This window comes from Myotis nattereri (assembly GCF_964212035.1).
Source record: "Myotis nattereri genome assembly, chromosome: 15".
Lineage (NCBI taxonomy): Eukaryota > Metazoa > Chordata > Mammalia > Chiroptera > Vespertilionidae > Myotis > Myotis nattereri.
Window position 1 is genome coordinate 36145017 of NC_138090.1, and position 72089 is coordinate 36217105.

The following is a 72089-nucleotide window of genomic DNA, read 5'->3' on the forward strand; positions in this document are numbered from 1 at the left end:
TTCAAGTGTTCCATTTACATCACAGAACAATTCCAGTGTTTATTATTGTGAATTCTTGGAACAGTAACCACATTTAGATAGTGTTCTGAGCTCTTTTAACTTATATACTTTAGTATTCAAAGGAGTTTCTTTTAAAACGCCATCAGAATGACGGGAATAGGAAATGTAAACAGTAAACTCGGCATTTGAGACCTGTTTCAACCTATGTTCACTGTATTTTTATTCCCCGGTTTGTAATAAGGTTCTTTTGACTTGTTATTCAAGTGTTACATTTACATCACAGAAACATTCCAATGTTTATGATTGTGAATTCTTAGAACAGTAACCACAGTTAGAGAGTGTTCTGTGCTCTTTTAACTTATATACTTTAGTATTCTAAGGAGTTTCTTTTAAAACGCCATCAGAATGACGGGAATAGGAAATGTAAACAGTAAACTCGGCATTTGAGACCTGTTTCAACCTATGTTCACTGTATTTTTATTCCCCGGTTTGTAATAAGGTTCTTTTGACTTGTTATTCAAGTGTTCCATTTACATCACAGAAACATTCCAATGTTTATGATTTTGAATTCTTAGAACAGTAACCACATTTAGAGAGTGTTCTGAGCTCTTTTAACTTATATACTTTAGTATTCTAAGGAGTTTCTTTTAAAACGCCATCAGAATGACGGGAATAGGAAATGGAAACAGTAAACTCGGCATTTGAGACCTGTTTCAACCTATGTTCACTGTATTTTTATTCCCCGGTTTGTAATAAGGTTCTTTTGACTTGTTATTCAAGTGTTCCATTTACATCACAGAAACATTCCAATGTTTATGATTGTGAATTCTTAGAACATTAACCACATTTAGAGAGTGTTCTGAGTTCTTTTAACTTATATACTTTAGTATTCTAAGGAGTTTCTTTTAAAACGCCATCAGAATGACGGGAATAGGAAATGTAAACAGTAAACTCGGCATTTGAGACCTGTTTCAACCTATGTTCACTGCATTTTTATTCCCCGGTTTGTAATAAGGTTCTTTTGACTTGTTATTCAAGTGTTCATTTTACATCACAGAAACTTTCCAATGTTTATGATTGTGAATTCTTAGAACAGTAACCACAGTTAGAGAGTGTTCTGAGCTCTTTTAACTTATATACTTTAGTATTCTAAGGAGTTTCTTTTAAAACGCCATCAGAATGACGGGAATTGGAAATGTAAACAGTAAACTCGGCATTTGAGACCTGTTTCAACCTATGTTCACTGTATTGTTATTCCCCGGTTTGTAATAAGGTTCTTTTGACTTGTTATTCAAGTGTTCCATTTACATCACAGAACAATTCCAGTGTGTATTATTGTGAATTCTTAGAACAGTAACCGCATTTACACAGTGTTCTGAGCTCTTTTAACTCATATTCTTTGGTATTCTAAGGAGTTTCTTTAAAAACACCATCAGAATGACGGGAATAGGAAATGTAAACAGTGAACTCGGCATTTCAGAGTAATCTGAACGTTTGTTCAGTGTATTTTTGTTCCCCGTTGTTCAATAAGGTTCTTTTGACTTGTTATTCAAGTGTTCCATTTACATCACAGAAACATTCCAATGTTTATGATTGTGAATTCTTAGAACAGTAACCACATTTAGAGAGTGTTCTGAGCACTTTTATCTTATATACTTTTGTATTCTAAGGAGTTTCTTTTGAAACGCCATCAGAATGACGGGAATAGGAAATATAAACAGTAAACTCGGCATTTGAGACCTGTTTCAACCTATGTTCACTGTATTTTTATTCCCCGGTTTGTAATAAGGTTCTTTTGACTTGTTATTCAAGTGTTCCATTTACATCACAGAAACATTCCAATGTTTATGATTGTGAATTCTTAGAACAGTAACCACAGTTAGAGAGTGTTCTGTGCTCTTTTAACTTATATACTTTAGTATTCTAAGGAGTTTCTTTTGAAACGCCATCAGAATGACGGGAATAGGAAATGTAAACAGTAAACTCAGCATTTGAGACCTGTTTCAACCTATATTCACTGTATATTTATTCCCCGGTTTGTAATAAGGTTCTTTTGACTTGTTATTCAAGTGTTCCATTTTCATCACAGAACAATTCCAGTGTGTATTATTGTGAATTCTTAGAACAGTAACCACATTGACAGAGTGTTCTGAGATCAAATTTCTTATATTCTGAAGGATTCTAAGTACTTTCTTTAAACACGCCATCAGCATTACGGGAATTGTAATTGTAAACAGTAAACTCGCCATTTCAGAGTTATCTGAATGTGTGTTCAGTGTATTTTTGTTCCCCGTTGTGTAATAAGGTTCTTTTGACTTGTTATTCAAGTGTTCCATTTACATCACAGAACAATTCCAGTGTTTATTATTGTGAATTCTTAGAACAATAACCACATTTAGAGAGTGTTCTGAGCTCTTTTAACTTATATACTTTAGTATTCTAAGGAGTTTCTTTTGAAACGCCATCAGAATGACGGGAATAGGAAATATAAACAGTAAACTCGGCATTTGAGACCTCTTTCAACCTATGTTCACTGTATTTTTATTCTCCGGTTTGTAATAAGGTTCTTTTGACTTGTTATTCAAGTGTTCCATTTACATCACAGAAACATTCCAATGTTTATGATTGTGAATTCTTAGAACAGTAACCACATTTAGAGAGTGTTCTGAGCTCTTTTAACTTATATACTTTAGTATTCTAAGGAGTTTCTTTTAAAACGCCATCAGAATGACGGGAATAGGAAATGTAAACAGTAAACTCGGCATTTGAGACCTGTTTCAACCTATGTTCACTGTATTTTTATTCCCCGGTTTGTAATAAGGTTCTTTTGACTTGTTATTCAAGTGTTCAATTTACATCACAGAAACATTCCAATGTTTATGATTGTGAATTCTTAGAACAGTAACCACAGTTAGAAAGTGTTCTGTGCTCTTTTAACTTATATACTTTAGTATTCTAAGAAGTTTCTTTAAAAACACCATCAGAGTGACGGGAATAGGAAATGTTAACAGTAAACTCAGCATTTGAGACTTGTTTCAACCTATGTTCACTGTATTTTTATTCCCCGGTTTGTAATAAGGTTCTTTTGACTTGTTATTCAAGTGTTCCATTTGCATCACAGAACAATTCCAGTGTTTATTATTGTGAATTCTTAGAACAGTAACCACATTTAGAGAGTGTTCTGAGCACTTTTATCTTATATACTATAGTATTCTAAGGAGTTTCTTTTGAAACGCCATCAGAATGACGGGAATAGGAAATATAAACAGTAAACTCGGCATTTGAGACCTGTTTCAACCTATGTTCACTGTATTTTTATTCCCCGGTTTGTAATAAGGTTCTTTTGACTTGTTATTCAAGTGTTCCATTTACATCACAGAAACATTCCAATGTTTATGATTGTGAATTCTTAGAACAGTAACCGCATTTACACAGTGTTCTGAGCTATTTTAACTCATATTCTTTGGTATTCTAAGGAGTTTCTTTAAAAACACCATCAGAATGACGGGAATCGGAAATGTAAACAGTGAACTCAGCATTTCAGAGTAATCTGAACGTTTGTTCAGTGTATTTTTGTTCCCCGTTGTTCAATAAGGTTCTTTTGACTTGTTATTCAAGTGTTCCATTTACATCACAGAAACATTCCAATGTTTATGATTGTGAATTCTTAGAACAGTAACCACATTGACAGAGTGTTCTGAGATCAAATTTCTTATATTCTGAAGGATTCTAAGTACTTTCTTTAACACGCCATCAGAATGACGGGGATTGTAATTTTAAATAGTAAACTCACCATTACAGAGTTATCTGAACGGGTGTTCAGTGTATTTTTGTTCCCCGTTTTGTAATAAGGTTCTTTTGACTTGTTATTCAAGTGTTCCATTTACATCACAGAACAATTCCAGTGTGTATTATTGTGAATTTTTAGAACAGTAACCGCATTTACACAGTGTTCTGAGCTCTTTTACCTCATATTCTTTGGTATTCTAAGGAGTTTCTTTAAAAACACCATCAGAATGACGGGAATCGGAAATGTAAACAGTGAACTCAGCATTTCAGAGTAATCTGAACGTTTGTTCAGTGTATTTTTGTTCCCCGTTGTTTAATAAGGTTCTTTTGACTTGTTATTCAAGTGTTCCATTTACATCACAGAACAATTCCAGTGTTTATTATTGTGAACTCTTAGAACGGTAACCACATTTACAGAGTGTTATGAGCTCTTTTAAGTTATATTCTTTAGTATTCTAAGGAGTTTCTTTAAAAACGGCATCAGAATGACGGGAATTGGAAATGTAAACAGTAAACTCGGCATTTTAGACCTGTTTGAACCTATTTTCACTGTATTTTTATTCCCCGGTTTGTAATAAGGTTCTTTTGACTTGTTATTCAAGTGTTCCATTTACATCACAGAAACATTCCAATGTTTATGATTGTGAATTCTTAGAACAGTAACCGCATTTACACAGTGTTCTGAGCTCTTTTAACTTATATACTTTAGTATTCTAAGGAGTTTCTTTTAAAACGCCATCAGAATGACGGGAATAGGAAATGTAAACAGTAAACTCGGCATTTGAGACCTGTTTCAACCTATGTTCACTGTATTTTTATTCCCCGGTTTGTAATAAGGTTCTTTTGACTTGTTATTCAAGTGTTCAATTTACATCACAGAAACATTCCAATGTTTATGATTGTGAATTCTTAGAACAGTAACCACAGTTAGAAAGTGTTCTGTGCTCTTTTAACTTATATACTTTAGTATTCTAAGAAGTTTCTTTAAAAACACCATCAGAGTGACGGGAATAGGAAATGTTAACAGTAAACTCAGCATTTGAGACTTGTTTCAACCTATGTTCACTGTATTTTTATTCCCCGGTTTGTAATAAGGTTCTTTTGACTTGTTATTCAAGTGTTCCATTTGCATCACAGAACAATTCCAGTGTTTATTATTGTGAATTCTTAGAACAGTAACCACATTTAGAGAGTGTTCTGAGCACTTTTATCTTATATACTATAGTATTCTAAGGAGTTTCTTTTGAAACGCCATCAGAATGACAGGAATAGGAAATATAAACAGTAAACTCGGCATTTGAGACCTGTTTCAACCTATGTTCACTGTATTTTTATTCCCCGGTTTGTAATAAGGTTCTTTTGACTTGTTATTCAAGTGTTCCATTTACATCACAGAAACATTCCAATGTTTATGATTGTGAATTCTTAGAACAGTAACCGCATTTACACAGTGTTCTGAGCTCTTTTAACTCATATTCTTTGGTATTCTAAGGAGTTTCTTTAAAAACACCATCAGAATGACGGGAATCGGAAATGTAAACAGTGAACTCAGCATTTCAGAGTAATCTGAACGTTTGTTCAGTGTATTTTTGTTCCCCGTTGTTCAATAAGGTTCTTTTGACTTGTTATTCAAGTGTTCCATTTACATCACAGAAACATTCCAATGTTTATGATTGTGAATTCTTAGAACAGTAACCACATTGACAGAGTGTTCTGAGATCAAATTTCTTATATTCTGAAGGATTCTAAGTACTTTCTTTAAACACGCCATCAGAATGACGGGGATTGTAATTTTAAATAGTAAACTCACCATTACAGAGTTATCTGAACGTGTGTTCAGTGTATTTTTGTTCCCCGTTTTGTAATAAGGTTCTTTTGACTTGTTATTCAAGTGTTCCATTTACATCACAGAACAATTTCAGTGTGTATTATTGTGAATTTTTAGAACAGTAACCGCATTTACACAGTGTTCTGAGCTCTTTTACCTCATATTCTTTGGTATTCTAAGGAGTTTCTTTAAAAACACCATCAGAATGACGGGAATCGGAAATGTAAACAGTGAACTCAGCATTTCAGAGTAATCTGAACGTTTGTTCAGTGTATTTTTGTTCCCCGTTGTTTAATAAGGTTCTTTTGACTTGTTATTCAAGTGTTCCATTTACATCACAGAACAATTCCAGTGTTTATTATTGTGAACTCTTAGAACGGTAACCACATTTACAGAGTGTTCTGAGCTCTTTTAAGTTATATTCTTTAGTATTCTAAGGAGTTTCTTTAAAAACGGCATCAGAATGACGGGAATTGGAAATGTAAACAGTAAACTCGGCATTTTAGACCTGTTTGAACCTATTTTCACTGTATTTTTATTCCCCGGTTTGTAATAAGGTTCTTTTGACTTGTTATTCAAGTGTTCCATTTAAATCACAGAACAATTCCAGTGTGTATTATTGTGAATTCTTAGAACAGTAACCGCATTTACACAGTGTTCTGAGCTCTTTTAACTTATATACTTTAGTATTCAAAGGAGTTTCTTTTAAAACGCCATCAGAATGACGGGAATAGGAAATGTAAACAGTAAACTCGGCATTTGAGACCTGTTTCAACCTATGTTCACTGTATTTTTATTCCCCGGTTTGTAATAAGGTTCTTTTGACTTGTTATTCAAGTGTTCCATTTACATCACAGAAACATTCCAATGTTTATGATTGTGAATTCTTAGAACAGTAACCGCATTTACACAGTGTTCTGAGCTCTTTTAACTTATATACTTTAGTATTCTAAGGAGTTTCTTTTAAAACGCCATCAGAATGACGGGAATAGGAAATGTAAACAGTAAACTCGGCATTTGAGACCTGTTTCAACCTATGTTCACTGTATTTTTATTCCCCGGTTTGTAATAAGGTTCTTTTGACTTGTTATTCAAGTGTTCAATTTACATCACAGAAACATTCCAATGTTTATGATTGTGAATTCTTAGAACAGTAACCACAGTTAGAAAGTGTTCTGTGCTCTTTTAACTTATATACTTTAGTATTCTAAGAAGTTTCTTTAAAAACACCATCAGAGTGACGGGAATAGGAAATGTTAACAGTAAACTCAGCATTTGAGACTTGTTTCAACCTATGTTCACTGTATCTTTATTCCCCGGTTTGTAATACGGTTCTTTTGACTTGTTATTCAAGTGTTCCATTTGCATCACAGAACAATTCCAGTGTTTATTATTGTGAATTCTTAGAACAGTAACCACATTTAGAGAGTGTTCTGAGCACTTTTATCTTATATACTATAGTATTCTAAGGAGTTTCTTTTGAAACGCCATCAGAATGACGGGAATAGGAAATATAAACAGTAAACTCGGCATTTGAGACCTATTTCAACCTATGTTCACTGTATTTTTATTCCCCGGTTTGTAATAAGGTTCTTTTGACTTGTTATTCAAGTGTTCCATTTACATAACAGAAACATTCCAATGTTTATGATTGTGAATTCTTAGAACAGTAACCGCATTTACACAGTGTTCTGAGCTCTTTTAACTCATATTCTTTGGTATTCTAAGGAGTTTCTTTAAAAACACCATCAGAATGACGGGAATCGGAAATGTAAACAGTGAACTCAGCATTTCAGAGTAATCTGAACGTTTGTTCAGTGTATTTTTGTTCCCCGTTGTTTAATAAGGTTCTTTTGACTTGTTATTCAAGTGTTCCATTTACATCACAGAACAATTCCAGTGTTTATTATTGTGAACTCTTAGAACGGTAACCACATTTACAGAGTTTTCGAGCTCTTTTAAGTTATATTCTTTAGTATTCTAAGGAGTTTCTTTAAAAACGCCATCAGAATGACGGGAATTGGAAATGTAAACAGTAAACTCGGCATTTTATACCTATTTGAACCTATGTTCACTGTATTTTTATTCCCCGGTTTGTAATAAGGTTCTTTTGACTTGTTATTCAATTGTTCCATTTACATCACAGCACAATTCCAGTTTGTATTATTGTGAATTCTTAGAACAGTAACCGCATTTACACAGTGTTCTGAGCTCTTTTAACTCATATTCTTTGGTATTCTAAGGAGGTTCTTTAAAAACACCATCAGAATGACGGGAATAGGAAATGTAAACAGTAAACTCGGCATTTGAGACCTGTTTCAACCTATGTTCACTGTATTTTTATTCCCCGGTTTGTAATAAGGTTCTTTTGACTTGTTATTCAAGTGTTCCATTTACATCACAGAAACATTCCAATGTTTATGATTGTGAATTCTTAGAACAGTAACCGCATTTACACAGTGTTCTGAGCTCTTTTAACTTATATACTTTAGTATTCTAAGGAGTTTCTTTTAAAACGCCATCAGAATGACGGGAATAGGAAATGTAAACAGTAAACTCGGCATTTGAGACCTGTTTCAACCTATGTTCACTGTATTTTTATTCCCCGGTTTGTAATAAGGTTCTTTTGACTTGTTATTCAAGTGTTCAATTTACATCACAGAAACATTCCAATGTTTATGATTGTGAATTCTTAGAACAGTAACCACAGTTAGAAAGTGTTCTGTGCTCTTTTAACTTATATACTTTAGTATTCTAAGAAGTTTCTTTAAAAACACCATCAGAGTGACGGGAATAGGAAATGTTAACAGTAAACTCAGCATTTGAGACTTGTTTCAACCTATGTTCACTGTATTTTTATTCCCCGGTTTGTAATAAGGTTCTTTTGACTTGTTATTCAAGTGTTCCATTTGCATCACAGAACAATTCCAGTGTTTATGATTGTGAATTCTTAGAACAGTAACCACATTTAGAGAGTGTTCTGAGCTCTTTTAACTTATATACTTTAGTATTCTAAGGAGTTTCTTTTAAAACGCCATCAGAATGACGTTAATAGGAAATGTAAACAGTAAACTCGGCATTTCAGACCTGTTTCAACCTATGTTCAGTGTATTTTTAATCCCCGGTTTGTAATAAGGTTCTTTTGACTTTTTATTCAAGTGTTCCATTTACATCACAGAAACATTCCAATGTTTATGATTGTGAATTCTTAGAACAGTAACCACATTTAGAGAGTGTTCTGAGCTCTTTTAACTTATATACTTTAGTATTCTAAGGAGTTTCTTTTAAAACGCCATCAGAATGACAGGAATAGGAAATGTAAACAGTAAACTCGGCATTTGAGACCTGTTTCAACCTATGTTCAAAGTATTTTTATTCCCCGATTTGTAATAAGGTTCTTTTGACTTGTTATTCAAGTGTTCCATTTACATCACAGAAACATTCCAATGTTTATGATTGTGAATGCTTAGAACAGTAACCACAGTTAGAGAGTGTTCTGTGCTTTTTTAACTTATATACTTTAGTATTCTAAGGAGTTTCTTTTAAAAGGCCATCAGAATGACGGGAATAGGAAATGTAAACAGTAAACTCGGCATTTGAGACCTGTTTCAACCTATGTTCACTGTATTTTTATTCCCCGGTTTGTAATAAGTTCTTTTGACTTGTTATTCAAGTGTTCCATTTACATAACAGAAACATTCCAATGTTTATGATTGTGAATTCTTAGAACAGTAACCGCATTTACACAGTGTTCTGAGCTCTTTTAACTCATATTCTTTGGTATTCTAAGGAGTTTCTTTAAAAACACCATCAGAATGACGGGAATCGGAAATGTAAACAGTGAACTCAGCATTTCAGAGTAATCTGAACGTTTGTTCAGTGTATTTTTGTTCCCCGTTGTTTAATAAGGTTCTTTTGACTTGTTATTCAAGTGTTCCATTTACATCACAGAACAATTCCAGTGTTTATTATTGTGAACTCTTAGAACGGTAACCACATTAACAGAGTGTTCTGAGCTCTTTTAACTTGTATTCTTTAGTATTCTAAGGAGTTTCTTTAAAAACGCCATCAGAATGACGGGAATTGGAAATGTAAACAGTAAACTCGGCATTTTAGACCTGTTTGAACCTATTTTCACTGTATTTTTATTCCCCGGTTTGTAATAAGGTTCTTTTGACTTGTTATTCAAGTGTTCCATTTACATCACAGAACAATTCCAGTGTGTATTATTGTGCATTCTTAGAACAGTAACCGCATTTACACAGTGTTCTGAGCTCTTTTAACTCATATTCTTTGGTATTCTAAGGAGTTTCTTTAAAAACAACATCAGAATGACGGGAATAGGAAATGTAAACAGTGAACTCGGCATTTCAGAGTAATCTGAACGTTTGTTCAGTGTATTTTTGTTCCCCGTTGTGTAATAAGGTTCTTTTGACTTGTTATTCAAGTGTTCCATTTACATCACAGAACAATTCCAGTGTTTATTATTGTGAATTCTTAGAACAGTAACCACATTTAGAGAGTGTTCTGAGCACTTTTATATTATATACTTTAGTATTCTAAGGAGTTTCTTTTGAAACGCCATCAGAATGACGGGAATAGGAAATATAAACAGTAAACTCGATATTTGAGACCTGTTTCAACCTGTGTTCACTGTATTTTTATTCCCCGGTTTGTAATAAGGTTCTTTTGACTTGTTATTCAAGTGTTCCATTTACATCACAGAACAATTCCAGTGTTTATTATTGTGAATTCTTAGAACAGTAACCACATTTAGAGAGTGTTCTGAGCACTTTTAACTTATATACTTTAGTATTATAAGGAGTTTCTTTTGAAACGCCATCAGAATGACGGGAATAGGAAATATAAACAGTAAACTCGGCATTTGAGACCTGTTTCAACCTATGTTCACTGTATTTTTATTCCCCGGTTTGTAATAAGGTTCTTTTGACTTGTTATTCAAGTGTTCCATTTACATCACAGAAACATTCCAATGTTTATGATTGTGAATTCTTAGAACAGTAACCACATTTAGAGAGTGTTCTGAGCTCTTTTAACTTATATACTTTAGTATTCTAAGGAGTTTCTTTTAAAACGCCATCAGAATGACGTTAATAGGAAATGTAAACAGTAAACTCGGCATTTCAGACCTGTTTCAACCTATGTTCAGTGTATTTTTAATCCCCGGTTTGTAATAAGGTTCTTTTGACTTTTTATTCAAGTGTTCCATTTACATCACAGAAACATTCCAATGTTTATGATTGTGAATTCTTAGAACAGTAACCACATTTAGAGAGTGTTCTGAGCTCTTTTAACTTATATACTTTAGTATTCTAAGGAGTTTCTTTTAAAACGCCATAAGAATGACAGGAATAGGAAATGTAAACAGTAAACTCGGCATTTGAGACCTGTTTCAACCTATGTTCAAAGTATTTTTATTCCCCGATTTGTAATAAGGTTCTTTTGACTTGTTATTCAAGTGTTCCATTTACATCACAGAAACATTCCAATGTTTATGATTGTGAATGCTTAGAACAGTAACCACAGTTAGAGAGTGTTCTGTGCTTTTTTAACTTATATACTTTAGTATTCTAAGGAGTTTCTTTTAAAAGGCCATCAGAATGACGGGAATAGGAAATGTAAACAGTAAACTCGGCATTTGAGACCTGTTTCAACCTATGTTCACTGTATTTTTATTCCCCGGTTTGTAATAAGTTCTTTTGACTTGTTATTCAAGTGTTCCATTTACATTACAGAAACATTCCAATGTTTATGATTGTGAATTCTTAGAACAGTAACCGCATTTACACAGTGTTCTGAGCTCTTTTAACTCATATTCTTTGGTATTCTAAGGAGTTTCTTTAAAAACACCATCAGAATGACGGGAATCGGAAATGTAAACAGTGAACTCAGCATTTCAGAGTAATCTGAACGTTTGTTCAGTGTATTTTTGTTCCCCGTTGTGTAATAAGGTTCTTTTGACTTGTTATTCAAGTGTTCCATTTACATCACAGAACAATTCCAGTGTGTATTATTGTGAACTCTTAGAAAGGTAACCACATTTACAGAGTGTTCTGAGCTCTTTTAACTTGTATTCTTTAGTATTCTAAGGAGTTTCTTTAAAAACGCCATCAGAATGACGGGAATTGGAAATGTAAACAGTAAACTCGGCATTTTAGACCTGTTTGAACCTATTTTCACTGTATTTTTATTCCCCGGTTTGTAATAAGGTTCTTTTGACTTGTTATTCAAGTGTTCCATTTACATCACAGAACAATTCCAGTGTGTATTATTGTGAATTCTTAGAACAGTAACCGCATTTACAAAGTGTTCTGAGCTCTTTTAACTCATATTCTTTGGTATTCTAAGGAGTTTCTTTAAAAACACCATCAGAATGACGGGAATTGGAAATGTAAACAGTGAACTCGGCATTTCAGAGTAATCTGAACGTTTGTTCAGTGTATTTTTGTTCCCTGTTGTGTAATACGGTTCTTTTGACTTGTTATTCAAGTGTTCCATTTACATCAAAGAACAATTCCAGTGTTTATTATTGTGAATTCTTAGAACAGTAACCACATTTAGAGAGTGTTCTGAGCACTTTTAACTTATATACTTTAGTATTCTAAGGAGTTTCTTTTGAAACGCCATCAGAATGACGGGAATAGGAAATATAAACAGTAAACTCGGCATTTGAGACCTGTTTCAACCTATGTTCACTGTATTTTTATTCCCTGGTTTGTAATAAGGTTCTTTTGACTTGTTATTCAAGTGTTCCATTTACATCACAGAAACATTCCAATGTTTATGATTGTGAATTCTTAGAACAGTAACCACTTTTAGAGAGTGTTCTGAGCACTTTTAACTTATATACTTTAGTATTCTAAGGAGTTTCTTTTGAAACGCCATCAGAATGACGGGAATAGGAAATGTAAACAGTAAACTCGGCATTTGAGACCTGTTTCAACCTATGTTCACTGTATTTTTATTCCCCGGTTTGTAATAAGGTTCTTTTGACTTGTTATTCAAGTGTTCCATTTACATCACAGAAACATTCCATTGTTTATGATTGTGAATTCTTAGAACAGTAACCACATTGACAGAGTGTTCTGAGATCAATTTTCTTATATTCTGAATGATTCTAAGTACTTTCTTTAAACACGCCATCAGAATGACGGGGATTTTAATTTTAAATAGTAAACTCACCATTACAGAGTTATCTGAACGTGTGTTCAGTGTATTTCTGTTCCCCGTTTTGTAATAAGGTTCTTTTGACTTGTTATTCAAGTGTTCCATTTACATCACAGAACAATTCCAGTGTGTATTATTGTGAATTCTTAGAACAGTAACTGCATTTACACAGTGTTCTGAGCTCTTTTAACTCATATTCTTTGGTATTCTAAGGAGTTTCTTTAAAAACACCATCAGAATGACGGAAATCAGAAATGTAAACAGTGAACTCAGCATTTCAGAGTAATCTGAACGTTTGTTCAGTGTATTTTTGTTCCCCGTTGTTTAATAAGCTTCTTTTGACTTGTTATTCAAGTGTTCCATTTACATCACAGAACAATTCCAGTGTTTATTATTGTGAACTCTTAGAACGGTAACCACATTTACAGAGTGTTCTGAGCTCTTTTAACTTATATTCTTTAGTATTCTAAGGAGTTTCTTAAAAAACGCCATCAGAATGACGGGAATTGGAAATGTAAACAGTAAACTCGGCATTTTAGACCTATTTGAACCTATGTTCACTGTATTTTTATTCCCCGGTTTGTAATAAGGTTCTTTTGACTTGTTATTCAAGTGTTCCATTTACATCACAGCACAATTCCAGTTTGTATTATTGTGAATTCTTAGAACAGTAACCGCATTTACACAGTGTTCTGAGCTCTTTTAACTCATATTCTTTGGTATTCTAAGGAGGTTCTTTAAAAACACCATCAGAATGACGGGAATAGGAAATGTAAACAGTGAACTCGGCATTTCAGAGTAATCTGAACGTTTGTTCAGTGTATTTTTGTTCCCTGTTGTGTAATAAGGTTCTTTTGACTTGTTATTCAAGTGTTCCATTTACATCACAGAAACATTCCAATGTTTATGATTGTGAATTCTTAGAACAGTAACCACATTTAGAGAGTGTTCTGAGCTCTTTTAACCTATATTCTTTAGTATTCTAAGGTGTTTCTTTAAAAACGCCATCAGAATGACGGGAATAAGAAATGTAAACAGTAAACTCGGCATTTGAGACCTGTTTCAACCTAAGTTCACTGTGTTTTTATTCCCCGGTTTGTAATCAGGTTCTTTTGACTTATTATTCAAGTGTTCCATTTACATCACAGAAACATTCCAGTGTTTATGATTGTGAATTCTTAGAACAGTAAGCACATTGACAGTGTTCTGAGATCTAATTTCTTATATTCTGAAGGATTCTGTTATGCCCAGAATTCAAGATCCCCAAGAAACCACGCCTGGGAGCCAGTCCGATGCAAAAGCAGAGGGTCTCTTATACAAGCTCGCTTGGTCCCCCCCTTGCCTCCATTACTGGATGCAAGAGAGAGCCCCGAATCCCAAGAGAACAAAGAATTTATAGGGCTTGGGGTTGGGGGTTCAGGCCGGGTGCCGCTAGGGTCTGGTTACACAAAGTCAGGGGGGGTGGCCAGCATACTTTTGGCTTTGGGCTAGTTTCCCCCGCTTTCCCATTGGCCGAGATAAGGGCAGGCTGAGTAACTGATACACCCTGCGGCTTTTTCTTGGAAAGAGGGGTTAAGGACACAGCCATCAGTCCTGCTCTGTCCTTTCATTCCCCCCTTGTCTTGGAACTTCCGGCTCAATCATGAGACGGACTGCATTTCTATTCCACCGTTGCTAACGAATGGTCCGGTGGAAGGGAAAGAAATCATTTTAGCTTTAACAACTTCTATTGAAATAGGAATTTTCTTCTTAAAATTCCTCCATGGCTATTAAAGAGCCAAATCAAGATTAATTTATTTACTGTCCTGATGTTTGCATAAACACAACAAGAATGGTAACCGACTACCTTTGCTGGAATTTCATGGTTGAACCTTAATGTGCCCCGTAGGGCCAGGAAGCCAAGCCATCCAGCTGCCATCAGGCCTGCCTGCAGTATCTGCTGAGTTAGGTGAATCCCTCACCTCTAGCAACTCCACCTGAGCCCACGCTCCAGGCTTTAAGGCCCATCTCAGTAGCCCTCCTACTCGTTGCGGCCCAGAGTGTGTGGGGGTTCTGCAGGGATGCAGAGGCATCTTTACTGCTCCCCTTCTACTCTGACCAACCGCCAGTGATGGTAGGGCATGGGCCTGACGCTCCAGCGCCAGCCATTTTCAGGGCTTCCAGGCAGGATACCAGGCTTTCTTCGTGGCATTCTTAGTGGCTTCAAGTCTTTAGAGCTCAGACAGGGCTCTTTAAAACATGATACTCCAGTCAAAGTTTTCCGTTAATAAAACCACTATTAGGAACCAGTCTTACTGAATCTATGCAAAGACACGTACTTACTTAGCATTGCCAGATTTCGGAGGAATTACATAAGGAGAAAAACATACTGATTTACTCTAAGATTTTCTGACTTTCCTTGCTAATTTCTTTTCATGGATTTAAAACAAAACAGTAATTGTTGGTCCATGCCTCAGACTTTCTAGTCTAAACAGGCTTTTTCCAGCTTTACTACCCCTGACATGGGCATGGTGACTCAGGCCTGCAAGACAGTATTACAGGCTGTCAACTGTTAGCTGTCTCTCAACAGAGACCAAAACCTGATGGGCACCCTTCCCTGCCCAGTTGGGCACTTGTCCTCTTGGCAGCTAGACACCCTTTACTTTTGGGGGTCACCCCACACAGCTCCCTTCCAGGACAGCCAACATACATTCAAACCTGCAAAAGAATCAAAGGTTAATATAACATATCAATAACTAAACATGTGATTCTATAAATGGTCCTTGTCTCTTTGGAGCCATGTCCATGAAGATGCAGGCATTATCTAAGTGTATTGGGGCTCCTGGTGACAGGAGCGATCGCGAGTCATGTTACCGGCATCAGGCAGGCCAAGCACTCCGCAGCTTGAGCTTGAGCGGGTTGCGTTGATCTCGATCAATCGATGCTCCATTTGGTGATGAAGTCTTTCTGGATGGACCCAGGTCGTGACGCCATCTACCTTGAGAGCGGTGGGGGTCTTCAGCACCACGGTGTAGGGACCCTTCTAACGTGGCTCTAGGGTCGCCCAGCAGTGCCTTCAGACGTAGACCCAATCCCCTGGTCTGTGCTGATGAGGAGTTGGGGTTGGGCTGGTCTCATAGATGGCGCGGAGGCGCGGCCAAATGTCCTCGTGCGCCCTCTGGAGCCCTCTCAAGGAAAGAGATAGTTAAAGCGCCAGTCTCTGAGTCAGATTAGAACTTCAAAGTCCTGATGGCTTCTAGGTAACCCTGTTTATCAGTTACAACACTCTGCTTTTTGTCTTTCTACCAGTTCCCTTTGTGGCAGAGCAGCAACCAGGCCTCTTTCAAGGGAGTGCACCAGAAGTGGGTACATTTGACCAGCTTCATTCCCGCCCACCTTTACAGATTCTAAGGTCCATTGTTTTATTATTTAATTCAGCACAGGCAGGGGGAAGGGCCCATGGAATCTCTGCCCTGAGGAACTGTGAGCCCCACCCTTAAATGTCCCAATCAGACTAGAAAAGTCACAAATATCTTTTAAATCTACCCCAGAATTCTAAAATCCCAACCTAGCACAGAATATATTTCCACACTTACATAAACAAATACAGTCTTGGGATCTTGAGCAGGTAACAGGAACACCGCCCAAGTCCCCTGATGGGGGCCTGACAGGAACAGATGTGGGGGCCTCCCTTTCCCACGTCCCAGGATGGGATTCTTGACCTATGTCTCATCCAGATAGAAACGGTACTCATATTGAACAAGGAAATCAAGACTAAATAGACTCGATAACTAGATACATTTCCCATTAAGAACTTCGAGGTGCATGCCACATTTATACCACAAAATACCAACAAATCAGTTTCAGTTGTGTCAAGATACAGAACAAGTCCCTGAACAGAGGCGGTAGAAAACTGCCTAGGAATGCTTCTTTTCCTATCTTTCTAAAAGATAGGCTAGATTCGAACCCTTACCTAGTCTGAGTTTCGACTTCCCTCCGGAAGTCCCAGAGATGGTGAATACCATCTAGAAGCCATTCCTCCAGGTACAGGACAAGTCCCTTAGAGATTCTTGATAATCTACATCAGTAATCCATTTATACAATCCCCTAAAAGTTAAAGAGGAAGGAAAGAACCATTCAATGTCCTTCAAGAGGATTAAACACATTGGATCCTCTGACGTTTCACTTAACATTTCTTTCTTTTTTTTTTTTCTATCACACCAAGGCCATGCTTTCCAGGTAGCTAGAACTCTTAGCCTTAATTCTTAAGTGATTAGCAATACATTTTAAGGGACACAGAAAAAAGAAAAATCTTTCTTGGGTAACCTAGGTAAAACTTAGGAAAACATTTTCAACACTTAAAAACAGTTCTCAACATAATAGGATCTAGTCTTGACCATGGAATCAATTACTATTAATGTGTGTATGATATATGTATACTGTGGTTCTACTGAGAATTTTAGATATCTTTTAAAAATGTATCTATCTACAAGCCTTTTAAGAAATATGAGCTCTATTGTCGGCCCTTATAAAGCCAACTGCTCAAAACATTGGTCTATCATACCACTGAAATTATATTAAGACCGTGATTGCTAATTTATTAAGTATTAAATAAATCCGCGAGGCTAGCACACTTTTTGCCCCATCCGCATTTCCGCGGTAAAACTCCGCCTTAAAACTCCACCCCTGAAATTCCATCCTGCCCCAGTGAGCAGACACCCCCCTTGTGATTGGCCAAGTCAGAGGGCGGGGCTGTTCCAAGATGGCGGCCCCCAGGGGCGCGGCAGGCCATGTGGCCAACATGGCGGCTGCCAAGTCAGGCAGCTCAAAGTGGCGGCTGTCTAAACTGTTCTCTAACAGAAAAGATGATTTCCTTATTCTCACAATAAACAAGGGAAGAGCAAACCAAAATTCCTAAAAGATAGATGGCCAACATTATATTGTAGACAAACAGAAATCTCATTAGCTGTTTATACCCTTTATAATTATCTTAAAGAATATTAAGTTTAAACTGGTTTTTGTATTAAAAATCTTCAGTTGAGGTCACAAAATCAATCCTCTCTTCTCAATCAGATTAATAAGCAAAGGCATTTTCAATTAACAGATTAACTTCTATCATTTAGACCTCATATTAGGCATATTTAGATCAACATTTCAGTATTATAAATTTCAATGCTTTTAGATGATTTGCACTTAAAAGTTTTAAGTTTCCAGCCAATAAGCCTGGCATAGCTGCTAAAATGGTCACAATTTTCCTGTTGGGGAAGTCAAGAAACAAAACCATATTCACATGCAAATTTGACCATCAACTTCCTGGTGGTACTTGCCTCAGGGCGGGAAATTTCAAAAGCTACTTTAAATGGCCTTGAGAAACCTGCCTGTATTTCTTTCTTAGGTTCAACTTCGCCATTTTTAAGACCAAAACATCCCCGGTTTTTATTCTGTATGCAGCAAAAAGTCAAGTCCAGCTCAAAACTATGCGCACTCGTTTTCAAACTGGCCTTTTCCCTTTACATGTGCACAGAAATCCCGGATGCATTTATAAATTTGTAAACGCTTTTCAATTACAAGAGGGATTTTAATTTTAGAATACTTGGGGAGGGGGTGACCTGTTTCCACAGACCCTCACTCAGGCAGCCGCCCGACCGCCACACAAAGGAGGGTTGAGAGCAGTCCCCCTCCCTCCACATTCATACACTTTCACCAGACATTCATTCAGAGTTTAAACAATTCATTCAATTCCTAACAACTTCCCCATTCCTGAGGGAGCTCTAAAGCCTTCCCCAATCTCCCCGAAATTATTAATCCAGCAAGTCCACAAAACAAAACGGAAATACAAACAACCAAAGGGCCCAAAAAAGTACAGCCTTCCAACTCCATGGAAGCAAAAAAAAACAAACAAACAAAACAAAACGAAATCCAGACGTTGGCTGTGCGCCAACCAGCAGGAGCGACCTGCCTTTTCTCAGATTGAGGGGTTCCTTACAGACCTTCCGACTCCGCGGAAGCAAAATTTCCCCTCTTCAGATGGAGGATTGGAGCGCCCGACTCCTCCTTGCCTGTCTCACATTAAGGGGGTTCGTACAGACCTTCCGACTCCGCGGAAGCAAAGCTATACCCCTTCAGATGGAGGAGCGAGGCGTCCCTCGGCTCCTCCCACCTGTTGATCCCGTGCATCCGCTCAGATCATTATTACAGGCATTTACAGGCATTTACAGATTTCAGAAGTGAGCTCACACCGGATAGATACACAAAACATACGACATAAACAAAACAAGAGACCTACCACGGTCAGTCAGGCCCTCCGGACTGGGAGTCCCATCGCTGGTGTTGGGAATCCCGGACGAGCCCCCAAAATGTTATGCCCAGAATTCAAGATCCCCAAGAAACAACGCCAGGGAGCCAGTCCGATGCAAAAAACAGCCATCAGTCCTGCTCTGTCCTTTCAGATTCTAAGTACTTTCTTTAAACACGCCATCAGAATGACGGGGATTTTAATTGTAAACAGTAAACTCACCATTACAGAGTTATCTGAACGTGTGTTCAGTGTATTTTTGTTCCCCGTTGTGTAATAAGGTTCTTTTGACTTGTTATTCAAGTGTTCCATTTACATCACAGAACAATTCCAGTGTGTATTATTGTGAATTCTTAGAACAGTAACCGCATTTACACAGTGTTCTGAGCTCTTTTAACTCATATTCTTAGGTATTCTAAAGAGTTTCTTTAAAAACGCCATCAGAATGACGGGAAAAGGAAATGTAATCCGTAAACTCGGCATTTAAGACCTGTTTGACCTATGTTCACTGTATTTTTATTCCCCGGTTTGTAATAAGGTTCTTTTGACTTGTTATTCAAGTGTTCCATTTACATCACAGAAACATTCCAATGTTTATGATTGTGAATTCTTAGAACAGTAACCACAGTTAGAGAGTGTTCTGTGCTCTTTTAACTTATATACTTTAGTATTCTAAGGAGTTTCTTTAAAAACACCATCAGAGTGACGGGAATAGGAAATGTTAACAGTAAACTCGGCATTTGAGACTTGTTTCAACCTATGTTCACTGTATTTTTATTCCCCGGTTTGTAATAAGGTTCTTTTGACTTGTTATTCAAGTGTCCCATTTACATCACAGAACAATTCCAGTGTGTATTATTGTGAATTCTTAGAACAGTAACCGCATTTACACAGTGTTCTGAGCTCTTTTAACTCATATTCATTGGTATTCTAAGGAGTTTCTTTAAAAACACCATCAGAATGACGGGAATAGGAAATGTAAACAGTGAACTCGGCATTTCAGAGTAATCTGAACGTTTGTTCAGTGTAATTTTGTTCCCCGTTGTGTAATAAGGTTCTTTTGACTTGTTATTCAAGTGTTCCATTTACATCACAGAACAATTCCAGTGTTTATTATTGTGAATTCTTAGAACAGTAACCACATTTAGAGAGTGTTCTGAGCTCTTTTAACTTATATACTTTAGTATTCTAAGAAGTTTCTTTTAAAACGCCATCAGAATGACGGGAATAGGAAATGTAAACAGTAAACTCGGCATTTGAGACCTGTTTCAACCTATGTTCACTGTATTTTTATTCCCCGGTTTGTAATAAGGTTCCTTTGACTTGTTATTCAAGTGTTCATTTTACATCACAGAAACATTCCAATGTTTATGATTGTGAATTCTTAGAACAGTAACCACATTGACAGAGTGTTCTGAGATCAAATTTCTTATATTCTGAAGGATTCTAAGTACTTTCTTTAAACACGCCATCAGAATGACGGGGATTGTAATTTTAAATAGTAAACTCACCATTACAGAGTTATCTGAACGTGTGTTCAGTGTATTTTTGTTCCCTGTTTTATAATAAGGTTCTTTTGACTTGTTATTCAAGTGTTCCATTTACATCACAGAACAATTCCAGTGTGTATTATTGTGAATTCTTAGAACAGTAACCACATTTACACAGTGTTCTGAGTTCTTTTAACTCATATTCTTTGGTATTCTAAGGAGTTTCTTTAAAAACACCATCAGAATGACGGGAATCGGAAATGTAAACAGTGAACTCAGCATTTCAGAGTAACCTGAACTTTTGTTCAGTGTATTTTTGTTCCCCGTTGTGTAATAAGGTTCTTTTGACTTGTTATTCAAGTGTTCCATTTACATCACAGAACAATTCCAGTGTTTATTATTGTGAATTCTTAGAACAGTAACCACATTTAGAGAGTGTTCTGAGCACTTTTATCTTATATACTTTAGTATTCTAAGGAGTTTCTTTTGAAACGCCATCAGAATGACGGGAATAGGAAATATAAACAGTAAACTCGACATTTGAGACCTGTTTCAACCTATGTTCACTGTATTTTTATTCCCCGGTTTGTAATAAGGTTCTTTTGACTTGTTATTCAAGTGTTCCATTTAATCACAGAACAATTCCAGTGTTTATTATTGTGAATTCTTAGAACAGTAACCACATTTAGAGAGTGTTCTGAGCACTTTTAACTTATATACTTTAGTATTATAAGGAGTTTCTTTTGAAACGCCATCAGAATGACGGGAATAGGAAATATAAACAGTAAACTCGGCATTTGAGACCTGTTTCAACCTATGTTCACTGTATTTTTATTCCCCGGTTTGTAATAAGGTTCTTTTGACTTGTTATTCAAGTGTTCCATTTACATCACAGAAACATTCCAATGTTTATGATTGTGAATTCTTAGAACAGTAACCACATTTAGAGAGTGTTCTGAGCTCTTGTAACTTATATACTTTAGTATTCTAAGGAGTTTCTTTTAAAACGCCATCAGAATGACGTTAATAGGAAATGTAAACAGTAAACTCGGCATTTCAGACCTGTTTCAACCTATGTTCACTGTATTTTTATTCCCCGGTTTGTAATAAGGTTCTTTTGACTTTTTATTCAAGTGTTCCATTTACATCACAGAAACATTCCAATGTTTATGATTGTGAATTCTTAGAACAGTAACCACATTTAGAGAGTGTTCTGAGCTCTTTTAACCTATATTCTTTAGTATTCTAAGGTGTTTCTTTAAAAACGCCATCAGAATGACGGGAATAGGAAATGTAAACAGTAAACTCGGCATTTGAGACCTGTTTCAACCTAAGTTCACTGTGTTTTTATTCCCCGGTTTGTAATAAGGTTCTTTTGACTTATTATTCAAGTGTTCCATTTACATCACAGAAACATTCCAGTGTTTATGATTGTGAATTCTTAGAACAGTAAGCACATTGACAGTGTTCTGAGATCTAATTTCTTATATTCTGAAGGATTCTAAGTACTTTCTTTAAACACGCCATCAGAATGACGGGGATTTTAATTGTAAACAGTAAACTCACCATTACAGAGTTATCTGAACGTGTGTTCAGTGTATTTTTGTTCCCCGTTGTGTAATAAGGTTCTTTTGACTTGTTATTCAAGTGTTCCATTTACATCACAGAACAATTCCAGTGTGTATTATTGTGAATTCTTAGAACAGTAACCGCATTTACACAGTGTTCTGAGCTCTTTTAACTCATATTCTTAGGTATTCTAATGAGTTTCTTTAAAAACGCCATCAGAATGACGGGAATAGGAAATGTAATCCGTAAACTCGGCATTTAAGACCTGTTTGACCTATGTTCACTGTATTTTTATTCCCCGGTTTGTAATAAGGTTCTTTTGACTTGTTATTCAAGTGTTCCATTTACATCACAGAAACATTCCAATGTTTATGATTGTGAATTCTTAGAACAGTAACCACAGTTAGAGAGTGTTCTGTGCTCTTTTAACTTATATACTTTAGTATTCTAAGGAGTTTCTTTAAAAACACCATCAGAGTGACGGGAATAGGAAATGTTAACAGTAAACTCGGCATTTGAGACTTGTTTCAACCTATGTTCACTGTATTTTTATTCCCCGGTTTGTAATAAGGTTCTTTTGACTTGTTATTCAAGTGTCCCATTTACATCACAGAACAATTCCAGTGTGTATTATTGTGAATTCTTAGAACAGTAACCGCATTTACACAGTGTTCTGAGCTCTTTTAACTCATATTCTTTGGTATTCTAAGGAGTTTCTTTAAAAACACCATCAGAATGACGGGAATAGGAAATGTAAACAGTGAACTCGGCATTTCAGAGTAATCTGAACGTTTGTTCAGTGTAATTTTGTTCCCCGTTGTGTAATAATGTTCTTTTGACTTGTTATTCAAGTGTTCCATTTACATCACAGAACAATTCCAGTGTTTATTATTGTGAATTCTTAGAACAGTAACCACATTTAGAGAGTGTTCTGAGCCCTTTTATTTAAATATACTTTAGTATTCTAAGGAGTTTCTTTTGAAACGCCATCAGAATGACGGGAATAGGAAATATAAACAGTAAACTCGACATTTGAGACCTGTTTCAACCTATGTTCACTGTATTTTTATTCCCCGGTTTGTAATAAGGTTCTTTTGACTTGTTATTCAAGTGTTCCATTTACATCACAGAAACATTCCAATGTTTATGATTGTGAATTCATTGAACATTAACCACATTTAGAGAGTGTTCTGAGCTCTTTTAACTTATATACTTTAGTATTCTAAGGAGTTTCTTTTAAAACGCCATCAGAATGACGGGAATAGGAAATGTAAACAGTAAACTCGGCATTTGAGACCTGTTTCAACCTATGTTCACTGTATTTTTATTCCCCGGTTTGTAATAAGGTTCCTTTGACTTGTTATTCAAGTGTTCATTTTACATCACAGAAACATTCCAATGTTTATGATTGTGAATTCTTAGAACAGTAACCACATTGACAGAGTGTTCTGAGATCAAATTTCTTATATTCTGAAGGATTCTAAGTACTTTCTTTAAACACGCCATCAGAATGACGGGGATTGTAATTTTAAATAGTAAACTCACCATTACAGAGTTATCTGAACGTGTGTTCAGTGTATTTTTGTTCCCTGTTTTATAATAAGGTTCTTTTGACTTGTTATTCAAGTGTTCCATTTACATCACAGAACAATTCCAGTGTGTATTATTGTGAATTCTTAGAACAGTAACCGCATTTACACAGTGTTCTGAGTTCTTTTAACTCATATTCTTTGGTATTCTAAGGAGTTTCTTTAAAAACACCATCAGAATGACGGGAATCGGAAATGTAAACAGTGAACTCAGCATTTCAGAGTAACCTGAACGTTTGTTCAGTGTATTTTTGTTCCCCGTTGTTTAATAAGGTTCTTTTGACTTGTTATTCAAGTGTTCCATTTACATCACAGAAACATTCCAATGTTTATGATTGTGAATTCTTAGAACATTAACCACATTTACAGAGTGTTCTGTGCTCTTTTAACTTATATACTTTAGTATTCTAAGGAGTTTCTTTAAAAACACCATCAGAGTGACGGGAATAGGAAATGTTAACAGTAAACTCGGCATTTGAGACTTGTTTCAACCTATGTTCACTGTATTTTTATTCCCCGGTTTGTAATAAGGTTCTTTTGACTTGTTATTCAAGTGTCCCATTTACATCACAGAACAATTCCAGTGTGTATTATTGTGAATTCTTAGAACAGTAACCGCATTTACACAGTGTTCTGAGCTCTTTTAACTCATATTCTTTGGTATTCTACGTAGTTTCTTTAAAAACACCATCAGAATGACGGGAATAGGAAATGTAAACGGTGAACTCGGCATTTCAGAGTAATCTGAACGTTTGTTCAGTGTATTTTTGTTCCCCGTTGTGTAATAAGGTTCTTTTGACTTGTTATTCAAGTGTTCCATTTACATCACAGAACAATTCCAGTGTTTATTATTGTGAATTCTTAGAACAGTAACCACATTTAGAGAGTGTTCTGAGCACTTTTATCTTATATACTTTAGTATTCTAAGGAGTTTCTTTTGAAACGCCATCAGAATGACGGGAATAGGAAATATAAACAGTAAACTCGACATTTGAGACCTGTTTCAACCTATGTTCACTGTATTTTTATTCCCCGGTTTGTAATAAGGTTCTTTTGACTTGTTATTCAAGTGTTCCATTTAATCACAGAACAATTCCAGTGTTTATTATTGTGAATTCTTAGAACAGTAACCACATTTAGAGAGTGTTCTGAGCACTTTTAACTTATATACTTTAGTATTATAAGGAGTTTCTTTTGAAACGCCATCAGAATGACGGGAATAGGAAATATAAACAGTAAACTCGGCATTTGAGACCTGTTTCAACCTATGTTCACTGTATTTTTATTCCCCGATTTGTAATAAGGTTCTTTTGACTTGTTATTCAAGTGTTCCATTTACATCACAGAAACATTCCAATGTTTATGATTGTGAATGCTTAGAACAGTAACCACAGTTAGAGAGTGTTCTGTGCTCTTTTAACTTATATACTTTAGTATTCTAAGGAGTTTCTTTTAAAAGGCCATCAGAATGACGGGAATAGGAAATGTAAACAGTAAACTCGGCATTTGAGACCTGTTTCAACCTATGTTCACTGTATTTTTATTCCCCGGTTTGTAATAAGTTCTTTTGACTTGTTATTCAAGTGTTCCATTTCCATAACAGAAACATTCCAATGTTTATGATTGTGAATTCTTAGAACAGTAACCGCATTTACACAGTGTTCTGAGCTCTTTTAACTCATATTCTTTGGTATTCTAAGGAGTTTCTTTAAAAACACCATCAGAATGACGGGAATCGGAAATGTAAACAGTGAACTCAGCATTTCAGAGTAATCTGAACGTTTGTTCAGTGTATTTTTGTTCCCCGTTGTGTAATAAGGTTCTTTTGACTTGTTATTCAAGTGTTCCATTTACATCACAGAACAATTCCAGTGTGTATTATTGTGAACTCTTAGAAAGGTAACCACATTTACAGAGTGTTCTGAGCTCTTTTAACTTGTATTCTTTAGTATTCTAAGGAGTTTCTTTAAAAACGCCATCAGAATGACGGGAATTGGAAATGTAAACAGTAAACTCGGCATTTTAGACCTGTTTGAACCTATTTTCACTGTATTTTTATTCCCCGGTTTGTAATAAGGTTCTTTTGACTTGTTATTCAAGTGTTCCATTTACATCACAGAACAATTCCAGTGTGTATTATTGTGAATTCTTAGAACAGTAACCGCATTTACACAGTGTTCTGAGCTCTTTTAACTCATATTCTTTGGTATTCTAAGGAGTTTCTTTAAAAACACCATCAGAATGACGGGAATTGGAAATGTAAACAGTGAACTCGGCATTTCAGAGTAATCTGAACGTTTGTTCAGTGTATTTTTGTTCCCCGTTGTGTAATAAGGTTCTTTTGACTTGTTATTCAAGTGTTCCATTTACATCACAGAACAATTCCAGTGTTTATTATTGTGAATTCTTAGAACAGTAACCACATTTAGAGAGTGTTCTGAGCACTTTTAACTTATATACTTTAGTATTCTAAGGAGTTTCTTTTGAAACGCCATCAGAATGACGGGAATAGGAAATATAAACAGTAAACTCGGCATTTGAGACCTGTTTCAACCTATGTTCACTGTATTTTTATTCCCCGGTTTGTAATAAGGTTCTTTTGACTTGTTATTCAAGTGTTCCATTTACATCACAGAAACATTCCAATGTTTATGATTGTGAATTCTTAGAACAGTAACCACATTGACAGAGTGTTCTGAGATCAAATTTCTTATATTCTGAAGGATTCTAAGTACTTTCTTTAAACACGCCATCAGAATGACGGGGATTGTAATTTTAAATAGTAAACTCACCATTACAGAGTTATCTGAACGTGTGTTCAGTGTATTTTTGTTCCCCGTTTTGTAATAAGGTTCTTTTGACTTGTTATTCAAGTGTTCCATTTACATCACAGAACAATTCCAGTGTGTATTATTGTGAATTCTTAGAACAGTAACTGCATTTACACAGTGTTCTGAGCTCTTTTAACTCATATTCTTTGGTATTCTAAGGAGTTTCTTTAAAAACACCATCAGAATGACGAGAATCAGAAATGTAAACAGTGAACTCAGCATTTCAGAGTAATCTGAACGTTTGTTCAGTGTATTTTTGTTCTCCGTTGTTTAATAAGGTTCTTTTGACTTGTTATTCAAGTGTTCCATTTACATCACAGAACAATTCCAGTGTGTATTATTGTGAATTCTTAGAAGAGTAACTGCATTTACACAGTGTTCTGAGCTCTTTTAACTCATATTCTTTGGTATTCTAAGGAGTTTCTTTAAAAACACCATTAGAATGACGGGAATAGGAAATGTAAACAGTGAACTCGGCATTTCAGAGTAATCTGAACGTTTGTTCACTGTATTTTTATTCCCCAGTTTGTAATAAGGTTCTTTTGAGTTGTTATTCAAGTGTTCCATTTACATCACAGAAACATTCCAATGTTTATGATTGTGAATTCTGAGAACAGTAACCACATTTAGAGAGTGTTCTGAGCTCTTTTAACCTATATTCTTTAGTATTCTAAGGTGTTTCTTTAAAAACGCCATCAGAATGACGGGAATAGGAAATGTAAACAGTAAACTCGGCATTTGAGACCTGTTTCAACCTAAGTTCACTGTGTTTTTATTCCCCGGTTTGTAATAAGGTTCTTTTGACTTATTATTCAAGTGTTCCATTTACATCACAGAAACATTCCAGTGTTTATGATTGTGAATTCTTAGAACAGTAAGCACATTGACAGTGTTCTGAGATCTAATTTCTTATATTCTGAAGGATTCTAAGTACTTTCTTTAAACACGCCATCAGAATGACGGGGATTTTAATTGTAAACAGTAAACTCACCATTACAGAGTTATCTGAACGTGTGTTCAGTGTATTTTTGTTCCCCGTTGTGTAATAAGGTTCTTTTGACTTGTTATTCAAGTGTTCCATTTACATCACAGAACAATTCCAGTGTGTATTATTGTGAATTCTTAGAACAGTAACCGCATTTACAGAGTGTTCTGAGCTCTTTTAACTCATATTCTTAGGTATTCTAATGAGTTTCTTTAAAAACGCCATCAGAATGACGGGAATAGGAAATGTAATCCGTAAACTCGGCATTTAAGACCTGTTTGACCTATGTTCACTGTATTTTTATTCCCCGGTTTGTAATAAGGTTCTTTTGACTTGTTATTCAAGTGTTCCATTTACATCACAGAAACATTCCAATGTTTATGATTGTGAATTCTTAGAACAGTAACCACAGTTAGAGAGTGTTCTGTGCTCTTTTAACTTATATACTTTAGTATTCTAAGGAGTTTCTTTAAAAACACCATCAGAGTGACGGGAATAGGAAATGTTAACAGTAAACTCGGCATTTGAGACTTGTTTCAACCTATGTTCACTGTATTTTTATTCCCCGGTTTGTAATAAGGTTCTTTTGAATTGTTATTCAAGTGTCCCATTTACATCACAGAACAATTCCAGTGTGTATTATTGTGAATTCTTAGAACAGTAACCGCATTTACACAGTGTTCTGAGCTCTTTTAACTCATATTCTTTGGTATTCTAAGGAGTTTCTTTAAAAACACCATCAGAATGACGGGAATAGGAAATGTAAACAGTGAACTCGGCATTTCAGAGTAATCTGAACGTTTGTTCAGTGTAATTTTGTTCCCCGTTGTGTAATAAGGTTCTTTTGACTTGTTATTCAAGTGTTCCATTTACATCACAGAACAATTCCAGTGTTTATTATTGTGAATTCTTAGAACAGTAACCACATTTAGAGAGTGTTCTGAGCACTTTTATTTAAATATACTTTAGTATTCTAAGGAGTTTCTTTTGAAACGCCATCAGAATGACGTGAATAGGAAATATAAACAGTAAACTCGACATTTGAGACCTGTTTCAACCTATGTTCACTGTATTTTTATTCCCCGGTTTGTAATAAGGTTCTTTTGACTTGTTATTCAAGTGTTCCATTTACATCACAGAAACATTCCAATGTTTATGATTGTGAATTCATTGAACATTAACCACATTTAGAGAGTGTTCTGAGCTCTTTTAACTTATATACTTTAGTATTCTAAGGAGTTTCTTTTAAAACGCCATCAGAATGACGGGAATAGGAAATGTAAACAGTAAACTCGGCATTTGAGACCTGTTTCAACCTATGTTCACTGTATTTTTATTCCCCGGTTTGTAATAAGGTTCCTTTGACTTGTTATTCAAGTGTTCATTTTACATCACAGAAACATTCCAATGTTTATGATTGTGAATTCTTAGAACAGTAACCACATTGACAGTGTGTTCTGAGATCAAATTTCTTATATTCTGAAGGATTCTAAGTACTTTCTTTAAACACGCCATCAGAATGACGGGGATTGTAATTTTAAATAGTAAACTCACCATTACAGAGTTATCTGAACGTGTGTTCAGTGTATTTTTGTTCCCTGTTTTATAATAAGGTTCTTTTGACTTGTTATTCAAGTGTTCCATTTACATCACAGAACAATTCCAGTGTGTATTATTGTGAATTCTTAGAACAGTAACCGCATTTACACAGTGTTCTGAGTTCTTTTAACTCATATTCTTTGGTATTCTAAGGAGTTTCTTTAAAAACACCATCAGAATGACGGGAATCGGAAATGTAAACAGTGAACTCAGCATTTCAGAGTAACCTGAACGTTTGTTCAGTGTATTTTTGTTCCCCGTTGTTTAATAAGGTTCTTTTGACTTGTTATTCAAGTGTTCCATTTACATCACAGAAACATTCCAATGTTTATGATTGTGAATTCTTAGAACATTAACCACATTTACAGAGTGTTCTGTGCTCTTTTAACTTATATACTTTAGTATTCTAAGGAGTTTCTTTAAAAACACCATCAGAGTGACGGGAATAGGAAATGTTAACAGTAAACTCAGCATTTGAGACTTGTTTCAACCTATGTTCACTGTATTTTTATTCCCCGGTTTGTAATAAGGTTCTTTTGACTTGTTATTCAAGTGTTCCATTTGCATCACAGAACAATTCCAGTGTTTATTATTGTGAATTCTTAGAACAGTAATCGCATTTACACAGTGTTCTGAGCTCTTTTAACTCATATTCTTTGGTATTCTAAGGAGTTTCTTTAAAAACACCATCAGAATGACGGGAATAGGAAATGTAAACGGTGAACTCGGCATTTCAGAGTAATCTGAACGTTTGTTCAGTGTATTTTTGTTCCCCGTTGTGTAATAAGGTTCTTTTGACTTGTTATTCAAGTGTTCCATTTACATCACAGAACAATTCCAGTGTTTATTATTGTGAATTCTTAGAACAGTAACCACATTTAGAGAGTGTTCTGAGCACTTTTATCTTATATACTTTAGTATTCTAAGGAGTTTCTTTTGAAACGCCATCAGAATGACGGGAATAGGAAATATAAACAGTAAACTCGACATTTGAGACCTGTTTCAACCTATGTTCACTGTATTTTTATTCCCCGGTTTGTAATAAGGTTCTTTTGACTTGTTATTCAAGTGTTCCATTTAATCACAGAACAATTCCAGTGTTTATAATTGTGAATTCTTAGAACAGTAACCACATTTAGAGAGTGTTCTGAGCACTTTTAACTTATATACTTTAGTATTATAAGGAGTTTCTTTTGAAACGCCATCAGAATGACGGGAATAGGAAATATAAACAGTAAACTCGGCATTTGAGACCTGTTTCAACCTATGTTCACTGTATTTTTATTCCCTGGTTTGTAATAAGGTTCTTTTGACTTGTTATTCAAGTGTTCCATTTACATCACAGAAACATTCCAATGTTTATGATTGTGAATTCTTAGAACAGTAACCACATTTAGAGAGTGTTCTGAGCTCTTGTAACTTATATACTTTAGTATTCTAAGGAGTTTCTTTTAAAACGCCATCAGAATGACGTTAATAGGAAATGTAAACAGTAAACTCGGCATTTCAGACCTGTTTCAACCTATGTTCACTGTATTTTTATTCCCCGGTTTGTAATAAGGTTCTTTTGACTTTTTATTCAAGTGTTCCATTTACATCACAGAAACATTCCAATGTTTATGATTGTGAATTCTTAGAACAGTAACCACATTTAGAGAGTGTTCTGAGCTCTTTTAACTTATATACTTTAGTATTCTAAGGAGTTTCTTTTAAAACGCCATCAGAATGACAGGAATAGGAAATGTAAACAGTAAACTCGGCATTTGAGACCTGTTTCAACCTATGTTCAAAGTATTTTTATTCCCCGATTTGTAATAAGGTTCTTTTGACTTGTTATTCAAGTGTTCCATTTACATCACAGAAACATTCCAATGTTTATGATTGTGAATGCTTAGAACAGTAACCACAGTTAGAGAGTGTTCTGTGCTCTTTTAACTTATATACTTTAGTATTCTAAGGAGTTTCTTTTAAAAGGCCATCAGAATGACGGGAATAGGAAATGTAAACAGTAAACTCGGCATTTGAGACCTGTTTCAACCTATGTTCACTGTATTTTTATTCCCCGGTTTGTAATAAGTTCTTTTGACTTGTTATTCAAGTGTTCCATTTCCATAACAGAAACATTCCAATGTTTATGATTGTGAATTCTTAGAACAGTAACCGCATTTACACAGTGTTCTGAGCTCTTTTAACTCATATTCTTTGGTATTCTAAGGAGTTTCTTTAAAAACACCATCAGAATGACGGGAATAGGAAATGTAAACAGTGAACTCAGCATTTCAGAGTAATCTGAACGTTTGTTCAGTGTATTTTTGTTCCCCGTTGTTTAATAAGGTTCTTTTGACTTGTTATTCAAGTGTTCCATTTACATCACAGAACAATTCCAGTGTGTATTATTGTGAACTCTTAGAAAGGTAACCACATTTACAGAGTGTTCTGAGCTCTTTTAACTTGTATTCTTTAGTATTCTAAGGAGTTTCTTTAAAAACGCCATCAGAATGACGGGAATTGGAAATGTAAACAGTAAACTCGGCATTTTAGACCTGTTTGAACCTATTTTCACTGTATTTTTATTCCCCGGTTTGTAATAAGGTTCTTTTGACTTGTTATTCAAGTGTGCCATTTACATCACAGAAACATTCCAATGTTTATGATTGTGAATTCTTAGAACAGTAACCACTTTTAGAGAGTGTTCTGAGCTCTTTTAACTTATATACTTTAGTATTCTAAGGAGTTTCTTTTAAAACGCCATCAGAATGACGGGAATAGGAAATGTAAACAGTAAACTCGGCATTTGAGACCTGTTTCAACCTATGTTCACTGTATTTTTATTCCCCGGTTTGTAATAAGGTTCTTTTGACTTGTTATTCAAGTGTTCCATTTACATCACAGAAACATTCCAATGTTTATGATTGTGAATTCTTAGAACAGTAACCACATTGACAGAGTGTTCTGAGATCAATTTTCTTATATTCTGAAGGATTCTAAGTACTTTCTTTAAACACGCCATCAGAATGACGGGGATTGTAATTTTAAATAGTAAACTCACCATTACAGAGTTATCTGAACGTGTGTTCAGTGTATTTTTGTTCCCCGTTTTGTAATAAGGTTCTTTTGACTTGTTATTCAAGTGTTCCATTTACATCACAGAACAATTCCAGTGTGTATTATTGTGAATTCTTAGAACAGTAACTGCATTTACACAGTGTTCTGAGCTCTTTTAACTCATATTCTTTGGTATTCTAAGGAGTTTCTTTAAAAACACCATCAGAATGACGGGAATCAGAAATGTAAACAGTGAACTCAGCATTTCAGAGTAATCTGAACGTTTGTTCAGTGTATTTTTGTTCCCCGTTGTTTAATAAGGTTCTTTTGACTTGTTATTCAAGTGTTCCATTTACATCACAGAACAATTCCAGTGTGTATTATTGTGAATTCTTAGAAGAGTAACTGCATTTACACAGTGTTCTGAGCTCTTTTAACTCATATTCTTTGGTATTCTAAGGAGTTTCTTTAAAAACACCATCAGAATGACGGGAATAGGAAATGTAAACAGTGAGCTCGGCATTTCAGAGTAATCTGAACGTTTGTTCACTGTATTTTTATTCCCCAGTTTGTAATAAGGTTCTTTTGACTTGTTATTCAAGTGTTCCATTTACATCACAGAAACATTCCAATGTTTATGATTGTGAATTCTTAGAACAGTAACCACATTTAGAGAGTGTTCTGAGCTCTTTTAACCTATATTCTTTAGTATTCTAAGGTGTTTCTTTAAAAACGCCATCAGAATGACGGGAATAGGAAATATAAACAGTAAACTCGACATTTGAGACCTGTTTCAACCTATGTTCACTGTATTTTTATTCCCCGGTTTGTAATAAGGTTCTTTTGACTTGTTATTCAAGTGTTCCATTTACATCACAGAAACATTCCAATGTTTATGATTGTGAATTCATTGAACATTAACCACATTTAGAGAGTGTTCTGAGCTCTTTTAACTTATATACTTTAGTATTCTAAGGAGTTTCTTTTAAAACGCCATCAGAATGACGGGAATAGGAAATGTAAACAGTAAACTCGGCATTTGAGACCTGTTTCAACCTATGTTCACTGTATTTTTATTCCCCGGTTTGTAATAAGGTTCCTTTGACTTGTTATTCAAGTGTTCATTTTACATCACAGAAACATTCCAATGTTTATGATTGTGAATTCTTAGAACAGTAACCACATTGACAGTGTGTTCTGAGATCAAATTTCTTATATTCTGAAGGATTCTAAGTACTTTCTTTAAACACGCCATCAGAATGACGGGGATTGTAATTTTAAATAGTAAACTCACCATTACAGAGTTATCTGAACGTGTGTTCAGTGTATTTTTGTTCCCTGTTTTATAATAAGGTTCTTTTGACTTGTTATTCAAGTGTTCCATTTACATCACAGAACAATTCCAGTGTGTATTATTGTGAATTCTTAGAACAGTAACCGCATTTACACAGTGTTCTGAGTTCTTTTAACTCATATTCTTTGGTATTCTAAGGAGTTTCTTTAAAAACACCATCAGAATGACGGGAATCGGAAATGTAAACAGTGAACTCAGCATTTCAGAGTAACCTGAACGTTTGTTCAGTGTATTTTTGTTCCCCGTTGTTTAATAAGGTTCTTTTGACTTGTTATTCAAGTGTTCCATTTACATCACAGAAACATTCCAATGTTTATGATTGTGAATTCTTAGAACATTAACCACATTTACAGAGTGTTCTGTGCTCTTTTAACTTATATACTTTAGTATTCTAAGGAGTTTCTTTAAAAACACCATCAGAGTGACGGGAATAGGAAATGTTAACAGTAAACTCAGCATTTGAGACTTGTTTCAACCTATGTTCACTGTATTTTTATTCCCCGGTTTGTAATAAGGTTCTTTTGACTTGTTATTCAAGTGTTCCATTTGCATCACAGAACAATTCCAGTGTTTATTATTGTGAATTCTTAGAACAGTAATCGCATTTACACAGTGTTCTGAGCTCTTTTAACTCATATTCTTTGGTATTCTAAGGAGTTTCTTTAAAAACACCATCAGAATGACGGGAATAGGAAATGTAAACGGTGAACTCGGCATTTCAGAGTAATCTGAACGTTTGTTCAGTGTATTTTTGTTCCCCGTTGTGTAATAAGGTTCTTTTGACTTGTTATTCAAGTGTTCCATTTACATCACAGAACAATTCCAGTGTTTATTATTGTGAATTCTTAGAACAGTAACCACATTTAGAGAGTGTTCTGAGCACTTTTATCTTATATACTTTAGTATTCTAAGGAGTTTCTTTTGAAACGCCATCAGAATGACGGGAATAGGAAATATAAACAGTAAACTCGACATTTGAGACCTGTTTCAACCTATGTTCACTGTATTTTTATTCCCCGGTTTGTAATAAGGTTCTTTTGACTTGTTATTCAAGTGTTCCATTTAATCACAGAACAATTCCAGTGTTTATAATTGTGAATTCTTAGAACAGTAACCACATTTAGAGAGTGTTCTGAGCACTTTTAACTTATATACTTTAGTATTATAAGGAGTTTCTTTTGAAACGCCATCAGAATGACGGGAATAGGAAATATAAACAGTAAACTCGGCATTTGAGACCTGTTTCAACCTATGTTCACTGTATTTTTATTCCCTGGTTTGTAATAAGGTTCTTTTGACTTGTTATTCAAGTGTTCCATTTACATCACAGAAACATTCCAATGTTTATGATTGTGAATTCTTAGAACAGTAACCACATTTAGAGAGTGTTCTGAGCTCTTGTAACTTATATACTTTAGTATTCTAAGGAGTTTCTTTTAAAACGCCATCAGAATGACGTTAATAGGAAATGTAAACAGTAAACTCGGCATTTCAGACCTGTTTCAACCTATGTTCACTGTATTTTTATTCCCCGGTTTGTAATAAGGTTCTTTTGACTTTTTATTCAAGTGTTCCATTTACATCACAGAAACATTCCAATGTTTATGATTGTGAATTCTTAGAACAGTAACCACATTTAGAGAGTGTTCTGAGCTCTTTTAACTTATATACTTTAGTATTCTAAGGAGTTTCTTTTAAAACGCCATCAGAATGACAGGAATAGGAAATGTAAACAGTAAACTCGGCATTTGAGACCTGTTTCAACCTATGTTCAAAGTATTTTTATTCCCCGATTTGTAATAAGGTTCTTTTGACTTGTTATTCAAGTGTTCCATTTACATCACAGAAACATTCCAATGTTTATGATTGTGAATGCTTAGAACAGTAACCACAGTTAGAGAGTGTTCTGTGCTCTTTTAACTTATATACTTTAGTATTCTAAGGAGTTTCTTTTAAAAGGCCATCAGAATGACGGGAATAGGAAATGTAAACAGTAAACTCGGCATTTGAGACCTGTTTCAACCTATGTTCACTGTATTTTTATTCCCCGGTTTGTAATAAGTTCTTTTGACTTGTTATTCAAGTGTTCCATTTCCATAACAGAAACATTCCAATGTTTATGATTGTGAATTCTTAGAACAGTAACCGCATTTACACAGTGTTCTGAGCTCTTTTAACTCATATTCTTTGGTATTCTAAGGAGTTTCTTTAAAAACACCATCAGAATGACGGGAATCGGAAATGTAAACAGTGAACTCAGCATTTCAGAGTAATCTGAACGTTTGTTCAGTGTATTTTTGTTCCCCGTTGTTTAATAAGGTTCTTTTGACTTGTTATTCAAGTGTTCCATTTACATCACAGAACAATTCCAGTGTGTATTATTGTGAACTCTTAGAAAGGTAACCACATTTACAGAGTGTTCTGAGCTCTTTTAACTTGTATTCTTTAGTATTCTAAGGAGTTTCTTTAAAAACGCCATCAGAATGACGGGAATTGGAAATGTAAACAGTAAACTCGGCATTTTAGACCTGTTTGAACCTATTTTCACTGTATTTTTATTCCCCGGTTTGTAATAAGGTTCTTTTGACTTGTTATTCAAGTGTGCCATTTACATCACAGAAACATTCCAATGTTTATGATTGTGAATTCTTAGAACAGTAACCACTTTTAGAGAGTGTTCTGAGCTCTTTTAACTTATATACTTTAGTATTCTAAGGAGTTTCTTTTAAAACGCCATCAGAATGACGGGAATAGGAAATGTAAACAGTAAACTCGGCATTTGAGACCTGTTTCAACCTATGTTCACTGTATTTTTATTCCCCGGTTTGTAATAAGGTTCTTTTGACTTGTTATTCAAGTGTTCCATTTACATCACAGAAACATTCCAATGTTTATGATTGTGAATTCTTAGAACAGTAACCACATTGACAGAGTGTTCTGAGATCAATTTTCTTATATTCTGAAGGATTCTAAGTACTTTCTTTAAACACGCCATCAGAATGACGGGGATTGTAATTTTAAATAGTAAACTCACCATTACAGAGTTATCTGAACGTGTGTTCAGTGTATTTTTGTTCCCCGTTTTGTAATAAGGTTCTTTTGACTTGTTATTCAAGTGTTCCATTTACATCACAGAACAATTCCAGTGTGTATTATTGTGAATTCTTAGAACAGTAACTGCATTTACACAGTGTTCTGAGCTCTTTTAACTCATATTCTTTGGTATTCTAAGGAGTTTCTTTAAAAACACCATCAGAATGACGGGAATCAGAAATGTAAACAGTGAACTCAGCATTTCAGAGTAATCTGAACGTTTGTTCAGTGTATTTTTGTTCCCCGTTGTTTAATAAGGTTCTTTTGACTTGTTATTCAAGTGTTCCATTTACATCACAGAACAATTCCAGTGTGTATTATTGTGAATTCTTAGAAGAGTAACTGCATTTACACAGTGTTCTGAGCTCTTTTAACTCATATTCTTTGGTATTCTAAGGAGTTTCTTTAAAAACACCATCAGAATGACGGGAATAGGAAATGTAAACAGTGAGCTCGGCATTTCAGAGTAATCTGAACGTTTGTTCACTGTATTTTTATTCCCCAGTTTGTAATAAGGTTCTTTTGACTTGTTATTCAAGTGTTCCATTTACATCACAGAAACATTCCAATGTTTATGATTGTGAATTCTTAGAACAGTAACCACATTTAGAGAGTGTTCTGAGCTCTTTTAACCTATATTCTTTAGTATTCTAAGGTGTTTCTTTAAAAACGCCATCAGAATGACGGGAATAGGAAATGTAAACAGTAAACTCGGCATTTGAGACCTGTTTCAACCTAAGTTCACTGTGTTTTTATTCCCCGGTTTGTAATAAGGTTCTTTTGACTTATTATTCAAGTGTTCCATTTACATCACAGAAACATTCCAGTGTTTATGATTGTGAATTCTTAGAACAGTAAGCACATTGACAGTGTTCTGAGATCTAATTTCTTATATTCTGAAGGATTCTAAGTACTTTCTTTAAACACGCCATCAGAATGACGGGGATTTTAATTGTAAACAGTAAACTCACCATTACAGAGTTATCTGAACGTGTGTTCAGTGTATTTTTGTTCCCCGTTGTGTAATAAGGTTCTTTTGACTTGTTATTAAAGTGTTCCATTTACATCACAGAACAATTCCAGTGTGTATTATTGTGAATTCTTAGAACAGTAACCGCATTTACACAGTGTTCTGAGCTCTTTTAACTCATATTCTTTGGTATTCTAATGAGTTTCTTTAAAAACGCCATCAGAATGACGGGAATAGGAAATGTAATCCGTAAACTCGGCATTTAAGACCTGTTTGACCTATGTTCACTGTATTTTTATTCCCCGGTTTGTAATAAGGTTCTTTTGACTTGTTATTCAAGTGTTCCATTTACATCACAGAAACATTCCAATGTTTATGATTGTGAATTCTTAGAACAGTAACCACAGTTAGAGAGTGTTCTGTGCTCTTTTAACTTATATACTTTAGTATTCTAAGGAGTTTCTTTAAAAACACCATCAGAGTGACGGGAATAGGAAATGGTAACAGTAAACTCGGCATTTGAGACTTGTTTCAACCTATGTTCACTGTATTTTTATTCCCCGGTTTGTAATAAGGTTCTTTTGACTTGTTATTCAAGTGTCCCATTTACATCACAGAACAATTCCAGTGTGTATTATTGTGAATTCTTAGAACAGTAACCGCATTTACACAGTGTTCTGAGCTCTTTTAACTCATATTCTTTGGTATTCTAAGGAGTTTCTTTAAAAACACCATCAGAATGACGGGAATAGGAAATGTAAACAGTGAACTCGGCATTTCAGTGTAATCTGAACGTTTGTTCAGTGTATTTTTGTTCCCCGTTGTGTAATAAGGTTCTTTTGACTTGTTATTCAAGTGTTCCATTTACATCACAGAACAATTCCAGTGTTGATTATTGTGAATTCTTAGAACAGTAACCACATTTAGAGAGTGTTCTGACCACTTTTATTTAAATATACTTTAGTATTCTAAGGAGTTTCTTTTGAAACGCCATCAGAATGACGGGAATAGGAAATATAAACAGTAAACTCGACATTTGAGATCTGTTTCAACCTATGTTCACTGTATTTTTATTCCCCGGTTTGTAATAAGGTTCTTTTGACTTGTTATTCAAGTGTTCATTTTACATCACAGAAACATTCCAATGTTTATGATTGTGAATTCTTAGAACAGTAACCACATTGACAGAGTGTTCTGAGATCAAATTTCTTATATTCTGAAGGATTCTAAGTACTTTCTTTAAACACGCCATCAGAATGACGGGGATTGTAATTTTAAATAGTAAACTCACCATTACAGAGTTATCTGAACGTGTGTTCAGTGTATTTTTGTTCCCTGTTTTATAATAAGGTTCTTTTGACTTGTTATTCAAGTGTTCCATTTACATCACAGAACAATTCCAGTGTGTATTATTGTGAATTCTTAGAACAGTAACCGCATTTACACAGTGTTCTGAGTTCTTTTAACTCATATTCTTTGGTATTCTAAGGAGTTTCTTTAAAAACACCATCAGAATGACGGGAATCGGAAATGTAAACAGTGAACTCAGCATTTCAGAGTAACCTGAACGTTTGTTCAGTGTATTTTTGTTCCCCGTTGTTTACTAAGGTTCTTTTGACTTGTTATTCAAGTGTTCCATTTACATCACAGAAACATTCCAATGTTTATGATTGTGAATTCTTAGAACATTAACCACATTTACAGAGTGTTCTGTGCTCTTTTAACTTATATACTTTAGTATTCTAAGGAGTTTCTTTAAAAATACCATCAGAGTGACGGGAATAGGAAATGTTAACAGTAAACTCGGCATTTGAGACTTGTTTCAACCTATGTTCACTGTGTTTTTATTCCCCGGTTTGTAATAAGGTTCTTTTGACTTGTTATTCAAGTGTCCCATTTACATCACAGAACAATTCCAGTGTGTATTATTGTGAATTCTTAGAACAGTAACCGCATTTACACAGTGTTCTGAGCTCTTTTAACTCATATTCTTTGGTATTCTAAGGAGTTTCTTTAAAAACACCATCAGAATGACGGGAATAGGAAATGTAAACGGTGAACTCGGCATTTCAGAGTAATCTGAACGTTTGTTCAGTGTATTTTTGTTCCCCGTTGTGTAATAAGGTTCTTTTGACTTGTTATTCAAGTGTTCCATTTACATCAAAGAACAATTCCAGTGTTTATTATTGTGAATTCTTAGAACAGTAACCACATTTAGAGAGTGTTCTGAGCACTTTTATCTTATATACTTTAGTATTCTAAGGAGTTTCTTTTGAAACGCCATCAGAATGACGGGAATAGGAAATATAAACAGTAAACTCGACATTTGAGACCTGTTTCAACCTATGTTCACTGTATTTTTATTCCCCGGTTTGTAATAAGGTTCTTTTGACTTGTTATTCAAGTGTTCCATTTAATCACAGAACAATTCCAGTGTTTATTATTGTGAATTCTTAGAACAGTAACCACATTTAGAGAGTGTTCTGAGCTCTTTTAACTTATATACTTTAGTATTCTAAGGAGTTTCTTTTAAAACGCCATCAGAATGACAGGAATAGGAAATGTAAACAGTAAACTCGGCATTTGAGACCTGTTTCAACCTATGTTCAAAGTATTTTTATTCCCCGATTTGTAATAAGGTTCTTTTGACTTGTTATTCAAGTGTTCCATTTACATCACAGAAACATTCCAATGTTTATGATTGTGAATGCTTAGAACAGTAACCACAGTTAGAGAGTGTTCTGTGCTCTTTTAACTTATATACTTTAGTATTCTAAGGAGTTTCTTTTAAAAGGCCATCAGAATGACGGGAATAGGAAATGTAAACAGTAAACTCGGCATTTGAGACCTGTTTCAACCTATGTTCACTGTATTTTTATTCCCCGGTTTGTAATAAGTTCTTTTGACTTGTTATTCAAGTGTTCCATTTCCATAACAGAAACATTCCAATGTTTATGACTGTGAATTCTTAGAACAGTAACCGCATATACACAGTGTTCTGAGCTCTTTTAACTCATATTCTTTGGTATTCTAAGGAGTTTCTTTAAAAACACCATCAGAATGACGGGAATCGGAAATGTAAACAATGAACTCAGCATTTCAGAGTAATCTGAACGTTTGTTCAGTGTATTTTTGTTCCCCGTTGTTTAATAAGGTTCTTTTGACTTGTTATTCAAGTGTTCCATTTACATCACAGAACAATTCCAGTGTGTATTATTGTGAACTCTTAGAAAGGTAACCACATTTACAGAGTGTTCTGAGCTCTTTTAACTTGTATTCTTTAGTATTCTAAGGAGTTTCTTTAAAAACGCCATCAGAATGACGGGAATTGGAAATGTAAACAGTAAACTCGGCATTTTAGACCTGTTTGAACCTATTTTCACTGTATTTTTATTCCCCGGTTTGTAATAAGGTTCTTTTGACTTGTTATTCAAGTGTTCCATTTACATCACAGAACAATTCCAGTGTGTATTATTGTGAATTCTTAGAACAGTAACCGCATTTACACAGTGTTCTGAGCTCTTTTAACTCATATTCTTTGGTATTCTAAGGAGTTTCTTTAAAAACACCATCAGAATGACGGGAATTGGAAATGTAAACAGTGAACTCGGCATTTCAGAGTAATCTGAACGTTTGTTCAGTGTATTTTTGTTCCCCGTTGTGTAATAAGGTTCTTTTGACTTGTTATTCAAGTGTTCCATTTACATCACAGAACAATTCCAGTGTTTATTATTGTGATTTCTTAGAACAGTAACCACATTTAGAGAGTGTTCTGAGCACTTTTAACTTATATACTTTAGTATTCTAAGGAGTTTCTTTTGAAACGCCATCAGAATGACGGGAATAGGAAATATAAACAGTAAACTCGGCATTTGAGACCTGTTTCAACCTATGTTCACTGTATTTTTATTCCCCGGTTTGTAATAAGGTTCTTTTGACTTGTTATTCAAGTGTTCCATTTACATCACAGAAACATTCCAATGTTTATGATTGTGAATTCTTAGAACAGTAGCCACTTTTAGAGAGTGTTCTGAGCTCTTTTAACTTATATACTTTAGTATTCTAAGGAGTTTCTTTTAAAACGCCATCAGAATGACGGGAATAGGAAATGTAAACAGTAATCTCGGCATTTGAGACCTGTTTCAACCTATGTTCACTGTATTTTTATTCCCCGGTTTGTAATAAGGTTCTTTTGACTTGTTATTCAAGTGTTCCATTTACATCACAGAAACATTCCAATGTTTATGATTGTGAATTCTTAGAACAGTAACCACATTGACAGAGTGTTCTGAGATCAATTTTCTTATATTCTGAAGGATTCTAAGTACTTTCTTTAAACACGCCATCAGAATGACGGGGATTGTAATTTTAAATAGTAAACTCACCATTACAGAGTTATCTGAACGTGTGTTCAGTGTATTTTTGTTCCCCGTTTTGTAATAAGGTTCTTTTGACTTGTTATTCAAGTGTTCCATTTACATCACAGAACAATTCCAGTGTGTATTATTGTGAATTCTTAGAACAGTAACTGCATTTACACAGTGTTCTGAGCTCTTTTAACTCATATTCTTTGGTATTCTAAGGAGTTTCTTAAAAAACACCATCAGATGACGGGAATCAGAAATGTAAACAGTGAACTCAGCATTTCAAAGTAATCTGAACGTTTGTTCAGTGTATTTTTGTTCCCCGTTGTTTAATAAGGTTCTTTTGACTTGTTATTCAAGTGTTCCATTTACATCACAGAACAATTCCAGTGTGTATTATTGTGAATTCTTAGAAGAGTAACTGCATTTACACAGTGTTCTGAGCTCTTTTAACTCATATTCTTTGGTATTCTAAGGAGTTTCTTTAAAAACACCATCAGAATGACGGGAATAGGAAATGTAAACAGTGACCTCGGCATTTCAGAGTAATCTGAACGTTTGTTCACTGTATTTTTATTCCCCAGTTTGTAATAAGGTTCTTTTGACTTGTTATTCAAGTGTTCCATTTACATCACAGAAACATTCCAATGTTTATGATTGTGAATTCTTAGAACAGTAACCACATTTAGAGAGTGTTCTGAGCTCTTTTAACCTATATTCTTTAGTATTCTAAGGTGTTTCTTTAAAAACGCCATCAGAATGACGGGAATAGGAAATGTAAACTGTAAACTCGGCATTTGAGACCTGTTTCAACCTAAGTTCACTGTGTTTTTATTCCCCAGTTTGTAATAAGGTTCTTTTGACTTATTATTCAAGTGTTCCATTTACATCACAGAAACATTCCAGTGTTTATGATTGTGAATTCTTAGAACAGTAAGCACATTGACAGTGTTCTGAGATCTAATTTCTTATATTCTGAAGGATTCTAAGTACTTTCTTTAAACACGCCATCAGAATGACGGGGATTTTAATTGTAAACAGTAAACTCACCATTACAGAGTTATCTGAACGTGTGTTCAGTGTATTTTTGTTCCCCGTTGTGTAATAAGGTTCTTTTGACTTGTTATTCAAGTGTTCCATTTACATCACAGAACAATTCCAGTGTGTATTATTGTGAATTCTTAGAACAGTAACCGCATTTACACAGTGTTCTGAGCTCTTTTAACTCATATTCTTTGGTATTCTAATGAGTTTCTTTAAAAACGCCATCAGAATGACGGGAATAGGAAATGTAAAAAGTAAACTCGGCATTTGAGAACTGTTTGACCTATGTTCACTGTATTTTTATTCCCCGGTGTGTAATAAGGTTCTTTTGACTTGTTATTCAAGTGTTCCATTTACATCACAGAAACATTCCAATGTTTATGATTGTGAATTCTTAGAACAGTAACCACAGTTAGAGAGTGTTCTGTGCTCTGTTCACTTATATACTTTAGTATTCTAAGGAGTTTCTTTAAAAACACCATCAGAGTGACGGGAATAGGAAATGTTAACAGTAAACTCGGCATTTGAGACTTGTTTCAACCTATGTTCACTGTATTTTTATTCCCCGGTTTGTAATAAGGTTCTTTTGACTTGTTATTCAAGTGTCCCATTTACATCACAGAACAATTCCAGTGTGTATTATTGTGAATTCTTAGAACAGTAACCGCATTTACACAGTGTTCTGAGCTCTTTTAACTCATATTCTTTGGTATTCTAAGGAGTTTCTTTAAAAACACCATCAGAATGAGGGGAATAGGAAATGTAAACAGTGAACTCGGCATTTCAGAGTAATCTGAACGTTTGTTCAGTGTATTTTTGTTCCCCGTTGTGTAATAAGGTTCTTTTGACTTGTTATTCAAGTGTTCCATTTACATCACAGAACAATTCCAGTGTTTATTATTGTGAATTCTTAGAACAGTAACCACATTTAGAGAGTGTTCTGAGCACTTTTATTTAAATATAGTTTAGTATTCTAAGGAGTTTCTTTTGAAACGCCATCAGAATGACGGGAATAGGAAATATAAACAGTAAACTCGACATTTGAGACCTGTTTCAACCTATGTTCACAGTATTTTTATTCCCCGGTTTGTAATAAGGTTCTTTTGACTTGTTATTCAAGTGTTCCATTTACATCACAGAAACATTCCAATGTTTATGATTGTGAATTCATTGAACATTAACCACATTTAGAGAGTGTTCTGAGCTCTTTTAATTTATATACTTTAGTATTCTAAGGAGTTTCTTTTAAAACGCCATCAGAATGACGGGAATAGGAAACGTAAACAGTAAACTCGGCATTTGAGACCTGTTTCAACCCATGTTCACTGTATTTTTATTCCCCGGTTTGTAATAAGGTTCTTTTGACTTCTTATTCAAGTGTTCATTTTACATCACAGGAACATTCCAATGTTTATGATTGTGAATTCTTAGAACAGTAACCACAGTTAGAGAGTGTTCTGTGCTCTTTTAACTTATATACTTTAGTATTCTAAGAAGTTTCTTTAAAAACACCATCAGAATGACGGGAATTGGAAATGTAAACAGTAAACTCGGCATTTTAGACCTGTTTGAACCTATTTTCACTGTATTTTTATTCCCCGGTTTGTAATAAGGTTCTTTTGACTTGTTATTCAAGTGTTCCATTTACATCACAGAACAATTCCAGTGTGTATTATTGTGAATTCTTAGAACAGTAACCGCATTTATACAATGTTCTGAGCTCTTTTAACTCATATTCTTTTTTATTCTAAGGAGTTTCTTTAAAAACACCATCAGAATGACGGGAATCGGAAATGTAAACAGTGAACTCGGCATTTCAGAGTAATCTGAACGTTTGTTCAGTGTATTTTTGTTCCCTGTTGTGTAATAAGGTTCTTTTGACTTGTTATTCAAGTGTTCCATTTACATCACAGAACAATTCCAGTGTTTATTATTGTGAATTCTTAGAACAGTAACCACATTTAGAGAGTGTTCTGAGCACTTTTAACATATATACTTTAGTATTCTAAGGAGTTTCTTTTGAAACGCCATCAGAATGACGGGAATAGGAAATATAAACAGTAAACTCGGCATTTGAGACCTGTTTCAACCTATGTTCACTGTATTTTTATTCCCCGGTTTGTAATAAGGTTCTTTTGACTTGTTATTCAAGTGTTCCATTTACATCACAGAAACATTCCAATGTTTATGATTGTGAATTCTTAGAACAGTAACCACATTTAGAGAGTGTTCTGAGCTCTTTTAACTTATATACTTTAGTATTCTAAGGAGTTTCTTTTAAAACGCCATCAGAATGACGTTAATAGGAAATGTAAACAGTAAACTCGGCATTTCAGACCTGTTTCAACCTATGTTCACTGTATTTTTATTCCCCGGTTTGTAATAAGGTTCTTTTGACTTTTTATTCAAGTGTTCCATTTACATCACAGAAACATTCCAATGTTTATGATTGTGAATTCTTAGAACAGTAACCACATTTAGAGAGTGTTCTGAGCTCTTTTAACATATACTTTAGTATTCTAAGGAGTTTCTTTTAAAACGCCATCAGAATGACAGGAATAGGAAATGTAAACAGTAAACTCGGCATTTGAGACCTGTTTCAACCTATGTTCACTGTATTTTTATTCCCCGGTTTGTAATAAGTTCTTTTGACTTGTTATTCAAGTGTTCCATTTACATCACAGAAACATTCCAATGTTTATGATTGTGAATTCTTAGAACAGTAACCGCATTTACACAGTGTTCTGAGATCAAATTTCTTATATTCTGAAGGATTCTAAGTACTTTCTTTAAACACGCCATCAGAATGACGGGGATTGTAATTTTAAATAGTAAACTCACCATTACAGAGTTATCTGAACGTGTGTTCAGTGTATTTTTGTTCCCCGTTTTGTAATAAGGTTCTTTTGACTTGTTATTCAAGTGTTCCATTTACATCACAGAACAATTCCAGTGTGTATTATTGTGAATTCTTAGAACAGTAACCGCATTTACACAGTGTTCTGAGCTCTTTTACCTCATATTCTTTGGTATTCTAAGGAGTTTCTTTAAAAACACCATCAGAATGACGGGAATCGGAAATGTAAACAGTGAACTCAGCATTTCAGAGTAATCTGAACGTTTGTTCAGTGTATTTTTGTTCCCCGTTGTTTAATAAGGTTCTTTTGACTTGTTATTCAAGTGTTCCATTTACATCACAGAACAATTCCAGTGTTTATTATTGTGAACTCTTAGAACGGTAACCACATTTACAGAGTGTTCTGAGCTCTTTTAAGTTATATTCTTTAGTATTCTAAGGAGTTTCTTTAAAAACGCCATCAGAATGACGGGAATTGGAAATGTAAACAGTAAACTCGGCATTTTAGACCTGTTTGAACCTATTTTCACTGTATTTTTATTCCCCGGTTTGTAATAAGGTTCTTTTGACTTGTTATTCAAGTGTTCCATTTAAATCACAGAACAATTCCAGTGTGTATTATTGTGAATTCTTAGAACAGTAACCGCATTTACACAGTGTTCTGAGCTCTTTTAACTCATATTCTTTGGTATTCTAAGGAGTTTCTTTAAAAACACCATCAGAATGACGGGAATAGGAAATGTAAACAGTGAACTCGGCATTTCAGAGTATTCTGAACGTTTGTTCAGTGTATTTTTCTTCCCCGTTGAGTAATAAGGTTCTTTTGACTTGTTATTCAAGTGTTCCATTTACATCACAGAACAATTCCAGTGTTTATTATTGTGAATTCTTAGAACAGTAACCACATTTAGAGAGTGTTCTGAGCACTTTTAACTTATATACTTTAGTATTCTAAGGAGTTTCTTTTGAAACGCCATCAGAATGACAGGAATAGGAAATGTAAACAGTAAACTCGGCATTTGAGACCTGTTTCAACCTATGTTCACTGTATATTTATTCCCCGGTTTGTAATAAGGTTCTTTTGACTTGTTATTCAAGTGTTCCATTTACATCACAGAAACATTCCAATGTTTATGATTGTGAATTCTTAGAACAGTAACCACATTTAGAGAGTGTTCTGAGGTCTTTTATCTTATATACTTTAGTATTCTAAGGAGTTTCTTTTAAAACGCCATCAGAATGACGTTAATAGGAAATGTAAACAGTAAACTCGGCATTTGAGACCTGTTTCAACCTATGTTCACTGTATTTTTATTGCCCGGTTTGTAATAAGGTTCTTTTGACTTTTTATTCAAGTGTTCCATTTACATCACAGAAACATTCCAATGTTTATGATTTTGAATTCTTAGAACAGTAACCACATTTAGAGAGTGTTCTGAGCTCTTTTAACTTATATACTTTAGTATTCTAAGGAGTTTCTTTTAAAATGCCATCAGAATGACAGGAATAGGAAATGTAAACAGTAAACTCGGCATTTGAGACCTGTTTCAACCTATGTTCACTGTATTTTTTTTCCCCGGTTTGTAATAAAGTTCTTTTGACTTGTTATTAAAGTGTTCAATTTACATCACAGAAACATTCCAATGTTTATGATTGTGAATTCTTAGAACAGTAACCACAGTTAGAGAGTGTTCTGTGCTCTTTTAACTTATATACTTTAGTATTCTAAGAAGTTTCTTTAAAAACACCATCAGAGTGACGGGAATAGGAAATGTTAACAGTAAACTCGGCATTTGAGACTTGTTTCAACCTATGTTCACTGTATTTTTATTCCCCGGTTTGTAATAAGGTTCTTTTGACTTGTTATTCAAGTGTACCATTTACATCACAGAACAATTCCAGTGTTTATTATTGTGAATTCTTAGAACAGTAACCACATTTAGAGAGTGTTCTGAGCTCTTTTAACTTATATACTTTAGTATTCTAAGGAGTTTCTTTTAAAACGCCATCAGAATGACGGGAATAGGAAATGTAAACAGTAAACTCGGCATTTGAGACGTGTTTCAACCTATGTTCACTGTATTTTTATTCCCCGGTTTGTAATAAGGTTCTTTTGACTTGTTATTCAAGTGTTCCATTTGCATCATAGAAACATTCCAATGTTTATGATTGTGAATTCTTAGAACAGTAACCACATTGACAGAGTGTTCTGAGATCAAATTTCTTATATTCTGAAGGATTCTAAGTACTTTCTTTAAACACGCCATCAGAATGACGGGGATTGTAATATTAAATAGTAAACTCACCATTACAGAGTTATCTGAACGTGTGTTCAGTGTATTTTTGTTCCCCGTTTTGTAATAAGGTTCTTTTGACTTGTTATTCAAGTGTTCCATTTACATCACAGAACAATTCCAGTGTGTATTATTGTGAATTCTTAGAACAGTAACCGCATTTACACAGTGTTCTGAGCTCTTTTACCTCATATTCTTTGGTATTCTAAGGAGTTTCTTTAAAAACACCATCAGAATGACGGGAATCGGAAATGTAAACAGTGAACTCAGCATTTCAGAGTAATCTGAACGTTTGTTCAGTGTATTTTTGTTCCCCGTTGTTTAATAAGGTTCTTTTGACTTGTTATTCAAGTGTTCCATTTACATCACAGAACAATTCCAGTGTTTATTATTGTGAACTCTTAGAACGGTAACCACATTTACAGAGTATTCTGAGCTCTTTTAAGTTATATTCTTTAGTATTCTAAGGAGTTTCTTTAAAAACGCCATCAGAATGACGGGAATTGGAAATGTAAACAGTAAACTCGGCATTTTAGACCTGTTTGAACCTATTTTCACTGTATTTTTATTCCCCGGTTTGTAATAAGGTTCTTTTGACTTGTTATTCAAGTGTTCCATTTAAATCACAGAACATATTCCAGTGTGTATTATTGTGAATTCTTAGAACAGTAACCGCAATTACACAGTGTTCTGAGCTCTTTTAACTCATATTCTTTGGTATTCTAAGGAGTTTCTTTAAAAACACCATCAGCATGACAGGAATAGGAAATGTAAACAGTAAACTCGGCATATGAAACCTGTTTCAACCTATGTTCACTGTATTTTTATTCCCCGGTTTGTAATAAGGTTCTTTTGACTTGTTATTCAAGTGTTCCATTTACATCACAGAACAATTCCAGTGTTTATTATTGTGAATTCTTAGAACAGTAACCACAGTTAGAGAGTGTTCTGAGCACTTTTAACTTATATACTTTAGTATTCTAAGGAGTTTCTTTTGAAACGCCATCAGAATGACGGGAATAGGAAATATAAACAGTAAACTCGGCATTTCAGACCTGTTTCAACCTATGTTCACTATATTTTTATTCCCCGGTTTGTAATAAGGTTCTTTTGACTTTTTATTCAAGTGTTCCATTTACATCACAGAAACATTCCAATGTTTATGATTGTGAATTATTAGAACACTAACCACATTTAGAGAGTGTTCTGAGCTCTTTTAACTTATATACTTTAGTATTCTAAGGAGTTTCTTTTAAAACGCCATCAGAATGACAGGAATAGGAAATGTAAACAGTAAACTCGGCATTTGAGACCTGTTTCAACCTATGTTCACAGTATTTTTATTCCCGGATTTGTAATAAGGTTCTTTTGACTTGTTATTCAAGTGTTCCATTTACATCACAGAAACATTCCAATGTTTATGATTGTGAATGCTTAGAACAGTAACCACAGTTAGAGAGTGTTCTGTGCTCTTTTAACTTATATACTTTAGTATTCTAAGGAGTTTCTTTTAAAAGGCCATCGGAATGACGGGAATAGGAAATGTAAACTGTAAACTCGGCATTTGAGACCTGTTTCAACCTATGTTCACTGTATTTTTATTCCCCGGTTTGTAATAAGTTCTTTTGACTTGTTATTCAAGTGTTCCATTTACATAACAGAAACATTCCAATGTTTATGATTGTGAATTCTTAGAACAGTAACCGCATTTACACAGTGTTCTGAGCTCTTTTAACTCATATTCTTTGGTATTCTAAGGAGTTTCTTTAAAAACACCATCAGAATGACGGGAATCGGAAATGTAAACAGTGAACTCAGCATTTCAGAGTAATCTGAACGTTTGTTCAGTGTATTTTTGTTCCCCGTTGTTTAATAAGGTTCTTTTGACTTGTTATTCAAGTGTTCCATTTACATCACAGAACAATTCCAGTGTTTATTATTGTGAACTCTTAGAACGTTAACCACATTTACAGAGTGTTCTGAGCTCTTTTAACTTATATTCTTTAGTATTCTAAGGAGTTTCTTTAAAAACGCCATCAGAATGACGGGAATTGGAAATGTAAACAGTAAACTCGGCATTTTAGACCTGTTTGAACCTATTTTCACTGTATTTTTATTCCCCGGTTTGTAATAAGGTTCTTTTGACTTGTTATTCAAGTGTTCCATTTACATCACAGAACAATTCCAGTGTGTATTATTGTGAATTCTTAGAACAGTAACCGCATTTACACAGTGTTCTGAGCTCTTTTAACTCATATTCTTTGGTATTCTAAGGAGTTTCTTTAAAAACACCATCAGAATGACGGGAATTGGAAATGTAAACAGTGAACTCGGCATTTCAGAGTAATCTGAACGTTTGTTCAGTGTATTTTTGTTCCCCGTTGTGTAATAAGGTTCTTTTGACTTGTTATTCAAGTGTTCCATTTACATCACAGAACAATTCCAGTGTTTATTATTGTGAATTCTTAGAACAGTAACCACATTTAGAGAGTGTTCTGAGCTCTTTTAACTTATATACTTTAGTATTCTAAGGAGTTTCTTTTAAAACGCCATCAGAATGACGGGAATAGGAAATGTAAACAGTAAACTCGGCATTTGAGACCTGTTTCAACCTATGTTCACTGTATTTTTATTCCCCGGTTTGTAATAATGTTCTTTTGACTTGTTATTCAAGTGTTCCATTTACATCACAGAAACATTCCAATGTTTATGATTGTGAATTCTTAGAACAGTAACCACATTGACAGAGTGTTCTGAGATCAAATTTCTTATATTCTGAAGGATTCTAAGTACTTTCTTTAAACACGCCATCAGAATGACGGGGATTGTAATTTTAAATAGTAATCTCACCATTACAGAGTTATCTGAACGTGTGTTCAGTGTATTTTTGTTCCCCGTTTTGTAATAAGGTTCTTTTGACTTGTTATTCAAGTGTTCCATTTACATCACAGAACAATTCCAGTGTGTATTATTGTGAATTCTTAGAACAGTAACCGCATTTACACAGTGTTCTGAGCTCTTTTACCTCATATTCTTTGGTATTCTAAGGAGTTTCTTTAAAAACACCATCAGAATGACGGGAATCGGAAATGTAAACAGTGAACTCAGCATTTCAGAGTAATCTGAACGTTTGTTCAGTGTATTTTTGTTCCCCGTTGTTTAATAAGGTTCTTTTGACTTGTTATTCAAGTGTTCCATTTACATCACAGAACAATTCCAGTGTTTATTATTGTGAACTCTTAGAACGGTAACCACATTTACAGAGTGTTCTGAGCTCTTTTAAGTTATATTCTTTAGTATTCTAAGGAGTTTCTTTAAAAACGCCATCAGAATGATGGGAATTGGAAATGTAAACAGTAAACTCGGCATTTTAGACCTGTTTGAACCTATTTTCACTGTATTTTTATTCCCCGGTTTGTAATAAGGTTCTTTTGACTTGTTATTCAAGTGTTCCATTTAAATCACAGAACAATTCCAGTGTGTATTATTGTGAATTCTTAGAACAGTAACCGCATTTACACAGTGTTCTGAGCTCTTTTAACTCATATTCTTTGGTATTCTAAGGAGTTTCTTTAAAAACACCATCAGAATGACGGGAATAGGAAATGTAAACAGTGAACTCGGCATTTCAGAGTATTCTGAACGTTTGTTCAGTGTATTTTTCTTCCCCGTTGTGTAATAAGGTTCTTTTGACTTGTTATTCAAGTGTTCCATTTACATCACAGAACAATTCCAGTGTTTATTATTGTGAATTCTTAGAACAGTAACCACATTTAGAGAGTGTTCTGAGCACTTTTAACTTATATACTTTAGTATTCTGAGGAGTTTCTTTTGAAACGCCATCAGAATGACAGGAATAGGAAATGTAAACAGTAAACTCGGCATTTGAGACCTGTTTCAACCTATGTTCACTGTATTTTTATTCCCCGGTTTGTAATAAGGTTCTTTTGACTTGTTATTCAAGTGTTCCATTTACATCACAGAAACATTCCAATGTTTATGATTGTGAATTCTTAGAACAGTAACCACATTTAGAGAGTGTTCTGAGCTCTTTTATCTTATATACTTTAGTATTCTAAGGAGTTTCTTTTAAAACGCCATCAGAATGACGTTAATAGGAAATGTAAACAGTAAACTCGGCATTTGAGACCTGTTTCAACCTATGTTCACTGTATTTTTATTGCCCGGTTTGTAATAAGGTTCTTTTGACTTTTTATTCAAGTGTTCCATTTACATCACAGAAACATTCCAATGTTTATGATTGTGAATTCTTAGAACAGTAACCACATTTAGAGAGTGTTCTGAGCTCTTTTAACTTATATACTTTAGTATTCTAAGGAGTTTCTTTTAAAATGCCATCAGAATGACAGGAATAGGAAATGTAAACAGTAAACTCGGCATTTGAGACCTGTTTGAACCTATTTTCACTGTATTTTTATTCCCCGGTTTGTAATAAGGTTCTTTTGACTTGTTATTCAAGTGTTCCATTTAAATCACAGAACAATTCCAGTGTGTATTATTGTGAATTCTTAGAACAGTAACCGCATTTACACAGTGTTCTGAGCTCTTTTAACTCATATTCTTTGGTATTCTAAGGAGTTTCTTTAAAAACACCATCAGAATGACGGGAATAGGAAATGTAAACAGTGAACTCGGCATTTCAGAGTATTCTGAACGTTTGTTCAGTGTATTTTTCTTCCCCGTTGTGTAATAAGGTTCTTTTGACTTGTTATTCAAGTGTTCCATTTACATCACAGAACAATTCCAGTGTTTATTATTGTGAATTCTTAGAACAGTAACCACATTTAGAGAGTGTTCTGAGCACTTTTAACTTATATACTTTAGTATTCTGAGGAGTTTCTTTTGAAACGCCATCAGAATGACAGGAATAGGAAATGTAAACAGTAAACTCGGCATTTGAGACCTGTTTCAACCTATGTTCACTGTATTTTTATTCCCCGGTTTGTAATAAGGTTCTTTTGACTTGTTATTCAAGTGTTCCATTTACATCACAGAAACATTCCAATGTTTATGATTGTGAATTCTTAGAACAGTAACCACATTTAGAGAGTGTTCTGAGCTCTTTTATCTTATATACTTTAGTATTCTAAGGAGTTTCTTTTAAAACGCCATCAGAATGACGTTAATAGGAAATGTAAACAGTAAACTCGGCATTTGAGACCTGTTTCAACCTATGTTCACTGTATTTTTATTGCCCGGTTTGTAATAAGGTTCTTTTGACTTTTTATTCAAGTGTTCCATTTACATCACAGAAACATTCCAATGTTTATGATTGTGAATTCTTAGAACAGTAACCACATTTAGAGAGTGTTCTGAGCTCTTTTAACTTATATACTTTAGTATTCTAAGGAGTTTCTTTTAAAATGCCATCAGAATGACAGGAATAGGAAATGTAAACAGTAAACTCGGCATTTGAGACCTGTTTCAACCTATGTTCACTGTATTTTTATTCCCCTGGTTTGTAATAAGGTTCTTTTGACATGTTATTGAAGTGTTCCATTTACATCACAGAACAATTCCAGTGTTTATTATTGTGAATTCTTAGAACAGTAACCACATTTAGAGAGTGTTCTGATCTCTTTTAACTTATATACTTTAGTATTCTAAGGAGTTTCTTTTAAAACGCCATCAGAATGACGGGAATAGGAAATGTAAACAGTAAACACGGCATTTGAGACTTGTTTCAACCTATGTTCACTGTATTTTTATTCCCCGGTTTGTAATAAGGTTCTTTTGACTTGTTATTCAAGTGTTCCATTTACATCACAGAAACATTCCAATGTTTATGATTGTGAATTCTTAGAACAGTAACCACATTGACAGAGTGTTCTGAGATCAAATTTCTTATATTCTGAAGGATTCTAAGTACTTTCTTTAAACACGCCATCAGAATGACGGGGATTGTAATTTTAAATAGTAAACTCACCATTACAGAGTTATCTGAACGTGTGTTCAGTGTATTTTTGTTCCCCGTTTTGTAATAAGGTTCTTTTGACTTGTTATTCAAGTGTTCCATTTACATCACAGAACAATTCCAGTGTGTATTATTGTGTATTCTTAGAACAGTAACCGCATTTACACAGTGTTCTGAGCTCTTTTACCTCATATTCTTTGGTATTCTAAGGAGTTTCTTTAAAAACACCATCAGAATGACGGGAATCGGAAATGTAAACAGTGAACTCAGCATTTCAGAGTAATCTGAAAGTTTGTTCAGTGTATTTTTGTTCCCCGTTGTTTAATAAGGTTCTTTTGACTTGTTATTCAAGTGTTCCATTTACATCACAGAACAATTCCAGTGTTTATTATTGTGAACTCTTAGAACGGTAACCACATTTACAGAGTGTTCTGAGCTCTTTTAACTTATATTCTTTAGTATTCTAAGGAGTTTCTTTAAAAACGCCATCAGAATGACGGGAATTGGAAATGTAAACAGTAAACTCGGCATTTTAGACCTGTTTGAACCTATTTTCACTGTATTTTTATTCCCCGGTTTGTAATAAGGTTCTTTTGACTTGTTATTCAAGTGTTCCATTTAAATCACAGAACAATTCCAGTGTGTATTATTGTGAATTCTTAGAACACTAACCGCATTTACACAGTGTTCTGAGCTCTTTTAACTCATATTCTTTGGTATTCTAAGGAGTTTCTTTAAAAACACCATCAGAATGACGGGAATAGGAAATGTAAACAGTGAACTCGGCATTTCAGAGTATTCTGAACGTTTGTTCAGTGTATTTTTCTTCCCCGTTGTGTAATAAGGTTCTTTTGACTTGTTATTCAAGTGTTCCATTTACATCACAGAACAATTCCAGTGTTTATTATTGTGAATTCTTAGAACAGTAACCACATTTAGAGAGTGTTCTGAGCACTTTTAACTTATATACTTTAGTATTCTAAGGAGTTTCTTTTGAAACGCCATCAGAATGACAGGAATAGGAAATGTAAACAGTAAACTCGGCATTTGAGACCTGTTTCAACCTATGTTCACTGTATTTTTATTCCCCGGTTTGTAATAAGGTTCTTTTGACTTGTTATTCAAGTGTTCCATTTACATCACAGAAACATTCCAATGTTTATGATTGTGAATTCTTAGAACAGTAACCACATTTAGAGAGTGTTCTGAGCTCTTTTATCTTATATACTTTAGTATTCTAAGGAGTTTCTTTTAAAACGCCATCAGAATGACGTTAATAGGAAATGTAAACAGTAAACTCGGCATTTGAGACCTGTTTCAACCTATGTTCACTGTATTTTTATTGCCCGGTTTGTAATAAGGTTCTTTTGACTTTTTATTCAAGTGTTCCATTTACATCACAGAAACATTCCAATGTTTATGATTGTGAATTCTTAGAACAGTAACCACATTTAGAGAGTGTTCTGAGCTCTTTTAACTTATATACTTTAGTATTCTAAGGAGTTTCTTTTAAAATGCCATCAGAATGACAGGAATAGGAAATGTAAACAGTAAACTCGGCATTTGAGACCTGTTTGAACCTATTTTCACTGTATTTTTATTCCCCGGTTTGTAATAAGGTTCTTTTGACTTGTTATTCAAGTGTTCCATTTAAATCACAGAACAATTCCAGTGTGTATTATTGTGAATTCTTAGAACAGTAACCGCATTTACACAGTGTTCTGAGCTCTTTTAACTCATATTCTTTGGTATTCTAAGGAGTTTCTTTAAAAACACCATCAGAATGACGGGAATAGGAAATGTAAACAGTGAACTCGGCATTTCAGAGTATTCTGAACGTTTGTTCAGTGTATTTTTCTTCCCCGTTGTGTAATAAGGTTCTTTTGACTTGTTATTCAAGTGTTCCATTTACATCACAGAACAATTCCAGTGTTTATTATTGTGAATTCTTAGAACAGTAACCACATTTAGAGAGTGTTCTGAGCACTTTTAACTTATATACTTTAGTATTCTGAGGAGTTTCTTTTGAAACGCCATCAGAATGACAGGAATAGGAAATGTAAACAGTAAACTCGGCATTTGAGACCTGTTTCAACCTATGTTCACTGTATTTTTATTCCCCGGTTTGTAATAAGGTTCTTTTGACTTGTTATTCAAGTGTTCCATTTACATCACAGAAACATTCCAATGTTTATGATTGTGAATTCTTAGAACAGTAACCACATTTAGAGAGTGTTCTGAGCTCTTTTATCTTATATACTTTAGTATTCTAAGGAGTTTCTTTTAAAACGCCATCAGAATGACGTTAATAGGAAATGTAAACAGTAAACTCGGCATTTGAGACCTGTTTCAACCTATGTTCACTGTATTTTTATTGCCCGGTTTGTAATAAGGTTCTTTTGACTTTTTATTCAAGTGTTCCATTTACATCACAGAAACATTCCAATGTTTATGATTGTGAATTCTTAGAACAGTAACCACATTTAGAGAGTGTTCTGAGCTCTTTTAACTTATATACTTTAGTATTCTAAGGAGTTTCTTTTAAAATGCCATCAGAATGACAGGAATAGGAAATGTAAACAGTAAACTCGGCATTTGAGACCTGTTTCAACCTATGTTCACTGTATTTTTATTCCCCTGGTTTGTAATAAGGTTCTTTTGACATGTTATTGAAGTGTTCCATTTACATCACAGAACAATTCCAGTGTTTATTATTGTGAATTCTTAGAACAGTAACCACATTTAGAGAGTGTTCTGATCTCTTTTAACTTATATACTTTAGTATTCTAAGGAGTTTCTTTTAAAACGCCATCAGAATGACGGGAATAGGAAATGTAAACAGTAAACACGGCATTTGAGACTTGTTTCAACCTATGTTCACTGTATTTTTATTCCCCGGTTTGTAATAAGGTTCTTTTGACTTGTTATTCAAGTGTTCCATTTACATCACAGAAACATTCCAATGTTTATGATTGTGAATTCTTAGAACAGTAACCACATTGACAGAGTGTTCTGAGATCAAATTTCTTATATTCTGAAGGATTCTAAGTACTTTCTTTAAACACGCCATCAGAATGACGGGGATTGTAATTTTAAATAGTAAACTCACCATTACAGAGTTATCTGAACGTGTGTTCAGTGTATTTTTGTTCCCCGTTTTGTAATAAGGTTCTTTTGACTTGTTATTCAAGTGTTCCATTTACATCACAGAACAATTCCAGTGTGTATTATTGTGTATTCTTAGAACAGTAACCGCATTTACACAGTGTTCTGAGCTCTTTTACCTCATATTCTTTGGTATTCTAAGGAGTTTCTTTAAAAACACCATCAGAATGACGGGAATCGGAAATGTAAACAGTGAACTCAGCATTTCAGAGTAATCTGAAAGTTTGTTCAGTGTATTTTTGTTCCCCGTTGTTTAATAAGGTTCTTTTGACTTGTTATTCAAGTGTTCCATTTACATCACAGAACAATTCCAGTGTTTATTATTGTGAACTCTTAGAACGGTAACCACATTTACAGAGTGTTCTGAGCTCTTTTAACTTATATTCTTTAGTATTCTAAGGAGTTTCTTTAAAAACGCCATCAGAATGACGGGAATTGGAAATGTAAACAGTAAACTCGGCATTTTAGACCTGTTTGAACCTATTTTCACTGTATTTTTATTCCCCGGTTTGTAATAAGGTTCTTTTGACTTGTTATTCAAGTGTTCCATTTAAATCACAGAACAATTCCAGTGTGTATTATTGTGAATTCTTAGAACACTAACCGCATTTACACAGTGTTCTGAGCTCTTTTAACTCATATTCTTTGGTATTCTAAGGAGTTTCTTTAAAAACACCATCAGAATGACGGGAATAGGAAATGTAAACAGTGAACTCGGCATTTCAGAGTATTCTGAACGTTTGTTCAGTGTATTTTTCTTCCCCGTTGTGTAATAAGGTTCTTTTGACTTGTTATTCAAGTGTTCCATTTACATCACAGAACAATTCCAGTGTTTATTATTGTGAATTCTTAGAACAGTAACCACATTTAGAGAGTGTTCTGAGCACTTTTAACTTATATACTTTAGTATTCTAAGGAGTTTCTTTTGAAACGCCATCAGAATGACAGGAATAGGAAATGTAAACAGTAAACTCGGCATTTGAGACCTGTTTCAACCTATGTTCACTGTATTTTTATTCCCCGGTTTGTAATAAGGTTCTTTTGACTTGTTATTCAAGTGTTCCATTTACATCACAGAAACATTCCAATGTTTATGATTGTGAATTCTTAGAACAGTAACCACATTTAGAGAGTGTTCTGAGCTCTTTTATCGTATATAATTTTGTATTCTAAGGAGTTTCTTTTAAAACTCCATCAGAATGACGTTAATAGGAAATGTAAACAGTAAACTCGGCATTTGAGACCTGTTTCAACCTATGTTCACTGTATTTTTATTGCCCGGTTTGTAATAAGGTTCTTTTGACTTTTTATTCAAGTTTTCCATTTACATCACAGAAACATTCCAATGTTTATGATTGTGAATTCTTAGAACAGTAACCACATTTAGAGAGTGTTCTGAGCTCTTTTAACTCATATACTTTAGTATTCTAAGGAGTTTCTTTTAAAATGCCATCAGAATGACAGGAATAGGAAATGTAAACAGTAAACTCGGCATTTGAGACCTGTTTCAACCTATGTTCACTGTATTTTTTTCCCCGGTTTGTAATAAGGTTCTTTTGACTTGTTATTAAAGTGTTCAATTTACATCACAGAAACATTCCAATGTTTATGATTGTGAATTCTTAGAACAGTAACCACAGTTAGAGAGTGTTCTGTGCTCTTTTAACTTATATACTTTAGTATTCTAAGAAGTTTCTTTAAAAACACCATCAGAGTGACGGGAATAGGAAATGTTAACAGTAAACTCGGCATTTGAGACTTGTTTCAACCTATGTTCACTGTATTTTTATTCCCCGGTTTGTAATAAGGTTCTTTTGACTTGTTATTCCAGTGTTCCATTTACATCACAGAACAATTCCAGTGTTTATTATTGTGAATTCTTAGAACAGTAACCACATTTAGAGAGTGTTCTGATCTCTTTTAACTTATATACTTTAGTATTCTAAGGAGTTTCTTTTAAAACGCCATCAGAATGACGGGAATAGGAAATGTAAATAGTAAACTAGGCATTTGAGACATGTTTCAACCTATGTTCACTGTATTTTTATTCCCCGGTTTGTAATAAGGTTCTTTTGACTTGTTATTCAAGTGTTCCATTTACATCATAGAAACATTCCAATGTTTATGATTGTGAATTCTTAGAACAGTAACCACATTGACAGAGTGTTCTGAGATCAAATTTCTTATATTCTGAAGGATTCTAAGTACTTTCTTTAAACACGCCATCAGAATGACGGGGATTGTAATTTTAAATAGTAAACTCACCATTACAGAGTTATCTGAACGTGTGTTCAGTGTATTTTTGTTCCCCGTTTTGTAATAAGGTTCTTTTGACTTGTTATTCAAGTGTTCCATTTACATCACAGAACAATTCCAGTGTGTATTATTGTGAATTCTTAGAACAGTAACCGCATTTACACAGTGTTCTGAGCTCTTTTACCTCATATTCTTTGGTATTCTAAGGAGTTTCTTTAAAAACACCATCAGAATGACGGGAATCGGAAATGTAAACAGTGAACTCAGCATTTCAGAGTAATCTGAACGTTTGTTCAGTGTATTTTTGTTCCCCGTTGTTAAATAAGGTTCTTTTGACTTGTTATTCAAGTGTTCCATTTACATCACAGAACAATTCCAGTGTTTATTATTGTGAACTCTTAGAACGGTAACCACATTTACAGAGTGTTCTGAGCTCTTTTAAGTTATATTCTTTAGTATTCTAAGGAGTTTCTTTAAAAACGCCATCAGAATGACGGGAATTGGAAATGTAAACAGTAAACTCGGCATTTTAGACCTGTTTGAACCTATTTTCACTGTATTTTTATTCCCCGGTTTGTAATAAGGTTCTTTTGACTTGTTATTCAAGTGTTCCATTTAAATCACAGAACATATTCCAGTGTGTATTATTGTGAATTCTTAGAACAGTAAGCGCATTTACACAGTGTTCTGAGCTCTTTTAACTCATATTCTTTGGTATTCTAAGGAGTTTCTTTAAAAACACCATCAGAATGACAGGAATAGGAAATGTAAACAGTAAACTCGGCATTTGAGACCTGTTTCAACCTATGTTCACTGTATTTTTATTCCCCGGTTTGTAATAAGGTTCTTTTGACTTGTTATTCAAGTGTTCCATTTACATCACAGAACAATTCCAGTGTTTATTATTGTGAATTCTTAGAACAGTAACCACATTTAGAGAGTGTTCTGAGCACTTTTAACTTATATACTTTAGTATTCTAAGGAGTTTCTTTTGAAACGCCATCAGAATGAAGGGAATAGGAAATATAAACAGTAAACTCGGCATTTGAGACCTGTTTCAACCTATGTTCACTGTATTTTTATTCCCCGGTTTGTAATAAGGTTCTTTTGACTTGTTATTCAAGTGTTCCATTTACATCACAGAAACATTCCAATGTTTATGATTGTGAATTCTTAGAACAGTAACCACATTTAGAGAGTGTTCTGAGCTCTTTTAACTTATATACTTTAGTATTCTAAGGAGTTTCTTTTAAAACGCCATCAGAATGACGTTAATAGGAAATGTAAACAGTAAACTCGGTATTTCAGACCTGTTTCAACCTATGTTCACTATATTTTTATTCCCCGGTTTGTAATAAGGTTCTTTTGACTTTTTATTCAAGTGTTCCATTTACATCACAGAAACATTCCAATGTTTATGATTGTGAATTCTTAGAACAGTAACCGCATTTACACAGTGTTCTGAGCTCTTTTAACTCATATTCTTTGGTATTCTAAGGAGTTTCTTTAAAAACACCATCAGAATGACGGGAATAGGAAATGTAAACAGTGAACTCGGCATTTCAGAGTATTCTGAACGTTTGTTCAATGTATTTTTCTTCCCCGTTGTGTAATAAGGTTCTTTTGACTTGTTATTCAAGTGTTCCATTTACATCACAGAACAATTCCAGTGTTTATTATTGTGAATTCTTAGAACAGTAACCACATTTAGAGAGTGTTCTGAGCACTTTTAACTTATATACTTTAGTATTCTAAGGAGTTTCTTTTGAAACGCCATCAGAATGACAGGAATAGGAAATGTAAACAGTAAACTCGGCATTTGAGACCTGTTTCAACCTATGTTCACTGTATTTTTATTCCCCGGTTTCTAATAAGGTTCTTTTGACTTGTTATTCAAGTGTTCCATTTACATCACAGAAACATTCCAATGTTTATGATTGTGAATTCTTAGAACAGTAACCACATTTAGAGAGTGTTCTGAGCTCTTTTATCTTATATAATTTTGTATTCTAAGGAGTTTCTTTGAAAACTCCATCAGAATGACGTTAATAGGAAATGTAAACAGTAAACTCGGCATTTGAGACCTGTTTCAACCTATGTTCACTGTATTTTTATTGCCCGGTTTGTAATAAGGTTCTTTTGACTTTTTATTCAAGTTTTCCATTTACATCACAGAAACATTCCAATGTTTATGATTGTGAATTCTTAGAACAGTAACCACATTTAGAGAGTGTTCTGAGCTCTTTTAACTCATATACTTTAGTATTCTAAGGAGTTTCTTTTAAAATGCCATCAGAATGACAGGAATAGGAAATGTAAACAGTAAACTCGGCATTTGAGACCTGTTTCAACCTATGTTCACTGTATTTTTTTTCCCCGGTTTGTAATAAGGTTCTTTTGACTTGTTATTAAAGTGTTCAATTTACATCACAGAAACATTCCAATGTTTATGATTGTGAATTCTTAGAACAGTAACCACAGTTAGAGAGTGTTCTGTGCTCTTTTAACTTATATACTTTAGTATTCTAAGAAGTTTCTTTAAAAACACCATCAGAGTGACGGGAATAGGAAATGTTAACAGTAAACTCGGCATTTGAGACTTGTTTCAACCTATGTTCACTGTATTTTTATTCCCCGGTTTGTAATAAGGTTCTTTTGACTTGTTATTCAAGTGTTCCATTTACATCACAGAACAATTCCAGTGTTTATTATTGTGAATTCTTAGAACAGTAACCACATTTAGAGAGTGTTCTGATCTCTTTTAACTTATATACTTTAGTATTCTAAGGAGTTTCTTTTAAAACGCCATCAGAATGACGGGAATAGGAAATGTAAATAGTAAACTCGGCATTTGAGACGTGTTTCAACCTATGTTCACTGTATTTTTATTCCCCGGTTTGTAATAAGGTTCTTTTGACTTGTTATTCAAGTGTTCCATTTACATCATAGAAACATTCCAATGTTTATGATTGTGAATTCTTAGAACAGTAACCACATTGACAGAGTGTTCTGAGATCAAATTTCTTATATTCTGAAGGATTCTAAGTACTTTCTTTAAACACGCCATCAGAATGACGGGGATTGTAATTTTAAATAGTAAACTCACCATTACAGAGTTATCTGAACGTGTGTTCAGTGTATTTTTGTTCCCCGTTTTGTAATAAGGTTCTTTTGACTTGTTATTCAAGTGTTCCATTTACATCACAGAACAATTCCAGTGTGTATTATTGTGAATTCTTAGAACAGTAACCGCATTTATACAGTGTTCTGAGCTCTTTTACCTCATATTCTTTGGTATTCTAAGGAGTTTCTTTAAAAACACCATCAGAATGACGGGAATCGGAAATGTAAACAGTGAACTCAGCATTTCAGAGTAATCTGAACGTTTGTTCAGTGTATTTTTGTTCCCCGTTGTTTAATAAGGTTCTTTTGACTTGTTATTCAAGTGTTCCATTTACATCACAGAAACATTCCAATGTTTATGATTGTGAATTCTTACAACAGTAACCACATTTAGAGAGTGTTCTGAGCTCTTTTAACTTATATACTTTAGTATTCTAAGGAGTTTCTTTTAAAACGCCATCAGAATGACGTTAATAGGAAATGTAAACAGTAAACTCGGTATTTCAGACCTGTTTCAACCTATGTTCACTATATTTTTATTCCCCGGTTTGTAATAAGGTTCTTTTGACTTTTTATTCAAGTGTTCCATTTACATCACAGAAACATTCCAATGTTTATGATTGTGAATTCTTAGAACAGTAACCACATTTAGAGAGTGTTCTGAGCTCTTTTAACTTATATACTTTAGTATTCTAAGGAGTTTCTTTTAAAACGCCATCAGAATGACAGGAATAGGAAATGTAAACAGTAAACTCGGCATTTGAGACCTGTTTCAACCTATGTTCACAGTATTTTTATTCCCCGATTTGTAATAAGGTTCTTTTGACTTGTTATTCAAGTGTTCCATTTACATCACAGAAACATTCCAATGTTTATGATTGTGAATGCTTAGAACAGTAACCACAGTTAGAGAGTGTTCTGTGCTCTTTTAACTTATATACTTTAGTATTCTAAGGAGTTTCTTTTAAAAGGCCATCAGAATGAAGGGAATAGGAAATGTAAACAGTAAACTCGGCATTTGAGACCTGTTTCAACCTATGTTCACTGTATTTTTATTCCCCGGTTTGTAATACGTTCTTTTGACTTGTTATTCAAGTGTTCCATTTACATAACAGAAACATTCCAATGTTTATGATTGTGAATTCTTAGAACAGTAACCGCTTTTACACAGTGTTCTGAGCTCTTTTAACTCATATTCTTTGGTATTCTAAGGAGTTTCTTTAAAAACACCATCAGAATGACGGGAATCGGAAATGTAAACAGTGAACTCAGCATTTCAGAGTAATCTGAACGTTTGTTCAGTGTATTTTTGTTCCCCGTTGTTTAATAAGGTTCTTTTGACTTGTTATTCAAGTGTTCCATTTACATCACAGAACAATTCCAGTGTTTATTATTGTGAACTCTTAGAACGGTAACCACATTTACAGAGTGTTCTGAGCTCTTTTAACTTATATTCTTTAGTATTCTAAGGAGTTTCTTTAAAAACGCCATCAGAATGACGGGAATTGGAAATGTAAACAGTAAACTCGGCATTTTAGACCTGTTTGAACCTATTTTCACTGTATTTTTATTCCCCGGTTTGTAATAAGGTTCTTTTGACTTGTTATTCAAGTGTTCCATTTACATCACAGAACAATTCCAGTGTGTATTATTGTGAATTCTTAGAACAGTAACCGCATTTACACAGTGTTCTGAGCTCTTTTAACTCATATTCTTTGGTATTCTAAGGAGTTTCTTTAAAAACACCATCAGAATGACGGGAATTGGAAATGTAAACAGTGAACTCGGCATTTCAGAGTAATCTGAACGTTTGTTCAGTGTATTTTTGTTCCCCGTTGTGTAATAAGGTTCTTTTGACTTGTTATTCAAGTGTTCCATTTACATCACAGAACAATTCCAGTGTTTATTATTGTGAATTCTTAGAACAGTAACCACATTTAGAGAGTGTTCTGAGCTCTTTTAACTTATATTCTTTAGTATTCTAAGGAGTTTCTTTAAAAACGCCATCAGAATGACGGGAATTGGAAATGTAAACAGTAAACTCGGCATTTTAGACCTGTTTGAACCTATTTTCACTGTATTTTTATTCCCCGGTTTGTAATAAGGTTCTTTTGACTTGTTATTCAAGTGTTCCATTTAAATCACAGAACATATTCCAGTGTGTATTATTGTGAATTCTTAGAACAGTAACCGCATTTACACAGTGTTCTGAGCTCTTTTAACTCATATTCTTTGGTATTCTAAGGAGTTTCTTTAAAAACACCATCAGAATGACGGGAATAGGAAATGTAAACAGTAAACTCGGCATTTGAGACCTGTTTCAACCTATGTTCACTGTATTTTTATTCCCCGGTTTGTAATAAGGTTCTTTTGACTTGTTATTCAAGTGTTCCATTTACATCACAGAACAATTCCAGTGTTTATTATTGTGAATTCTTAGAACAGTAACCACATTTAGAGAGTGTTCTGAGCACTTTTAACTTATATACTTTAGTATTCTAAGGAGTTTCTTTTGAAACGCCATCAGAATGACGGGAATAGGAAATATAAACAGTAAACTCGGCATTTGAGACCTGTTTCAACCTATGTTCACTGTATTTTTATTCCCCGGTTTGTAATAAGGTTCTTTTGACTTGTTATTCAAGTGTTCCATTTACATCACAGAAACATTCCAATGTTTATGATTGTGAATTCTTAGAACAGTAACCACATTTAGAGAGTGTTCTGAGCTCTTTTAACTTATATACTTTAGTATTCTAAGGAGTTTCTTTTAAAACGCCATCAGAATGACGTTAATAGGTAATGTAAACAGTAAACTCGGCATTTCAGACCTGTTTCAACCTATGTTCACTGTATTTTTATTCCCCGGTTTGTAATAAGGTTCTTTTGACTTGTTATTCAAGTGTTCCATTTACATCACAGAAACATTCCAATGTTTATGATTGTGAATTCTTAGAACAGTAACCACATTTAGAGAGTGTTCTGAGCTCTTTTAACTTATATACTTTAGTATTCTAAGGAGTTTCTTTTAAAACGCCATCAGAATGACAGGAATAGGAAATGTAAACAGTAAACTCGGCATTTGAGACCTGTTTCAACCTATGTTCACAGTATTTTTATTCCCCGATTTGTAATAAAGTTCTTTTGACTTGTTATTCAAGTGTTCCATTTACATCACAGAAACATTCCAATGTTTATGATTGTGAATGCTTAGAACAGTAACCACAGTTAGAGAGTGTTCTGTGCTCTTTTAACTTATATACTTTAGTATTCTAAGGAGTTTCTTTTAAAAGGCCATCAGAATGACGGGAATAGGAAATGTAAACAGTAAACTCGGCATTGGAGACCTGTTTCAACCTATGTTCACTGTATTTTTATTCCCCGGTTTGTAATAAGTTCTTTTGACTTGTTATTCAAGTGTTCCATTTACATAACAGAAACATTCCAATGTTTATGATTGTGAATTCTTAGAACAGTAACCGCATTTACACAGTGTTCTGAGCTCTTTTAACTCATATTCTTTGGTATTCTAAGGAGTTTCTTTAAAAACACCATCAGAATGACGGGAATCGGAAATGTAAACAGTGAACTCAGCATTTCAGAGTAATCTGAACGTTTGTTCAGTGTATTTTTGTTCCCCGTTGTTTAATAAGGTTCTTTTGACTTGTTATTCAAGTGTTCCATTTACATCACAGAACAATTCCAGTGTTTATTATTGTGAACTCTTAGAACGGTAACCACATTTACAGAGTGTTCTGAGCTCTTTTAACTTATATTCTTTAGTATTCTAAGGAGTTTCTTTAAAAACGCCATCAGAATGACGGGAATTGGAAATGTAAACAGTAAACTCGGCATTTTAGACCTGTTTGAACCTATTTTCACTGTATTTTTATTCCCCGGTTTGTAATAAGGTTCTTTTGACTTGTTATTCAAGTGTTCCATTTAAATCACAGAACAATTCCAGTGTGTATTATTGTGAATTCTTAGAACAGTAACCGCATTTACACAGTGTTCTGAGCTCTTTTAACTCATATTCTTTGGTATTCTAAGGAGTTTCTTTAAAAACACCATCAGAATGACGGGAATAGGAAATGTAAACAGTGAACTCGGCATTTCAGAGTATTCTGAACGTTTGTTCAGTGTATTTTTCTTCCCCGTTGTGTAATAAGGTTCTTTTGACTTGTTATTCAAGTGTTCCATTTACATCACAGAACAATTCCAGTGTTTATTATTGTGAATTCTTAGAACAGTAACCACATTTAGAGAGTGTTCTGAGCACTTTTAACTTATATACTTTATTATTCTAAGGAGTTTCTTTTGAAACGCCATCAGAATGACAGGAATAGGAAATGTAAACAGTAAACTCGGCATTTGAGACCTGTTTCAACCTATGTTCACTGTATTTTTATTCCCCGGTTTGTAATAAGGTTCTTTTGACTTGTTATTCAAGTGTTCCATTTACATCACAGAAACATTCCAATGTTTATGATTGTGAATTCTTAGAACAGTAACCACATTTAGAGAGTGTTCTGAGCTCTTTTATCTTATATAATTTAGTATTCTAAGGAGTTTCTTTTAAAACGCCATCAGAATGACGTTAATAGGAAATGTAAACAGTAAACTCGGCATTTGAGACCTGTTTCAACCTATGTTCACTGTATTTTTATTGCCCGGTTTGTAATAAGGTTCTTTTGACTTTTTATTCAAGTGTTCCATTTACATCACAGAAACATTCCAATGTTTATGATTGTGAATTCTTAGAACAGTAACCACAGTTAGAGAGTGTTCTGTGCTCTTTTAACTTATATACTTTAGTATTCTAAGAAGTTTCTTTAAAAACACCATCAGAGTGACGGGAATAGGAAATGTTAACAGTAAACTCGGCATTTGAGACTTGTTTCAACCTATGTTCACTGTATTTTTATTCCCCGGTTTGTAATAAGGTTCTTTTGACTTGTTATTCAAGTGTTCCATTTACATCACAGAACAATTCCAGTGTTTATTATTGTGAATTCTTAGAACAGTAACCACATTTAGAGAGTGTTCTGAGCTCTTTTAACTTATATACTTTAGTATTCTAAGGAGTTTCTTTTAAAACGCCATCAGAATGACGGGAATAGGAAATGTAAACAGTAAACTCGGCATTTTAGACCTGTTTGAACCTATTTTCACTGTATTTTTATTCCCCGGTTTGTAATAAGGTTCTTTTGACTTGTTATTCAAGTGTTCCATTTAAATCACAGAACAATTCCAGTGTGTATTATTGTGAATTCTTAGAACAGTAACCGCATTTACACAGTGTTCTGAGCTCTTTTAACTCATATTCTTTGGTATTCTAAGGAGTTTCTTTAAAAACACCATCAGAATGACGGGAATAGGAAATGTAAACAGTGAACTCGGCATTTCAGAGTATTCTGAACGTTTGTTCAGTGTATTTTTCTTCCCCGTTGTGTAATAAGGTTCTTTTGACTTGTTATTCAAGTGTTCCATTTACATCACAGAACAATTCCAGTGTTTATTATTGTGAATTCTTAGAACAGTAACCACATTTAGAGAGTGTTCTGAGCACTTTTAACTTATATACTTTATTATTCTAAGGAGTTTCTTTTGAAACGCCATCAGAATGACAGGAATAGGAAATGTAAACAGTAAACTCGGCATTTGAGACCTGTTTCAACCTATGTTCACTGTATTTTTATTCCCCGGTTTGTAATAAGGTTCTTTTGACTTGTTATTCAAGTGTTCCATTTACATCACAGAAACATTCCAATGTTTATGATTGTGAATTCTTAGAACAGTAACCACATTTAGAGAGTGTTCTGAGCTCTTTTATCTTATATAATTTAGTATTCTAAGGAGTTTCTTTTAAAACGCCATCAGAATGACGTTAATAGGAAATGTAAACAGTAAACTCGGCATTTGAGACCTGTTTCAACCTATGTTCACTGTATTTTTATTGCCCGGTTTGTAATAAGGTTCTTTTGACTTTTTATTCAAGTGTTCCATTTACATCACAGAAACATTCCAATGTTTATGATTGTGAATTCTTAGAACAGTAACCACAGTTAGAGAGTGTTCTGTGCTCTTTTAACTTATATACTTTAGTATTCTAAGAAGTTTCTTTAAAAACACCATCAGAGTGACGGGAATAGGAAATGTTAACAGTAAACTCGGCATTTGAGACTTGTTTCAACCTATGTTCACTGTATTTTTATTCCCCGGTTTGTAATAAGGTTCTTTTGACTTGTTATTCAAGTGTTCCATTTACATCACAGAACAATTCCAGTGTTTATTATTGTGAATTCTTAGAACAGTAACCACATTTAGAGAGTGTTCTGAGCTCTTTTAACTTATATACTTTAGTATTCTAAGGAGTTTCTTTTAAAACGCCATCAGAATGACGGGAATAGGAAATGTAAACAGTAAACTCGGCATTTGAGACGTGTTTCAACCTATGTTCACTGTATTTTTATTCCCCGGTTTGTAATAAGGTTCTTTTGACTTGTTATTCAAGTGTTCCATTTGCATCATAGAAACATTCCAATGTTTATGATTGTGAATTCTTAGAACAGTAACCACATTGACAGAGTGTTCTGAGATCAAATTTCTTATATTCTGAAGGATTCTAAGTACTTTCTTTAAACACGCCATCAAAATGACGGGGATTGTAATATTAAATAGTAAACTCACCATTACAGAGTTATCTGAACGTGTGTTCAGTGTATTTTTGTTCCCCGTTTTGTAATAAGGTTCTTTTGACTTGTTATTCAAGTGTTCCATTTACATCACAGAACAATTCCAGTGTGTATTATTGTGAATTCTTAGAACAGTAACCGCATTTACACAGTGTTCTGAGCTCTTTTACCTCATATTCTTTGGTATTCTAAGGAGTTTCTTTAAAAACACCATCAGAATGACGGGAATCGGAAATGTAAACAGTGAACTCAGCATTTCAGAGTAATCTGAACGTTTGTTCAGTGTATTTTTGTTCCCCGTTGTTTAATAAGGTTCTTTTGACTTGTTATTCAAGTGTTCCATTTACATCACAGAACAATTCCAGTGTTTATTATTGTGAACTCTTAGAACGGTAACCACATTTACAGAGTGTTCTGAGCTCTTTTAAGTTATATTCTTTAGTATTCTAAGGAGTTTCTTTAAAAACGCCATCAGAATGACGGGAATTGGAAATGTAAACAGTAAACTCGGCATTTTAGACCTGTTTGAACCTATTTTCACTGTATTTTTATTCCCCGGTTTGTAATAAGGTTCTTTTGACTTGTTATTCAAGTGTTCCATTTAAATCACAGAACAATTCCAGTGTGTATTATTGTGAATTCTTAGAACAGTAACCGCATTTACACAGTGTTCTGAGCTCTTTTAACTCATATTCTTTGGTATTCTAAGGAGTTTCTTTAAAAACACCATCAGAATGACGGGAATAGGAAATGTAAACAGTGAACTCGGCATTTCAGAGTATTCTGAACGTTTGTTCAGTGTATTTTTCTTCCCCGTTGTGTAATAAGGTTCTTTTGACTTGTTATTCAAGTGTTCCATTTACATCACAGAACAATTCCAGTGTTTATTATTGTGAATTCTTAGAACAGTAACCACATTTAGAGAGTGTTCTGAGCACTTTTAACTTATATACTTTAGTATTCTGAGGAGTTTCTTTTGAAACGCCATCAGAATGACAGGAATAGGAAATGTAAACAGTAAACTCGGCATTTGAGACCTGTTTCAACCTATGTTCACTGTATTTTTATTCCCCGGTTTGTAATAAGGTTCTTTTGACTTGTTATTCAAGTGTTCCATTTACATCACAGAAACATTCCAATGTTTATGATTGTGAATTCTTAGAACAGTAACCACATTTAGAGAGTGTTCTGAGCTCTTTTATCTTATATACTTTAGTATTCTAAGGAGTTTCTTTTAAAACGCCATCAGAATGACGTTAATAGGAAATGTAAACAGTAAACTCGGCATTTGAGACCTGTTTCAACCTATGTTCACTGTATTTTTATTGCCCGGTTTGTAATAAGGTTCTTTTGACTTTTTATTCAAGTGTTCCATTTACATCACAGAAACATTCCAATGTTTATGATTGTGAATTCTTAGAACAGTAACCACATTTAGAGAGTGTTCTGAGCTCTTTTAACTTATATACTTTAGTATTCTAAGGAGTTTCTTTTAAAATGCCATCAGAATGACAGGAATAGGAAATGTAAACAGTAAACTCGGCATTTGAGACCTGTTTGAACCTATTTTCACTGTATTTTTATTCCCCGGTTTGTAATAAGGTTCTTTTGACTTGTTATTCAAGTGTTCCATTTAAATCACAGAACAATTCCAGTGTGTATTATTGTGAATTCTTAGAACAGTAACCGCATTTACACAGTGTTCTGAGCTCTTTTAACTCATATTCTTTGGTATTCTAAGGAGTTTCTTTAAAAACACCATCAGAATGACGGGAATAGGAAATGTAAACAGTGAACTCGGCATTTCAGAGTATTCTGAACGTTTGTTCAGTGTATTTTTCTTCCCCGTTGTGTAATAAGGTTCTTTTGACTTGTTATTCAAGTGTTCCATTTACATCACAGAACAATTCCAGTGTTTATTATTGTGAATTCTTAGAACAGTAACCACATTTAGAGAGTGTTCTGAGCACTTTTAACTTATATACTTTAGTATTCTGAGGAGTTTCTTTTGAAACGCCATCAGAATGACAGGAATAGGAAATGTAAACAGTAAACTCGGCATTTGAGACCTGTTTCAACCTATGTTCACTGTATTTTTATTCCCCGGTTTGTAATAAGGTTCTTTTGACTTGTTATTCAAGTGTTCCATTTACATCACAGAAACATTCCAATGTTTATGATTGTGAATTCTTAGAACAGTAACCACATTTAGAGAGTGTTCTGAGCTCTTTTATCTTATATACTTTAGTATTCTAAGGAGTTTCTTTTAAAACGCCATCAGAATGACGTTAATAGGAAATGTAAACAGTAAACTCGGCATTTGAGACCTGTTTCAACCTATGTTCACTGTATTTTTATTGCCCGGTTTGTAATAAGGTTCTTTTGACTTTTTATTCAAGTGTTCCATTTACATCACAGAAACATTCCAATGTTTATGATTGTGAATTCTTAGAACAGTAACCACATTTAGAGAGTGTTCTGAGCTCTTTTAACTTATATACTTTAGTATTCTAAGGAGTTTCTTTTAAAATGCCATCAGAATGACAGGAATAGGAAATGTAAACAGTAAACTCGGCATTTGAGACCTGTTTCAACCTATGTTCACTGTATTTTTATTCCCCTGGTTTGTAATAAGGTTCTTTTGACATGTTATTGAAGTGTTCCATTTACATCACAGAACAATTCCAGTGTTTATTATTGTGAATTCTTAGAACAGTAACCACATTTAGAGAGTGTTCTGATCTCTTTTAAC